Below are 69210 nucleotides of genomic sequence, written 5' to 3' on the forward strand. Positions count from 1 at the left end.
AACAATTTCAAGTAATTGGTGAAGACATGAAAAGATCTTGCTGGTATCCTCTTGGGTCTCTTACTTTAGAATCTTTCTGAGCCCCCAGATCCATGCCCCAGGCAGGTTGGGTGTTGAACGGATGGGATGGTAAGGTAAGGGTCTGGAGTGATGGTTGGGGGAATGTGTTTCTTGGATGGAGGTTGGGCTTGTTGGTCCACAGATGCCTGGTACCCTCTCCCCTTCTTCCCTCCAACTCTGGGAGAAACCATTCATCCCTTCTTTGACCACTCCCCACGACCTCTATGTTGGATGAGGACACCACCGTCAAGGTGTCTATGAAGCTGCAGGATACCCAGCTCCACTGGTATCTTCACAACAGGTAACTTGCTCTGCTTGGTGTTGTGGACGGATTATCAAGGAAACATAACAACCCTCTTTATCCTTCCTGACCGAGGGAAGATGGAACAGGTGGCAGAGGTTTTGACTCCGAAGATACTAACAAGATGGAACAACTTGCCCTGGAAGAGGTAATCCATCAGGGCATGGTGCAGGCTGAGTCTTCACTGTGAACCCTTCCAACGAAAGCCAGTGCCCCAAATTGGCAGGAGGGATCACCAAGTTATGGAAGAAGTCTTATTTTCTCCAAGACTTTCCATGGGTTTCCTTAAATAAGGATTGACAATATTGTATCTAAATTTTGCCCTTATCAGTGAAAAGAGAATCAGACTAGGAGTTAGGAATCCTGGGTTTAGATGTAGTCCTTGTACTACCCACTCCAGTATTCTTGCCTGGGAAATCCCATGGATGGAGGAGCCTGGTGGGCTACAGTCCATGGCATCGCATAAGAGTTAGACAAGACTAAATAACAACTTGTACTGCACAAGTCCGGGCTGAAGAGACACCTGCTCTCTGAGGGTCCACCTTGTGCAATGAATGAGTAGATTTCTGGTCAAGATGCTGACCGTTCTGCTATAGAGGCATTAGGAAAACCCCACCCACCCACCCCAGGAAGTAGCAAGGAAGCTTTCAAATCACCCTGAGGATATGAGGAGGAAAAGTCTTCAAACACACATGAGAAAAGGACCTCAGGTCATGGCCATATGGGGTCACACACAACTCATGTGGTAGAGGAATTCTATCCAAAGAAATCACTGGTTCCAAACAGGTGAAAACCATGGGGTCCCATCAGTTCAGTTGCTCAGTCCAATTCTTTGTGACCCCACGGACTGCAGCACGCCAGGCTTCCCTGTCCATCACCAACTCCTGGAGCTTGCTCACACTCACGTCTACTGAGTCGGTGATGCCATCCAACCATGTCATCCTCTGTCGTCCCCTTCTTCTGCCTTCAATCTTTCCCAGCAGCAGGGTCTTTTCCAATGAGTCAGTTCTTAGCATCAGGTGGCCAAATTATGGGAGTTTTAGCTTCAGCATCAGTCCTTCCAAAGAATATTCAGGACTGATTTCGGCCCCATCAGAGACAAAGGCAAAACTGCCACATAAGGAGACCTGTATCTCTAGGCACGTGTGCAGAAAACAACCTCTGCTTAGAAGAGTTGCCATAGGAAGGAGGCCCTGAAGACGGCAGACCCTGGGGTCAAAGGAGCCTGGCTTTAAGCCGCTGGGAGCACTCACTGAGGGCATGGCACAGAACTCTGATGGAGTGAGGGTAGGGAGTGAGTGCCCTCGAGAAGAGCCCAGCCCAGATGGGACCCCTGGCTAGTTCAAGAGTCCAGTGTTTTAACCCAGTGCTTCTTTCAGCTATTTTTACAGGAAGCTCAAGTTGTATCTCCCAAAGTTCTCCATTTCTGGCTCCTGTAACTTAGATCAGATTTTGCCCAAGCTGGGCATCACAGACCTGTTCTTTCAGCAGGCTGACTTGTCTGGCATCACAGAATAGCTAAACCTGCGGGTGTCCAAGGTAAGTCATCCATGGGTGTCAACCCCTGGAGACCTTGGAGGGGAACTTCTACCTCTTGGAAGGTGCTGGATGCTGGGTGCTCTCCCGGTCACCATGTGAAGTCTCAGTGCCTGAGTTTTACTCAATAATCCATGGGCATAGGGAGCCAAGAACTAATCCACCATGTGCTGGGTGTGGTGCCCCATACTGGGAATCCGGGAGCCACTAGGTCCCTGCCCTCAGAGAGCTGTCCCAGTCAAGTCATAGATGCTGGCAACAAAGAGTGACAAACGCAATGAAAGAACAGAGGAAGGATGCAGATGAGGCTGGGTTGTTCCATAAATTTCTTAGGTGAAAAAAAGGGACCCGTGATCTCAGTTACGTAAGATAAAGTTGTGCTAGAGGGTAGAGCCTTGGGTTTGAGGGTTCAAGTTCCAGTTCCGCCTCTTATGACTTTAAAAGGTTAACCAGCCTCTGGATTTATCTTCCTCATCTGTAAAACAGACATAAGACATTGACATCATAGGATGGTTAAGGAGATTTAAAAGAGTGTAGGCACACAGTATGTGTTCAATAAATGATCGCAATCACCGTTGTGTAAATAAGGGATCTTCAGCTCAACGACCCTCCCCGAGGTGTAGAAATTCCTGCTGTGTTTTCTCAACAAATGACTTTGGTCTTCTGTGGTCTCTGGTCCCTCCAGGCTTCCCTAAGCCCTGACACACGCTTTCTGGTGGCTCAGATGGTAAAGAGGCTGCCTGCAATGCCCTGGGTCAGGGAGATGCCCTGGAGAATGGAATGGCAACCCACTCCAGTGTTCTTGCCTGGAAAATCCCATGGATGGAGGAGCCTGGCAGGCTACAGTCCATGGGGTCTCAAAGTGTTGGACACGACCGAGTGACTGACACACACATGCTCTCTCAGAGCTAACACTCGTCATTTCCCTTTCAGAGCTTCCGCAAGGCCATCCTGGAGGTGGGTGAAGTTGGCACCCAGGCTGCAGTGGTCACCAGCAGTTCTGTCACCTTTTGGTCCCGGGACAACCGCCAAGCCCTTTGGTTGAACTGGCTCTTCCTTGTGGTGATCTTTTCCGCCAATGCCCAGAGCATCCTCTTTCTGGGAAAAGTGGTCAACCCCACAAAACCATAGCCCTCCCAGGGCTGGCTTGTCTGTTACAAGCAGGAGGATGTAGCCTGGAGGGCTAGGCCTAAGCATCTCTGGGCTTTGAGTGGAGGATGCAGAAGAGGCTGAGGATCTGGGACAGAAGTTGTTGGTGAAGGATGCGGGTGGTATCTGATGGGTGTGGACTGGACATCCAGCTCCGCAGGGCTGTGTCATCTCAGACAGACCATCTAACTTCTTTGAGCAGGTTTCTACCCTGGAAAATGGGAGAAACATCCACCACCATCCCCACCGCCCAGGGTAGTTATACAGATTGAACAAAATGACGGCCACGGGGAGGCCAGCTCAGTGCTTTCCATGTAGGGGATACTCAGTCAACGCACCCCTTTCCCATCCCTCTGGGGTTTGCCTGCACACCTGGTCCCAGACGCAGTGGTGAGATGTTCCAAGTCCAAGTGAGATGGAGGCTCAGAGAGGCAAGCAGTCACAGGGGCAGCTCAGGCCCCACCCCACCTGTGGTCACGGGGATGTGGCCAGTATCGCTCCCAGAGCAGATTGCCGTGGCCACGGACCCAGCTGCACAAGAAGGAGGAGTGTGAGGTGTAGGGGTCTAGAGGCTTGTCTTCCCATCCCTGCTGAGCCATCGAGGTGCTCTGAGACTTCTGTGGTCCTTACCCGTCTGGACTTCAGTGTCCCCACCTCAGTAATGTTAGCTGGCCCCAGAGACATCACTTTTCTGACAAAGGTTCATCTAGTCAAAGCTATGGTTTTTCAGTCATGTGTGTGGACATGAAAGTTGGACCATAAAGAAGTCTGAGTTCTGAAGAATTGATGCTGTCTAACTGTGGTGCTAGAGAAGACTCTTGAGAGTCCCCTGGACTGCAAGGAGATCAAACCAGTCAATCCTAAAGGAAATCAACCCTGAATATTCATTGGAAAGACTGATGCTGAAGCTGAAACTCCAGTACTCTGGCCACCTGATTTGTAGAGCTGACTCATTTGAAAAGACCCTGATGCTGGGAAAGATTGACGGCAGGAGGAGAAGGGGACGACAGAGGATGAGATGGTTGGATGGCATCACCGAGTCAATGGACATGAGTTTGAACAACCTCTGGAGATAGTGAAGGACAGGGGAGCTTGGCGTGCTGCAGTCCATGGGGTCACAAAGAGTCAGATGTGACTTAGCAACTGAACAGCAATAACAGGTGGCCCAGCTCAGACCGTCTTTGAGTTTGTGGGGTGAAGCCTCTGAGGAGAGACCACCCAGAGTCTGTGAGAATAAACCTGTCCCCCTCCCATGGGAGGAGGCAGGCCGACAGGACCTGGCTGTGTTTGTCCTAAACCTCAGTAACTTCCAGCAAATGCATTTCTCTGTGCAGGGCCTAGTGGGTTTGGTTCGTTTGCTTGTTTTGATGGTGAGAGTGTCAGAGGTGGCAGGAGGTCTCACAGCCGCAAGACCAGAGTTCTCACTGGTGACGTAGAAGGGCAGACTGAGCGCCATCTCTGGAGCTGACGATTATTCAAGAATCAAAATATTCCTGGGACTGCGTGACCTGGTCCTGGTCCTTGGCCCAAATAGTGTCACGATGGTAGGAATAGGATCGTGGCAGGAAGCTAGGAAGCGAATATCTGGAGCAGGAGACAGACAACTTTTTTGATGGAAAAAGCCAGGGGGAACAGAGTGAGGAGTGGAAGACTCTGGGGGGTCTCCCCCCACTTCCCCTGCAACAGAGCTGATGGCCTCGGGCGTCACCGACAGTGGGAAGATCCTATAGGAGGAAATATCTCAGCAACACCAGCCCAGCGCTAAGCATACCAGCTCTGGGCTACAAGTTCAAGGGCTTGCCAGTGCTCAGCACCAAGTCCTCCAAGGTTCCGAGGACCTCGCTCTCTTCTTGCCCACCCTGGTTTGATTGGTCCATTTCCCCCTGCACCTGCTGGGATGTTGGATTCTATTTTTCAAAAGCCAGGCAAGAGGTAGTTAAGCCCAGGCTGACTCACTCCCCCGTCTGCCCCTACAGCAGCATGGGGTGGGTGGATTTAAGAGTCCTAGACAAGCCTGGAAGAAGATGCAGGCCTGGGGTTACCATGGCAATGACACCGCTGGGGTGATGTGAGGAAGTTAAGCTCTGCTATGAGGAAGGGGAGGAGAGGGGTTCAGTCACCTTGAGAGTGATGCTTCCTTGTTCTGATTAAGCTCATCGAATTCCCTCCTCTGCTCAAAAGCACTCAATGGCTCCCTATTGCCTACAGGATAAAGTTCAAATCCCTCCAACTGTAGTCAAGCCCCCCCCCCCCGCCCCAATCTGGTCCCTGCCTGCCTCTCCTGCACCCCACCCTTCCTCTTGCCCTCACTCACCCAATGACTGCACTCATGGAAAGTCTGACTGTCTTCCTAGGCTGCCCATAGCATCCCACCTTTGGGCTTCTGCCCATAGCGTCCCACCTTTGGGCTTCTGTCCCTTCAGATCCCTATCACCCAGAACACTCCCTTCCCCATCTCTGAGAATCTACTAGGATTTCCAACAGTGCCTTTCGCTCTCCCTAAGGCAGACGGTCTTCCTACCATCAAACATGGCTGGCTGACATTAGCCCCTCTGCCTCCCACTGGGTCAACCCTGGCCCCTCTTAGATGGGACAACTCAGATGGAGGGCCCTGTTCACACTGCATTCTCTTCACTCACCTCAGTACCTGACCCCAGCGCTGAACATCCAGTCTGGCATGTGACTCAGGCCCAACCAATGGTTGGTGACTGAAGTGAATGAATGGAAAAGGCTGTACCCTGAGCAAGGTCCCCATGCTATTTGTTCTGTATCACCACCCCCTGACACACCCCTGGAATTGATTGGGTAAATATTTAGTCCAGCTTCTCAGATTTCAAAATGTCCTTTTGGAGCATTTAAAAAAAAAGATCTACAGGGCTGTGTGTGAGCCTTGTTTTGCTACTTGGGAGGCACACTGTGGGCATGGAGTTCACTGTCAGGAGGGGGGATATGCTGGTGATTTCTGTCATTCTCTTCCAGCTGGAAAGGCACTTTGCGATGGGAGAGTGGAGGGAGGCAAGGGATGTCATGAGTGTTGTGGTGGAGCCTGGGGGACCCTGATGCCAGTGGATGGATGAATTGCCTTGCCCTCATAAGCAGATGTGGAGAGAAGCATCGTGGGTTCATTTGGTTATTCATTGTCTCACTCAGCAAAGACTTACTGAGTGGGGATTGACCACTAGCCAGGAAACCAGGGGGAGTTCCTCAGTGCGGGAGGAGGCACTTGAAACTTGGGCTGGGACAGAAAGGCTGCATTCCCAGCTTCTCTGTTACCTGTACTGAGGGCCAGCTCTTACCTCTCCGGATTTCAGTTTCTGCAGCTGTAAGTGGGTACATAATCCCATAGCATCTACAGAAGTAGGGAGCAGATGGACATGGGACCCATGGAAGATACAGGCCTGGGAATCCCCGGCTCTGACGGAGCCTGTGAATGTGTGAACATGTGAAGGGCAGGAGGGTGTCTATTCCATCCTTGGCTGCCTGGGAAGGCGAAGTGTCCTTCTTTGAGCCAGAGCAGATCCAAGCCTAATGGTTTCCAAGCTCTGAGCATCTGCAACAAGCAAGGCACAGTGACAAGAGCTTTCAGGGAGTTACCAGGAGGCCATGAGCTTCTGAGCGTAGAAGTTGGACTTTGGAGCCAGAATGCCTGTGCTTGAACCTGGATTCTACTGATGACCAAGTACACGAATTGGTTAGTGTACTAATTTTGCTCTAACAAAGGACCACAGTTGAGTGGTTTAACAACAGAAGTGTATTATTTCACCCTTATGGAGGCCAGAAGGCTATGATCAAGGTGATGGCGGAATGGTGGAGTTGATTCCTTCTGAGGCTATGAGGGGGTATCTGTTCCGGCCTCTCCCCTGGCTCCTGGGTTTCACTGGCCATCTTTCCTTGGCTTGTAGATCTCTGCCTCATCCTCACACGGTGTTCTCCATGTGTGGGTCTGTCTAGATTTCCCCCTTTTACAAGGATGCCAGTCATATTGGACTAAAGGCCCACCCTAGTTCCGAATGACTTCACCCGAACGAATTACATCAGCAATGACCCTATTTCCAAGTCAGGTCACCTGAAATTCTGGTGGTTAAGTCTTCAATTTTGAGGAGATGCAGTTGAACCTATGACCTGATGTGGGACTTGGGTCCCCCTTTGTGCCTCAGTTCTCTCGCCTGTGAAATGGAGATGAGGCACCTAAGTAGACTCTGGATGAGTTACTGTATCTAAAGCACTTACCTTTGCTGTTTCACAAATGCTCACTACCGTTATTTCATTTTATCTCTTATCACAACTCTCCCCTAGAGCAGGGTCACAACTGCACCTGCCTGCCAGAGCTGGCGGGTCACCCGAGCAGGTAAAGTGGGTTGACAGTGATGGGGACCATGAAGGTGGAACAGTAAGAGCCCCCATTGAAAGACACTTCTGTTCCGCATTGTCACACTCACTCAGGGGTGACAGAACTCCTTTCTGCCCAGGGTGAAACTCACCTATTGGGAATAGTGCTCTTCATTGCTCTTGATGTCAATGGAAAAATAAATCTAGCATGACTTACTTGGTCCTTTAAATTCCCATATCCGAGCCACTGGCTCATCCTACCGTCTCACCCCAGTTATTGTGGACTGAATTGTGTCCTCCAAAAGTTTGCATATTGAAGCCTGAGCCCCCAGTGCAATTGTGTTTAGAGAAAAGGGCCTTTAGGGAAGTAATTAAAGCTCAGTGAGGTCGTAAAGATGGGATCCTGGTCTCATAGAACTAACTGTGCTTGTTAGAGGAAGACACACCAGAGCTTGCTTCTTCTCTCTCCTCTTCTTTCTCTGTCCCCACACAGGCACAGAGAAGGGGTGTGTTAGGACTCAGCAAGAAGGCATCATCTACAAGCCAGGAAGACAGATCTCACTAGAAACGAACCCAGACATCACCTTGGTTTCGGACTTCCAGCTGCCAGAACTGAGAAACATGTTTCGTTTGTGTGAGCCCCTCCATCTGTAGTCTTTTGTTCTGGCAGCCAGAGCAGACTAATCCACGCCCTGAGACACCCTCAGAACTTTCTCTTCCAAGTGTCCCCGTCCCCAGTCCCCCTTCCTTCAGAACTCTTCTGAGTGGCAATGGGGAGTTGGGGCTTGCCCCGTTCCCCAAATTCTCAAACTAGTCCCTAGAATGTAAGCCTGGGGCAAGGTACCTGGGGTGCCTCCACGGACATACACACAGGCTGGAGAAGTCTTTTCAGCATCTTGTTTAGTCCCATCTTTCATCGGAAACCCGTTTCAGGGTATTGCACTAGTCTCCCATTGCTGCCATAACCAATTATGACCAACTGAGTGGGGTGAAGCAACACAACTTTGTTCTCTTCTGGCTCTGGAGGTCAGAAGTTCAACATGGGTCTTCCTGGGCCAACATCAAGATGTCCTGTGGGCAGAGTTTGCTTCTGAAGTTCCTTGGCCCAAGGCCCCACATCACATTGTTTCTTTCCTCCTGCTTCCCTGATCACTTCTCCTTGCAAGAGACTCTCAAAAGGTAACAAACACTGATTCCCTCACCTCCTCTGACTCTGCTGTCTCTCCCTCCCCACCTCTCTCATTCTGCTTCTCTGCCTCATAAAGAAGGGCCCTTATGATAGCACTTAGGACTCACCTGGGAAATCCATAACAGTACTCCCCAACCCCATTTCAAGATCAGTCAAAGTCCTTTTTGTTCTATCAGGTCTCTGTCACAGGTTCTGGGTGTTAGGACATGGATATCTTTGGGGAACTATTGTTATCCATACTATACATGCTTGATGTTCTTCAGTTGCTAAGTTGTGTCTAACACTTTGCCACTCCATGGACTGTAGCCTGCCAGGCTTCTCTGTCCTCCACTATCTCCCAGAGTTTGCTCAAATACACGTCCATTGAGTCAGTGATGTTATCCAACCATCTCATCATCTGTTGTTCCCTCTCCTCTTGCCTTCTGTCTTTCCCAGCATCAGGGTCTTTTCCAATGAGTTGGCTCTTCGCATCATGTGGCCAAAGTATTTGAGCTTCAGCTGGAGGGTCAGTCCTTCCAATGAATATTCAGAACTGATTTCCTTTAGGATTGACTGGTCTGATCTCCTTGTGGGGGACTTTGTTCTTGCAAGAGACTCTCAAAAGGTAACAAACACCAATTTCCTTCCTATAAAGCATAGTTTGGGAATCTCTTGGTTATGAGATGAGGGACTCTTGCTTACATCACAGGGCACAATGGATGGAAAACAAAGCCTGAACAAATGAGACCTAGTTTCCCCTTGTTAAGGCCTCTCCCCAGCAGCTGTGTGCCGTTGGGCTGATCACCTACCCTCTCTCGACTTCCATCTTCTCACCGATTCCACAGGGATTCCAGCACCCATCATCCAGTGCATGGTGAAGGTAGTGAGCACACAGCAAGCACCCAACGCCAGATGGTGACTGTGCTTGTCTCTAGACTGAGGCAAAGCTCAGTATTATCCCCTTTGCAGGGTGGTTGGAAATACTAAACTAGATAAAGGGCCAAAACTGTGTCCAAAATCATGGAGCAAGAAGGCGGAGGTCTCTCGCTCTACAACAGAGGTTGTAGAGGGACCCTGTTTGCTGAGCAGCAAGGTCACTTTCTCTGGGAAATACCCACCCCCCTGTTTCCTCTACCGACTGCACACCCCACATTTACTCACACAGCCTTCTGGGTCATGGCCACACACTGTACACCCTAGTATCGGGAAGCCCCCGGCATGGGGACACTGGCAATGAAACAAGGGTTGAGCCAACACCCCACCACTTGGAAGCAGTCTTGAAAGAGTGGGGCTGAGTTTTGAAGTCCCAATATCAAGGTAGAAAAGGACATTTCAACTGAGCCCACAGAAATCCTGGAGTCAGGCCTTTGCTTTGCAAAGAACACTGGCCTTGAAGCTGGTGGCCTGAGCACTCAGCCCCACTCTGTCCATAACTGATGCACGTCTCTGAAAAGTCCCTTCATCTCTCTGAGCCTCAGTTCGGTTATTGGTGCAATAAGAGGGGTGGAGACAGTAATCCCTCATCTCAGCCATTGTAGTAGTGGTGATGTAGTCACTAAGTCATGTCTGACTCTTGTGATCCCATGGACTGGAGCCCACCAGGCTTCTCTGTCCATGGGATTCTCCAGGCAAAGACCCTCTTGACACATCTGATTTCCACCAGGAGCTGGCTGTCGGGGTCCATGAACCTCCTAAGTGCACAGGCTGCACAGCGCTTGGGCTCTCACTTCCCCAGATCCGCAGCAAACTGGCTGCAGGAAACACAGCGAAGAGGGGTTTGGGAGGGTGTCTGTCTCCTTGTGTCTGGACAGCTGATCACCTGTCCAGCCTGGTCCACCTGGGGAGTTTGTGCCATAGCAATTGCTGGCTGGTGCAGGGTTTTCAGGGCAGTGAGGGGGTGGTCCTGGTCAGAGCTCAGCCCTGCCAACGACTGGACAGGGAGGAGCCAGGAAAGGGGCGGAGCCAGGGGAGAGGCAGAGTCAGGGAGAGGAGGAGTCAGGGAGAGGCGGAGTCAGGGAAGGGGCGGAGCCAGGGGAGAGGCAGAGTCAGGAGAGGAGGAGTTAGGGAGAGGTGGAGTCAGGGGAGGGGCGGAGTCAGGGGAGGCAGAGTCAGGGAGAGGCGGAGTCAGGGAAGGGGCGGAGCCAGGGGAGAGGCAGAGTCAGGAGAGGAGGAGTTAGGGAGAGGTGGAGTCAGGGGAGGGGCGGAGTCAGGGGAGGCAGAGTCAGGGGAGGCGGAGTCTGGGCTCTGTGTGGTCAGTGATAGAAGCTGGCTCAAGTCCAGCCAGTTCTCTACCAAGCCCGACAGACAGTCGCCTCTGCAGTCTGCACGCTCGTCCCCGGACAGAGTAAGTACAGGCAATGTGGACCGAGGGCCTGTGGGGCTTGGGGTGGTGGTCGGGGAGTGGGGAATGGCCTCTGGAGTTATGGCATTTGGAGGGCTTAAAAACTCTGGAGGTGTCCCAGGGTGAGCAGGACAGTGGTGGGGAGGGAGGAAGCCAAGGCCTCTGAGACAGCAGAGGTGTGTCCCCCCCGCCCCTGCCCTCTCCCCCGCCTCTGTGTAGTCCTGGGGACAATGCTATGTCTGACTGAGTCTCAACTTTCCCATGGATAAGATGTAAAATTATTGTACCCCTTGCAGGGTGTGATTTTTAAGATTAAATAAAGTCATGGTTCTCACCCAAGTATGATTCTGCCTCTTGGGCACTGCTTCGTCTGGAGGCACTTTTAGTTGTCATAGTTGGACGGGGTGCTGCTGTTGGCTTCCAGGAGGAGAGGAAAGGCCAGGGATACTGTGAACACCCTACATTACACAGGACAGCCCCCACCGCAAAGAATGATCTGGCTCCAAGTGCCAACAGTGCTGAGAAACCCTGAACTAGGTGGTGGGGACAAAACGTCTGGTACCCAGAACATGCTGGACAAACCATGGCTTCTATTGTTTTCTGTGCCTAGAATCTTTCCCCTCCAGAAATCAGGAAAAATGATTGAATCTGTTTCCCTAAGATAGGCTGACCTGCTAGGAGGTTGCCATCCAGAGTGGTCATTTGGCCATTTGCTAAGTAGACAAAATGTAGACATACAGTGAGTGGAATTTTCAGTTTTTCTAAACATGAGGCTTTGGGCATGAGACACTACAGTAAAAGCGAAGCTGCTTCTCCGGGCCAACATCCTCTTGACAGATCAAGAAACCACAGCTTGAAGAATAAAGTGGGTTGGAGGGGACTTTGGGAGGTGGTGGAAGGCAGTGATGGTTTCACAGGTGTGTGCTTCCCTGCTCTCCAAACTCATCAAATTGTGTACAGTAAATATGTACAGCCTTTGGTAGGTCAGTCAGACCTCAATAAAGTAGCTTTAGAAAAGAAAGAGAAAGGAAACTGAAGCTGAGCTTCAGTGCGGAAGTTATTCAAGGTCAGCTGGCAAGTTAGCACCAGGAATGCCAGGGCTCAGCCCTGGATGCCCAGCCTGGCTCACTTCCGTGACTCGGTGGCCAGCACGTGGTCTAACACCTCTGAATTACAGAGAAGGAGCCCGGGTCCAGTCATCCATCCACTCATCCATTCATTCCGCAGGGGTGCTGGAGCACCACCTCTTGACTGAACGTGTCATGGCGGGACCAGTAGAGATGAAGGTCCTTTCTTACAAGCACAGGTTCTAGTGGGAGAGAGGCTTGGACAAAAGAAGCCCACAGCACACGCATATGTAATTTCACTTCTGTAATTGATGGAGCCATGAGAGAAACAGTCAAAGGAGCCCTTATAGAGACTAGCAGTGGTGAGGGTATGGCCAAGTGTGGACAGGGTACTATCAAGATAAGTGGAAGCCTGGACCCAGAGAGCAGGTGGCGTTGGTGAAAGAGGCGGAGAAAGGTTTCCAGGAGGGAGGGTGGAGTGTACAAGGGCCCAGGACTGGGACAGGGCTTCTGTGTTAGGAACAGAAAAACAAGATGTGTGTCCTGGGGGGCAGAGCTGGTCAGGTGCGGCTGGTGAGTCAGACAGAGCTGGCAGCCTCAAGGGTTATCGTGAAATCACAGTTAGGTTTTACCAAGCCAGTGGGCAACACTGATGTCCTTAGGCAAGGGAGCACTCTGCCCGTGTTTGTGATGGAAGGGGATTATTTCAGAATATACTTATGTATGTCGAATGGCTCTCAGGGGCAGGAGAAGCAGAGTCCAGGAAAAAGAGGCTTCCACTGGGATTATAGCAAGAAAAATGGGGCGAGGCAGGCAGATTTCAGAGCTGGAAACCGACAAGCCCTGCTGATGGTCTGGAGATAGGGAGGGAGGTTAAGAAAGTTCCCCAGGCCCCTAATTGCAGAAAACTCTTCCCCCTGCTCTGTAGGATCTAGGGGAAGTTATGTTTTATCTCTCCCTCTCTGCCTGGGCTCCAAGTCTCGTCTCTCTTTGTGTAATTAGCAGAGAGCAGACAGACCCTCCTGAGCCACACGGCTGCCTCCCAAGGCTGAGTCCAAAGTCGACCTTGGTGGGACTTTGTTGCCTAACATTTGGAATAAACACCAGCAGATTTTCAGGCCGGATGGTGGGGGACCAGTGGGAAGACTGCCCAGGGCCTGCCTATCTGATGCCCAACCTCTGTCATCACAAGTCCGTTGGCCTGGGGTGCCAGGTCAGCCTGATCGATCTGCTTTCTTCCCTCTGACATGTGGGAGCATCTCTGCAGACACACTGGCGTCAGGGACCCAGGAGAGGGTCAGCCAGGCCAGGCTCTGCCGGCACGCAGTGGGGGCTGGTCTCCTGAGAGCCAGGTTCACAGAGCCTGAAGACTCTCCACTGGCTCAAGGTTGGCACAAAACTCTGTAAGCTGTATATTTGCTCCCAGAGGCCCATGAATGCAACTGCAAAGCCTGGACTTAGAAACTAGGAAACCTGAAATGGGCACCGCCAGGCCTCTACTTTCTCAAAAGTAACCTCTCTGACCCTCTGTTTCCTCTCCTAGAAAACTGTGACAGTGATACCAACTCCACGTTGCCATAGAGGAACATAAATGAGCTATTTCAGCTGAACAGGTTAGGAGACACCTGGGAATCAGAAGAGGAGGGGCAGTGTGTCATCCTCATAAATCGGAGCCAAGAGGTGGCATGTACACCAGTTGGAGTCTGGATTTTAACCCAGACCCATTACTCACTGGCTAAAACAAACCATCCCATTTTGCTAAGCCTCAGTTTGTTGCTCTTGTTTAGTTGTTAAGTCGGATCCAACTCTTTTGCGACCCCATGGACTGTCACCCGCCAGTCTCCTCTGTCCATGGGATTTCCCAAACAAGAATACTGGAGTGGATTGCCATTTCCTTCTTCAGGGGATCTATCCAACCCTGGGATTAAACCCACGTCTCCTGCATTAGTAGGCAGATTCTTTACCACTGAGCCATCAGAGAAGACTCAGTTTATTTGGCTGTAAAATGGGACTAATAGTACTTTTGGTAAAGATGAAATGCAGTTATATTTATAGAGTGTTTAATCTGTCCTTAATACATAGTGGCATCAATAAGAGGGAGAGAGCTCAATGGAGCAAGGTTTTCTGGACCCCAAACCTGAAGCCCAGTGGAGCCTGAGAGAAGTGGCTCTAGCCCATCAAATTGCTGGTGTTTCAGAGGGGCGGCCAGTGGTGAGCCTACAGCACCAGACCTCCAGGCCTGAGAAGGGAAGGGCCTGGCCCAAGGTCACCAGGCCGTAGGCAGGGACAGGAGGATGGGAGGTTGGAACTCTCACTCCTGCTCCCTGACCAGCTGCCCCTTCCAAGCAGGAAACTCCTCTGTGGCCTGTAACTATTCTTTGAAAGCATTTCTTTTACGGTCATTATCAGCTCAGTGTTAATCTGTGTGTGGGTTTAGGGGGAAGGTTGAACTGAGTTGCTTCTTAAGCATCATCCTGCTACATTGATGCTTTTAATGCCCTGCGGACTAAGGGACACAGTGCTCACGCCACCCACCCATGCTCCTTGAAGACCTTCGTGAAGGTCACTCTCAAAGTGGGAACAAAAAGGGAGTGTCAGCATGAGAAGCCGGACTGCTTCTTATTTATCTTTGTATTTGGCTGCCTTGGGGAACGCAGGATCTTTGTTACATCCTCTGGGTCCTTCGATGTGGCTCACAGACCCTCTAGTAGGGGCACCCGGGCTCAATAGTTGTGGAGCATAGGCTTGGTTTTTCTGTAGCATGTGGAGTCTTCATTCTCTGACCATAGATTGAACCCATGTCCCCTGCACTGCAAGGCAAATTTGTGACCACTGGGCCACCAGCAGAGTCCCCAGATCGTCTTTCAATTCTCTGCAGAGGCAGAGAATACAGCATTGGAAGGCTGTGACACAGACAGGGGAGGACCAGGGATCTGGGGAACTGAATGGTGTGGCGGTTCAGAGCATGAGCTTTCAGTGTCTGAACTGGGTCTGAGCCCAAGCTTTGCCACTACTAGCAAGTGACTCAAACTCTCTGAGCCTCAGACGACCCATCTGTAAAGTGGAGCTGATCTTGTGGCTTCGGCCTGCACTGTCTTGGAGCAGGGCTTGGGTTCCCAACCAGAGACTGAGGCCAGGTCACGGCAGGGAGAGCACCAGATCCTAGCCACTAGAGCAGTGGTCAGTGACAAGGCCCTGCCCTTCTGCTTTGCAAAAAAGAATTCTCACAAAATGGAAAGTAGTGAAACAAATGAGGTATTTATTAGGAGGAAAAGGAGTCCTGTATGTGTGGATAGACACAGGGGCAAACTCAGAGAGAGAAAGTCGCTGAGTTCGCACCCTTGTGGCAGTTTGAATTACTTTTATGGGGCATTTCTTCCGGGTTTCCTTTGGCCAACAAGTTTGATTTCACAGTCCATGTTTGGTATAGCTCAGGATGCGCCCATGTGTGCACATGCATCTCTTAGCCAAGATGGGTCCCACTGAGGAAGCTCATGGGTAGAGCATTTCTTGACTTCACTCCTTGGCCCTCCAAGGAGGCTGTCTGGGCATGTGTGGTCAGGGAGGTCTCCTGACTTCAAGGAAGAGAAACATGTGTTTTCTGGGTAGGGTCCAGCCTGCTCCCTTAATTGTCCTGCTATTCTTGTCTTGGAGTTTCAGTCCACAGAAAATGAATCTCCAATCATTTTTCCCCTGGGGGTCCATCTACCTCCTGCCTCATAGCCGATAATCGAACCTGCCTCCATGGGTGTGTGCAAGGCTAAAGGAACTGATGTTTGTCGAGACATCGCAGCACCCAGCAGTGGCAGGTGCTGGCAATGGGCCTGGGCCTCCCATGGGCATGGGGACCTCTGAAGCCCCTGTATTTGGTTCAGGGTCACTGGAGGTTCAGTGAACATCCTACATGAACTTCCTTTGTGGACTCAGGTGTAATTTATTTTTTTGATCATTTTTGAGTTTGTTTTTGATCATGTGAGTAGTAGATTTATTTATTTAAACTGACACGCATTCCATAGACAGATGGTGGTTTGTCTCAGAAAATGAGAACAGCCCTAGTAGAAATGTAATCCACAGAGTGTGGGCCATCTCAGAAGGCGAGAGGCCCTCGGGTGCAATCTGGAGGCCAGGGGTGCTGAGTGTGACTTGCTTGAGTCTGTTAGTTTCATTCAGACAAAGACAGGAAGGTCTGCAGACCCCCAGGCTCACTGGTGTCCTCCCACCAGCCATGTCTAATGCAGCAGTGGGGGGCCCTTTGGAGTTTGGTTTTGCGTGGGTCTGTGACTGTGGCCGTGCTCGCCCTGAGCCTGGGGGACCTGATGACATGGTGTCCACTGTGGGGGGTGGGAAGGGGAGAGCACAGCTAGCTGAAGGGGGTGCACACCGGGCCATCGTGGGAATTAGTTGTCTGGCAGCCACCGGGCTCCCGTGAGAGCATGTGTGTGAAAGCGTGTGTCCCGCTGTACAGTCGGGGAAGCGGGGGTCTCCAGTGGGGCTTTGGTCCATCATGGCCACACCGCCAGCTCACACTTGGACAGCACGTCTGCATCGGGCCTGGTTCCAAGCCATTGCTTATGTGGACTCCTTAAAGCCTCAGCCACCCCTGGTGTGGATTCTGTCCTGACCTCCATCTACAGACGGGGCAGCGACACCAGTGTGACTGACTTGCTCCAAATCACACTTGGAGGGAGCAGCGAGGATTTGAACCCAGACTGCTGCCGGTAGAGTCTGTGCTGTTCACAGGGGGTAGAAGGAGGGCTCTAGGAGGCTTGGGCACAGGAACAGTTTCTGGGTGGACAGCGGGAGTCTAGGCAGGTGGCAGGAGAGACTGAGGGTGGCGGACAAGGCCAGAATAATGGCAAAGCCCCAGGGCCCACCTGAGAGTCTTAGAGAGACTAGAGGTGAGGGCCTCCTATTTGGGGGAGGCAAAGAGGAGTGCCGGGGGGTGGGGTGGGTTGAGGGTCAAACAACACATGTTCATGGTCTCACAGTCCTGGAGGCTGGACGGCCAAGGTCAAGGCGTCGGCAGGGCGGGTTCCTCCTGGGGCCTCACTGCTTGGCTTGCCTGTGACTGTCTCCTCCCTCCCCCCTCCCTGTGTCCCCATGTTCCTCATGTGGTCACCCCTCAGTCTGCGTGTGTCTGTGTCCTAATCTCCTTTTTTAAAATCCTTGATTATATTTATTTTAAATTGAGTGATGATTGCTTTACAATATTGGGTTGATTTCTGTCAGTACATCAACATGAATCAGCAATAGGTACACATAGGTGCCCTCCTTCTTGAAGCGCCATCCCATCTCCCACCCTTTTCCAGCCCTCCAGGTTGTTACAGAGCCCCAGTTTGAGTTCCCTGAGTCACACAACAAATTTCCATTGGCTATTTTCCATATGTTAGTGTATCTGCTTCCATGCTGTTCTCTCCATTCATCTCACCCTCTCCTTCCTCTCCCACGCCCTTGTCCATAAATCTGTTCTCTAATCTCCTTTTCTTTCAAGGACACTGGTCACACGGGATCAGGGCCCTGCTCTAAAGACCTCATTTTAACTTAACTGCCTCTTAAAGGCCCTGTCTCCAAACGCAGTCACATTCGGAGGTCTTGGGGTTCCGGATGTCAGTGTATGGACTTGGGGGGCACAATTCAGCCCATCACAGAAGAAGAGGGAGGTCTGGGAGCTCACAAGTGTGTATGTTAGTCGCTCAGTCATGCCTGACTCTTTGCGACCCCGTGGACTGCAGCCCACCAGGTTCCTCCGTCCATGGGATTTTCCAGGCAAGGATACTGGATTGGTTTGCCATTTCCTTCTCCAGAGGATTTCCGGACCAAGGGATTGAACCTGGGTCTCCTGCACTGCAGGCAGATTCTTTACTTACTGAGCCACCAGGGAAGGCCTGGGAGCTCACAGTAAGAGGACAGAATTTCCTCAAGGGAGGAAGGTGCCTCTGATGAGGGACTGGGTGGTTTTGTGGGGTCCCAGAGCAGCCCCTGGGGAAGCACAGGGAGACTGATGGTATCCTGTGTTCACGCATGAAGCACAGGAGCCTGGCACTCTGCCCACCACCTGGATACTCTGAATGAGCAGCGACAAATCCAGTAGTGTGGATGAGACCAGGAGGAGTAGCTACCCTGAGCTCATAGAAGGAAATGAGGTCTTCCAAATGCTAAGCCCCAGCAAGAAAGTGAGGGATAGGGGTCATTCAGGGATACAGGCTGCTCGGCTCTGCAGGCAGAATCCTCAGTCCCCTGTGATGGGTACTTCCCTATGGATGAGAAGCGTCTTCTTGCTCGGTACCCACAGGGGTCTCACTCCGCCTTGTCCTTCTTCTCCCTGCCATAGATACCCCAGTCCCCGAGTCTCTGTCCTTCCGCCCCTCTGGTGCTCTCTAAAACCTCATTCCCTCCCAGCCGCTGGGGTTCATCATCGCCCTCTGAAGCTGCTGGTGGGCACTGCCACCCCCTTCGGAAGGTCAGCCCTGCCCCTAATCTTCCGATTTTCTCTCGGAGAGGATTCCCTGGCCGCCCACCCTCTCTGAGGTCATCTTCCCACTCTCCCTTTCAGAACAAAGGGTTAGCCACGATGCGTCTCTGTCTCTTCCTGTGCCTGATGCTCCTCGGGCCGCGGATGGCCACCCTCCGGCGCCCCCAAAAGAAGAAAATCCAGGAGCTGCCGCCGGCGGTTACCACGGCGCCGCCGGGCAGCGGGGACTTTGTCTTCGACCTCTACAGGACCCTGGCCGCAGCCACCCCCGACCGGAACATCTTCTTCTCCCCTCTGAGCATCTCCGTGAGCCTGGCCATGCTCTCCCTGGGAGCTCGGTCCAACACGAAGGCGCAGATCCTGGAAGGCTTGGGCATCTGCCCGGGGGAAGGCTCGGAGGAGGAGCTCCACGGCGCCTCCCAGCGGCTGCTGCGCGAACTCCAACAGCCCCAAGGCAGCCTCCAGCTGAGCTTGGGCAACGCCCTGTTCACCAAGCCCACGTTGCCCATCCAGGAGGCCTTCCTGGGCGCCTCGAGGACGCTGTACCTGGCAGACACTTTCCCCACGGACTTTGGGGACCCCGAAGGGGCCAAGAAGAAGATCAACGATTACGTGGCAAAGCAAACGAAAGGAAAGATTGTGGACTTGATTAAGAGCCTGGATGGCACCCAGGTCATGGTCATGGTGAATTACATTTTCTTTAAAGGTAAGACCCTTGGGCTTGAATCTGAACTTTCTCTTTGCAGATGCTCTTTGTCAAAAACAAACAAACGAAACAAAAGAACCCCAATCCCTCCAAAACAAAACAAAAGACTAGACAAAACCAGTTCCCACACACATAAAAGAGTGGGAGTGGGTTTAGTCCTCGGTGGTCCCTGGAGATAGAGTGAAGTCAATAGTCAGCCAGGTGAGGTGATGCCTTCTTAGCCTTCTTAGCGCGTATGTGTGTGTTTAGTCGCTTCAGTTGTGTTAGACTCTGTGTAGCCTGCCAGGCTCCTCTGTTCATGGGATTCTACAGACAAGAATACCAGAATGGGTTGCCATGCCCTCCTCCAGGGGATCTTCCCAACCCAGGGGTTGAATCTGCATCTCCTGCATTGCAGGCAGATTCTTTACTGCTGAGCCACCAGGGAAGCCCCTCTGAGAGCCTAAGGTGATATAAAGAGCCTGATGCTGTTTCCTCCACTGGGGAAAAGCTGGTTCCTATTTGGGCCCCCAGGAACACTTAAAACCACAGCACCCACATAAACTCTGAAGCATGAGTTTGTCAAGGCCACGATGCCAAAGAACGGACACCATGGTCACTCAGGGCAGGACTGTGGGCCTTAGAAGGGACCTAGAGGGCTTTTTCCAACTCCTCCGACGTACCCACATCCTCACCTCTGTGCCCTCCTAGGAGCTGTTTCCTTAGCCCAGAAATTCTGGGACAAGAACCTATTCCTCTGAATTGCCTTCTCTCCCTTTACTTGAGTGTCAGTCTCCCCATCTTTGTCTCCCTGGCATTTCTGGTAGATATCCCTACTCATCTCAGCTTGTATGCCTGCTTCTCCTTCTAGATGCTGAGTCCCTGAGCACCCTGGATGAGGCCTGACTGAGGATAGAGAGGGGAGGGGGGAGAAAGGGAAAGAGGAAACTGGTTAAATTGCTACCCAAACCCCCTTCCTGTGGTCACAGAGTGTGAGGATCAAGCTTGCCTTCTAATATTTCTTGCCCTCATGTCCAGGGCTAGGCTTCAGAGGACAGCTGTGAAGTAAGCTAAGTGGCCCATGGAAAGTTGGATCTATATTTGATAACTACTAAGAAGATGAAAGCAATGACTTGTGTCACTTTGAACAAAATATCCCATGTGAAACAGACAGAGCAAGAAGCACAACCAAAGACTTCCCAGCAGGAAAAATCATGTTTTTTCCAGGACCCTTACGAACCTTTCTTCCAAACCTAGATTGAAATTCAACATCGGGAAAAGAGTGGAAAAGAGAAGAACTCACCCTCTTCACTGGGATATTTGAGCTTGAGTAGCAACATCAGAGAATCAGACAAATAGCATTTAGGGTAAAGGGTGTCTGAAGACATGAAAACCAACCTCCTTGTTTTGCAAATGTGGGAGGATAGCTCCACAAAGCTCTAGTCTGTCCCCTGAATTAGGAAGGGGCTTGTCTTTATATTCAAGAGGTTTGGCCGTCACTTCTCCCAATGATACTGCTCAAAAGAGGATGCTCTCTGGTAGGTTTACTGTGAGCACACTTTTCACTGATGGCTGACAATTTCTAATTCCTTTTCCATTTTAATCTGTAGCTAAGTGGGAGACTAGCTTCAACCTCAAAAGCACCCATGAGCAGGACTTCTACGTGACCCCGGAGACGGTGGTGCGGGTCCCCATGATGAAACAACAGGACCAGTTTTACTACTTCCTGGACCGAAACCTCTCCTGCAAGGTGGTGGGGGTCCCCTACCAAGGGAATGCCACTGCCTTCTTTATTCTCCCCCACGAGGGGGAAATGGAGCAGGTGGAAAATGGCCTGAAAGAAAAAACACTGAAGAAGTGGCTCAGGATGCCCATGAAGAGGTACTCTTCACACTGCTCTGGGGCCAGCCTGCCGCTGCACACCCACAGGGCCACACAGCAGTGGTGGGAGGACTCACCTGGCCCAGGAACTGCCTCCAAGCCCAGAAGCATCATGTGAAGGCCCAGCTCTGGGGCCTGAGTCAGCTAGCTGGAGGGAGCAGGGCTGGAAGCTGGGTTTTCTGGTGGGACCATCCGAGTAGGCAGTGACCACTGGGAACAACTCAGGTGCAAGTCCAGAGTTGGATAGGTTCCCTTCTAGGCAACAGGCCGGAGGAGCATTAGGAAACCTAGAGATAGCAGGAATATGAGCCAGTGCTCTAGGAGAGTCTAAGAAAAGGTCCTCTCCTCTTTCCAGGCGGCTTGAGCTTTATCTTCCCAAGTTCTCCATTGAGGGCTCCTATCAGCTGGAGGAAGTCCTCCCCAAGCTGGGGATCAGAGACATCTTCACCTCCGACGCCGACCTGACCGGCATCTCTAACCACTCCACCATCCGGGTGTCTGAGGTGAGCCCAGAAGCTCCTGAGCACCTGCTTCCAGAAATGTCTATCCTTTTCTGTTATATTCTATTTCATTCTATTCACCCCATCCCTCATTCTAAATTCTTTCCCTCTCTCTCTCATCTTTTCCCTCAAGAAGCAAAGGTTTCACTTTGTCTCTTGTCCTCTGAGCCATGGGAAGCTGTATTCAGCTCCATGTCTTGCAGAAAGGTATCTTGTCTTAAGCAATCAAACCTAAGAATCAGATGCTGACTCCTTCACTTACTGTGTGACCTCCAGCAATTACTGGACCTCTCTGAGCCTCCTTTCTCTCTATAAACCCGGAGAGTCACACCCTTGCTGTGAGAGGCAGTGAGAATTCAATGAAAGACACGTGTGCACTCACCTCTAAGCCCTGGAGGCACAGTGGTTGTTCAGTCACCTCATCTCCTATCTGCTTCATGGCTCAGGAGCACAGACTCGGACGGTGGTGCCATCGGCTGGAGCTTGGCTGTTTCCCCCGATGGCATCTCCCTGCCCCTGGTGGCTCTGTGACGCCTGATGTCTCCCCCGTAGATGGTGCACAAAGCCGTGGTGGAGGTGGATGAGTCTGGAACCCAAGCGGCTGCAGCCACCGGGACGGTCATCACGTTCAAATCTGCCCGACTGGGCTCTCAAAGGGTAGTCTTCAACAGGCCCTTTCTGATGCTCATTGTGGAGAATAGCAAACACATCCTTTTCTTCGGCAAAGTGACTCGCCCTTGAGATGAGGATTTCTCATGGGCCTCCATAGTGGATGATGAGCATGCGTGATGGCTGTCTGTCTGCTGGGAGCTGCTGATTTACACAGGTTTGGTTGACTAATGAGACTCCTACAAATCATAATATTAAGAATATCATCAAAATACTGATGACTGCTTCTTTTCACATGATTGCAAGACATGGGTGCCTTGGAGAACATTTAGTTTTTGCCCCTGCCTTTCATCAGTGGAGAATACTGCTGAGGCCCAGAGAGGTTAGTTGACTTTCCCAAGGTCACACAGCATGTTAGTGGCAGAGAGAAGCCCAGAATCTAACTGCCTGTTACCCAGCCCAAAACCACCAATTTCTGTAGGAACATTGTTCCAGTAGATATTTCCAACAGGAAGTGTATCCCTAAGCCTAGCTTCCCACCTGTTGGCAGTACCAGCCATCAGTTCATCATGGCTTGGGAAAAACTTGCGGGATGGGAGTATGAAACCGGGCTTCTGTCCCAGTTGTGCGACTTTGGGTAATACTATCCCTCTCTGGACTTTGGTTTCCCCAGGTCAGGTCAGGGACTGAAGAATCCTTGAAATCAAATAAAAAGGCTAGAATTTTCCCCACCAATCACTGTTAGTATCAATGCATTTAAGTGCCACTCATCTTTTAAGAAAAGCAGGTGGGCAGCAGGGTAGACATGGCCAACCCAGGATTGTACTGTCCTGTGGGTTAAGTTACAACCGCGTGGGCTTGGCTGGGGGTGGAAGAATGGAGGCCTGACGCAAATACTAGAGTACCATTTGAAGACCCTAAGGACTAACTGTGGATTTTAGTGTCAGCAATAACAATAAAGCATTTTGCAAACACTGGGTGTCATTGTCCTTCTGGAGGTAGCACTGAGAATGGCGACATTCCTAGCTTACCATGTTCTAGGACCAATGCTAGCTGCTTCACCTGGATGGTTAGACGTACCCCTCACAATATCCTATACCAGGCAGGCACTCCTCTTACTCCCATTTTACAGATAGGGAAGGTGAGCCTTGTTGGGGACAGGTAATCTCTCCAGTCCTGCTGCTCCTTGGTGGTGGAAGCAGGACTGGACCCTGGGAGTGTGGCCTCAGGACCTCCCTCTCAGTCCTGGGCTCTGCTGCAGAGTAGATAGGACCCGGAAACAGAAGCGCAGGTCAAGTGCATCAGGGCACCAGATCTGCTGTCATCCGGGTAGGCTCAGTCTCCTCCTGCACAAGACCCATCACGCTTCCCTGTCTGTCAAATGAAGGGGATCAGGCACATTCAAGCATCAGGGAATGAATGAGTGAAGGAGTCCCTCACTTAGTTTCAGACGGTCCCCTAATTCACTGCCCCCAGGTTTTCATGAGCCTGTGCCCAGGACTCTGACATCAGACCCTAGCCTCTGTGGCAGGTGTGTGCCCCTTAGAACTAAGGTCAGAGCCCCGAGCTTTGACCATCCCCGGATGTATGAGCACTTACTGTGTGCCAGCCACACTTTGCATCTGTGATCTCTGATCCTTCGACAACCCTGCATGCCTATCCGAGTCCCCATCTCACAGAGGACAGCCTGAGTGTGTGCCCAGAGCCCTCCAGTGAGAGGCCCAGGCTCGGGGACCCAGATGGCACGAGTATCAGCTGGCGGCAGGGCAGACACTGCAGCCAGCACCAGGCGGCTTGTCCTCGTGTGTGTGCCTCAGGCTTGGGGAGCTAGGGAGGGTGGGGCCTCTTCGTGGGGCCTGACCTATTCCTGGGTGCCTTTTCCTTTCGTAACACCTGGTCTTTTTTGGGCAAATATTTCTCTCAGCGTTTACTCAGCCGGTCCAAGGACAGGGGGAGGCCCTGACTGTACCACATGTGTCAGGCCAAGGTCCAGCGCTGTCTAAAGTTCACTCAGCAAATAGTCACTAACTGCCCCCATGTGGGGGACCAGCCCGGGCTCGGGGTGGCTGATTTGGGGTGGCCTGGAGGGAAACTCTGAGCTGGGAGTCAGCACCACCCACATAAGTCAATTGTCTCACCATCCTGGCACGAACAGATTGATAGAGCAACTCAGACAGAGAGAGAGAGGGTGAAGTTCTGAGAGAGATCTTTTTGCCAGAGAAGTGACCTGAAGTGAGCAGATAGGGCTTCAGGGGAAGCAGATTTGGGTACGGGGCTGGGCCATCTGGCCGGGGGAACAGCTGGAGTGGAGTGTGGCTGAGGAAGCTGCAGAGCGCACGGGAGATGGTGGCGGCTTCAGCTTGGACCAGCGCAGCCATGGGAAGGAGAGCAAGGAGGGAAGAGGGGGCGATGCTTGTGGTCCAGGGACAGGGACCCTGGACACCTCTCTCATCCTCATCTTCAGGGTGGTTTGGCCATCCTCACCACACCTAAGTCACTCCCTGGACCCCTTCCGGCCCCTCGCTCTTCCATCTGTGTCTGTAGATGCCTCACTCAGCCCTTTAGGGGGCGTGGTCACACCCATCCACACCTGCTCCTCCATCAACCCCACCAGACCTGTCTTATGGTTGCCTGCATTATAGGCTTGGCTGTCCCCCTCTGGGGCCTTCCAGGCTGGCACTAGTGGTAAAGAACCCACCTGCCAATACAGGAGATGTAAGAGACGCAGGTTCGATCCCTGGTTCGGGAAGATCCCCTGGAGGAGGGCACAGCAACCCACTCCAGTATTCTTGCCTGGAGAATCCCTTGGACAGAGGAGCCTTTCGGGCTACAGTCCACAGGATCGCAAAGAACCAGACATGACTGAAGCGACTAGGCATGCACACGGGGTTGCCACAACAAAATCCCACAGACGGGGCAGCTTGACAAGCGACATGTATTATCTCGCAGTCCTAGAGGTTGGAAGTCTGAGATCAGGTGTCTTCAGGGCTGTTTCTGTCTGAGGGCTCCCTTTCGTGTTTGCAGATGGCAGTCTTCTCTCTCTGTCCCATGGGCTTCACTGAGCGTGTGTGTGTCTTAATCTTCTCCCCTTCCAATCTCCATCAGGCATATCGGATGGTAGAAGTGCTATTCGCTCAGTTCTGTCCGACTCTTTGCAACCCCACGGTCTGTCCATGGGATTCTCCAGGCAAGAATATTGGAGTGGGTAGCCATTTCCTTCTCCAGAGGATCTTCCCGACCCAGGAATTGAACCCAGGTCTCCTGCACTGCAGGCATTTTCTTTACCATCTGAGCTACCAGGGAAGCCCATATTGGATGGGGACCCACCTTAATTTTAACTTAATCACCCTTTTAAAGATACCACCTTTGAATATAGTCACGTTCTGAGGTACTGGGGTTAGGACTTCAGCATGTGAACTGGGAGGGGGACACAATCCAAGCCATAGCAGTCACCCATCTTTAGCTCCTTGGCCACTGTTGCCAAAGTCACTGCTCTTCTTAGGAACCCATGTTCACTTCCCTCTCTGACCAAATGCGCTCTGAGGCTCTTTGCCTGTGGACTTCACAGAGTGGTGGACCCACCCTAGTTTTAACTTAATCACCCTTTTAAAGATGCCACCTTTGAATATAGTCACGTTCTGAGGTACTGGGGTTAGGACTTTAACATACAGATTTGGTGAGGACACAGCTCTAACCGTAGCAGTCAACTTGTCTTTGAGTTCCTTGGAAGCTGTTGCCAGATTCACTGCTGTTCTTAGGAACCCACGTTCGCTTCCCTCTCTGACTACATGCACCTTGAGGCTCTCCTCCTGTGGACTTCAGAGAGCAGAGGAATGGTTCAAGGGCCCAGGATTCCTTCCCCCACCATTCCCAGCAGAAACCCAGACCACAAAGAATGACCTTGGTCTCCAGAGAAAGCACTTCACACCATATGGAACAACCTCGGCTAGCCCACACTTGTTTATTTAACTCTGTCATCTGAAGGTTACTGTTCAAGGGGTTCCTACAGGGAATCAGGCAGGGAGCTGGGACAAAGACATAATGGTGAGCCTAGCAGATGCAGGCTTAGGCAATAAGCAGGCACACACACAAATACGCAGAATTAGAAACTGTCATGAGGATCATCCTTTTGTCCCCAGATGTTTATTAAATATCCCTTGGAACTGCTCCAGGCGCTGGAGATAAATGAAAAAAATCAACAAAGGGTCTCTGCTCTGGGCAAGCTACATTCTAACACAGAAAGACAATAACAACAAAAAAGAGAGAATAAAATCAAAAAGTAAAATATGTCACATTGTCAGTTGATGACAAAGTGCTATAAAGTGTGAGTTTGACAGTCAGAGCATAGGAGTGCAGAATACAGGAGAGAGATTTGACATCCATGAACTTGGGTTAGGTAGCTTGGCTGTATGACCAAGGTCAGCTTCACCAGTGGGGTGTCATGTTATCATCTGGGTTCTCTGATATGGAGTGACCAGAAAGGAGCATTGACTCGGTGGGATCTTCCCCCAAATGTATAACCTCCTCACTCTGATCATGAGAAAACACCATATAGATCACAGCTGAGAGACATTCAACAAAATACCTGACCAGCCCTACTCTTCAAAAGTGTCAAGGTCACACAAAGCAAGGAAAGCCTGATGCTATGAACTGCAGGTTTGTGTTCCCTCACAATTCACCTGTTGGAGTCCTCACCTTGCAATCTGATGGTGTTAGAAGGTGGTGCCATTGGGGGTGACTTGGTCATGAGGATGGAGCCCTCATGAATGGGATTAGTGCCCTTGAAAGAGACCCAAGAGCTCTCTCATCCCTTCCCACATGAGGACATAAGCAGAAGAGAGTCCTCACCTGACCGTGCTGGTCCCTGATCTCCAGCCTGGATGTTCAGCCTCTAACACTATAAAGAGTAAATTTCTACCGTGTTTAAGTCACTCAGCTTGTGGTATTTTGTTATGGCAGCAGGACAGTTTCAGAGATGTAAAAACTGTCACAGCCCAGGTGAAACTGAGGAGACCTGGAAACTGAATATAATCTGGTTTCCTGGATAGGATCCTGGAGGAGAAAAAGGACATTAGTGGAAAAAGTGAAATCCAAATGAGTCCATTCCATGCCAAAGTTCGCTCCTTAGTTTTCAGAAATATGCCATGGCTACATAAGATGTTTATGTCTCAAGAGCTCTCTTCACTGTCATCACAACTTCTCTGTACATCTAAAATTGTTTCAAACTAGAAAATTGACTTTTTCAGTGAGATGTTAAAAAAAAAAAATGTAGGGAAGAGAGTAGGTATGGGGTCGGGTGGGGCAGAAGCAGGGGACTAGTTAAGGAGGAGAATGGGCACCAAGAGACAGGCAAGGACCTCCTACCGCTGCGAGAGAGAGCTGTAGGTGGTGGAATTGAAGCCAAAAGCTGAGGGACAAGCAGGGATGAATGGGGAGAATGTTGCTTGTACAGAACGTGAGCGAAGACCCAGCGATGGGAGAGTGTGTCCTGTTCACGGAACTGACAGGGGACGAAAGATACAGGTGGCTGGAACCCAGGAGGCTCGCTCTTCACCAGCACCAGTCAGACTATGCAGGCTGCCAGGGCGGTGGTGGGGATGGCAACACTCCGAACACTGGGTAGCACTTGGATGCCACCTACTGTGCATGCACCTGGCACCGCTCAGAGTCCTCTGCGTATATTGTCTCAGTTAATGAAGAGGCAGAGAGTCACCTGCATGAGGGGGAGAGCAAGGTGGTGACGTCAATGACATTCTCACATTTTCTATAGAGCCCCACTCCAGAGCCGGCCATCCACCACCTTTCCCCAAGGAAGGAGGTGGGAATGAGATGGCCCTGCGTGGCAACGGCTACAGACACAAAAGTGCTTCGCCCACTTGAGAGAATCCAGTGCGAGAGACCATATGCCATTCCTGATGGTCATTTTCCATGAAGACATACAGAGTACTGACCAAAAAAATAAAATAAAATAACGCTCCTACACATGTCCAAATTGCTATTTGCTCATATCTGCACACGCGGGCACACACAGCCTTCTGGGGATATGTGGCTGCTAATTCTCTGGTTGAACTAGAAGCTGAGCGTTCATTGTATACCTTGGGGGATGGGTGGGGGAGGTGGTCCCAGAACCTTCCCCCATCTGGGTCCTTGCTTCTCCATCTCTCGCCCAGAGAGGTGGTTATGAACCATTCATGGCTCTGAGTGGGAGGTACATGTTCCTTCTGATGTTATGGGACCCGGGCTGGGTTGGGGTGGGGCAGGCTGGAGCTTTGGGAAGGCTGGTCCGGCAGGTCTGGCAGGTACGTGGTAAAAGAGTATGAGACAGGGGCCCAGCCTCTGCTCCCAGGTACGCAGAGCCAAACACGTAATATGTCCATTTTTCCCACTGCCGTGTAGGGTGATGGTAAGGAGGCTTGGAGGAAACCAGGCTGGGGCATATTAACATTACCAGCGTATTAAAAAGCAGAGACATTACTTTGCCAACAAAGTTCCATCTAGTCAAAGCTATGGTTTTTCCAGTAGTCATATATGGATGTGAGAGTTGGACCTTAAAGAAGGCTGAGCTCTGAAGAATTAATGCCTTTGAACTCAGCTGTTGGAGAAGACTCTTGAGAGTCCCTTGGACAGAAAAGAGATCCAACCAGTTCATCCTAAAGGAAATCAGTCCTGAATATTCATTGGAAGGACTGATGCTGAAGCTGAAACTCCAATACTTTGGCCACCTGATGGGAAGAACTGACTCATTTGAAAAGACCCTGATGCTGGGAAAGATTGAAGGCAGGAGGAGAAAGGAACAGCAGAGGATGCAATGGTTGGGTGGCATCACCGACTCAATGGGCATGAGTTTGAGTAAGCTCTGGAAGTTGGTGGTGGACAGGGAGGCCTGGCGTGCTGCGGTCCGTGGGGTCGCAAAGAGTTGTACACAACTGGGTGACTGAACTGAACTGCACTGAACTTCAGGCAGGGGCAGGGCCCTGACCTTACACCTTACACCAGTGTTTCTCAGTCTGTGATCAATATCAACAGGGACTGGAGGGAGGGGTGGGTGTTTGTTAAAGAAGCCTCTTCCTGGCCCTTACGGGAAGAATCAGTGTGTTTAACCACCCCCGCCCCCCTACTGGGGTTCTGATGCACAAGAAGAGCGCAGAGTTATCCAGTTTGGCTCAGATCCCAGTGAATCCGCACCCCCTCCTCTCTGCAGCAGCCGCCGCTGAGCTTCAGTGCCCGGGGACTCACACACTCACACTCTATGTCCCTAGGGCCCGGATACTCCTCAGTCTTAGCATTTCTGTTAGCTAATCCTTGTAGAGCCACTGCCAGGTAATAAACACAAACCCTGGCACATCTTTAGGACTTTGCCCAGAGGCACCTTCCTGACTCCCCCAGATTCATCTCTGGGCCCCCACCCTCCACGCCTCCGTCCAGGACATCCCACACTCTATACTGCCCATCTCTCTACATGTCTGTGTCTCGCACATACCAGGAAATCCCTGAGGGTTGGCCCCAGTGCCTGGCACAGTCCTTGGCCCAAAGTGGACCCTCAACAAGTGTTGGGTGAATGAACTAAGGAGCTAAATAATGGAGATTCCAGAAGATTCCATGCCTCTGCCAGTCCTCAGACCACTGCCTAAGACCCCATATTCCTTGAGCCCTGGATGCCTACCTGAGTGTACTGTGCAGGTGGGGTTGCTGATAACACAGATAAATATGAATTCCAGATAATGAATCCCTTTTTAACATAAGTACGTCCCAGGGGTTGTGGGGTGGGTCCCAGGAATTTGTTTGCCAAATCTGACAGCTCTGTCTGTAAAGAGCAAGGGTGAGAGAGAAGCGGCCATCCCCACGGCCAGAAGCCAGCAGTGCTCCCTGCAGAGCTAAGGTGGAAGTCATGTCAGGGGACAGCAGGCAAAGGCTTTTCCTGTAAGAGGGTGGGAAGAGATTTGAAAGAGTCAGAGGAGGGTCTATTCCACCAGGAAGGAGCAGGAAGGGCTTTCTGTCACATGCTGTGCAGCCCAAGATAACACAAAGGAGTGGACTCAAGTGTGATTGTATCAAGCTGAAGCCTGAGACAGAACTTCTCAGAGGTCCCCTTGTTTGTGAAGGGAGTTGAAATCCTCCCTTATCCTGGGATGAACTGAGGGACCTGAGGGGTCCCAGGTGGTGCTAGCAGTAAAGAACCCGCCTGCCAATGCAGGAGATGTAAGAGATGCAGGCTTGATCCCTGGGTTGGGAAGATCCCCTGGAGAAGGGCATGCAACCCACTCCAGTATTCTTGCCTGGAGAATCCCATGGACACAGAAGCCTCGTAGGCTAAAGTCATGGGGATCTCAAACAGTTGGACACAACTGAAGTGACTTAGCATGCACACACGTGTGGGTTCTATAGGGACAGCTGTGCTCTATGGAATATGCTTTGTGACCTGTGGGGCTGCTGTCCAAGCTGCAGAAGTGGGTGGGGCCGGTGTCCCAACTGCAGAAGTGGGTGGGGCCAGACCATGCGGGTGCTGATGGATCCAGAGGATGGAAAGGAGGCCAGGAGGTGGAGTTGGGAACTTCAAACACTAGTTTCCTAAGTAATCTGTATCCTTAAAGATGTTCTGAGGACCTTTCAGAAAACAGACTGAGAGGGAGCAGACAGGGAAGAGAGCAGACAGTCCAGGGGCCAATGACCTAGGGAGCAGTGCTGGCGCTGGGACCAGAGTGTGGGCAGGAGAGATGGAGAGTAGGAAGTAGGTTCCCGGGATGCAGAAGAGAGATATCTTGCCCACACCAAAGGGGAGGCTGGAGGGGGGAGGGTGCCTCAGTTTCCCGGCTGAGCTGGGGAGATAGTGGCACCGTCCACTGAGATGGGGAGCAGAGAACAGAGGGGTGGGGGTGGGGGTTATTTAGGGCATGATTGGTGGGATAGATCCCAAGGAGAAAAGCCAAGGAGGAGCAGTGTCAAAATCCTGATTGCCAGAAGTCTCTGAAGTATGGTGAGAGCTGCAGCATCCCAGGGAAGAGGTGGGAGGTGATCCATGTGACAGAAAACTCAGCAGGTGGAGACCACCCTGCTATGGAGAGTGGATGATCCAGAGATGATCTAGGAGAGACCAAGTTGCTTGAGGGGGCACAGGAAGAAGTTGGAGGGGTACATGAGGGCTTGGTCAACAACACCCACATTAACCAAGAGCCCTGCAGCCTGCAGCATCTTTGTGCCCTGAAAGTGAAAATGAAGTTACTCCATCCTGTTGGACTCTTTGCGATCCCATTGATTGTAGCCTACCAGGCTCCTCCGTCCATGGGGTTGTCCAGGCAAGAGTACTGGAATGGGTTGCTATTTCCTTCTCCAGGGGATCTTCCCGACCCAGGAATCGAACCCGGGCCTCCTGCATTGCAGGTAGATGCTTTGCCATCTGAGCCACCAGGGAAGCCTCTTTGTGCCCTGTGATCCCTGAAATCAGAAACTATTACCATCCACATGTTACTGAACCAAATGTGGGTCCACTTGCCCATGTGCGGTGAAGCCAATCTGACAGCAGGTTGTAGTAAAGGAAAGTGCCGTTTATCACAGGTGCCAAGCAAGGAGTATGGGCAGTTAGTGCTCAAAAGATCTGAACTCCTATATGGCTTTCAGGGAAAAGTTTTTAAAAATAAGAGGAGGGAAGGGGGCTTTGGAGGGGGGCTGTTAATCTGCTCTTGAACTTTCTTCTGATTGATTGATGGTGAGGTAACTGGGAGTCAACATCATCAGCTTTCTGGTTCCAACTGGTCTGGGGTCTGTAGTGGGCAGCTTATAGTTAACTTCTTCCACCTGATGGGGGTTTCAGTATCTGCAAAATAGTTCAAAGGTTATGGCCCAGAATACTATCTATAGCCCTTAGGGAGGAAATAAAAGTCCTTGATTTTGTTTAATGGCTAAAGTATTTTTTTTTGTCTTGCTTGGCTATTTTCCTTTCCTTCTGTATTTTCTCACTTCTATGGTTCAATTTATTCTTTGGAACTCAGGGAAAGCCCCATAGGATCCTGGCCCATTCCATACATTACCTGTACCAGATCTTCCCACAGGCTGGCCCAGAGCAGAGTCAGGATGCCTCTACCTTTCCGTGGGCTGCACGCGCTGTCTCTGTGGCCAGGTTGAGAACAGGTCAGCCAGGAGTGGGTCTGTGTTTCCTGGAAAGGACAAGGGCGTGGGCTCTGAAACCAGCTGGCCTGGTGCAAAATCCCCACCGGGCACTTACTGCCCTGCAATCATGGGAATTCGCTTCCTCTTTTTGTTCTTCAGTTTCTTCATAAAACTGAATAACCGAACCTGCCTTAGAAGGTATCTGTGAGAGCTTGACTTCTTAACATAAAGACTAGCTCCACTGTGGTTACGTCCTCATTATGTCTAGGCCTCTGTGCGGTGGAGGAAGAACTGATAATTTGTATAAAAACAGGGAAGGCAAAGGGAAAACCCATTTACTGAAGCATCAATTGTCCAACACATGCAGTGCTGTGACGCTGGCCTGCTCTCTTCTCTAACGTTCAAATGTCCCGGTTTCCTGACTTCCCCTAGCCTGAGTCAAGTGGGCAGGTGATGTGGATTTGGGTTAATCTCCTGCAGTATAATAAATCATTGTAAAAGTTCACATATTTGGAATGACAAAATCTTTATTATCTTACAGTTTCTGAGGGTCTGGAATCTGGGACGTGCTAAACTGGGTGGTTCTTGCTCTCTTATGAGCTTGGGCAGGAGGGCTACAGACCTGCTCAGACCTAGAATTCCATGATCAGACTTCCTCACGTGGCTGTTGGCAAGAGACCTCAGTTCTTTGCCTTTGGGTCTCTTCATAGGACTGCTTCACACATGGCTTCCCCTCAAGTCTGTGTGTGTGTGTGAGTGAGAAAGAGAGAGAACCCAAGACAGAAACAGCATCTTTTTACAACCCAAACACAGAGTGATACCCCATCCCTTCTGCCATGTTCCTTTCATTAGAACCAAATCACAAAGTCCCAGGTGGCACCAGTGGCAAAGAGCCTGCCGGCCGATTCAGCAGACCAGGGGATGTGAGAGAGGCGGGTTTGATCCCTGGTCGGGAAGATCCCCTGGAGGAGGGCATGGCAACCCACTCCAGTATTCTAGCCTAGAGAATCCCATGCACAGTGGAACCTGGCAGGCTACAGTCCATAGGATCCCAAAGAGTTGGACACAACTGAAGTGACTTAGCATGCACACATGTCCACTAAGTCCACTCGAGCTCCAGGAGAAGGTAGTTAAACTCTCTCTCTTGAAGGCAGGATTATCAAGGAATTTGTGGATATACCTCTAAAATGGCCAGCATATTGTAATTTCTGAATCCAGTGATGTCACTGCCCTTTGTAGAAGAGCCTTAATTAAAAATGAGTGGGTGGAATGAATGAACAATTGAATGGGTGAGTAAGGAGGGCATTTCTGTCCTGTCTGACACCGAGGAAAGAGGCTGAGGCTTAGAGAGGCTGAATTGTGGTTAAAGTTGTTAGGATGGGGGTGGCTGCTCTGATCTCAACAGTCCTTGTTACCCAGAAATTCTCAGATGTCACCTGGAGCCTGGAGGGCAGTGTTGAAAGGGAAAATGATGATGCAAAGTCCAAAGTTCATTCCTCAAAGGCAAACAAGATACAACAGGAGGAGGAATGGATGACGAAGCATCAGGCAAATCAGAGACAGGAATTCTCCCTGATCCTGCTGAATGCTTCTGCAGTTGTTTCCAGATCTGATTCATGTGGGGACATGGCCAAAGGCCAGCTGGGTTGTGCTGAAGGGGATTTGCAAACATACCTTCGGTCTATAGTCAGCATCTCCCCTGCAACTGCAAAACTAGGTCCATGCGAACACGTCCAGAGAGTATAGGTGTCAAGCAGTAGAGATCTGCTCTCTCCATAGTTTTCCAGGGGACAGCAGATTCCAGCGTCCCCTGGCCTATAACAGAGAAGGTGGAAACTGCTCTGCAGTTTGAGTAGCTGTGAATTCTCATTTCTTCCTCCTAAGAATTCCTTAAAGAGACATAATTGATGAAAGAGGTTCAGAGAGGTAAAGTAACTGCCTTAACTCAGCTAGTAGACAGGGGCAGAGATAGTTGTCAAAGGAGCCTCACTGAGTGAGACCCTGCCCGTAATCCCTGCCAGCTTGCCTCCCACTCAGGGAGCAAACAAGGGCATCTGTTCTTTATTTTTGCTCCCTCTTATTGCAGCATAAGTCCCAGTAAAGCCTTGCCAGAATTTCTTATCTGGCCTTTTATCAATTTTTACTCTTGCATTAAAGACTCCAAGAACCCAAGTCTGTAACAGACAGGGGTGGACGGCCCTAGGGAAGCAGGAAAGCAAAATCAAGAATTAAATTCATGAAAATGAATGAACTGATAAGGATGATTATAATTTGTATGACTTTTTGGTTTAAATATTGTCTGTTTTTTTTTACGTTTTGTTCTTCCAGATTTAAGGAACCCTTTTCTTTCAAAGCATCTGTGATTTGCAGCAATTTGATTTTGTTTAATTGGAAAAGACCCTGATGCTGGGAGGGATTGGGGGCAGGAGGAGAAGGGGACGACAGAGGATGAGATGGCTAGATGGTATCACCGACTCGATGGACATGAAGTTGGTGATGGACAGGGAGGCCTGGTGTGCTGCGGTTTGAAGGGTTGCAAAGTGTTGGATACAACCGAGCGACTGAACTGAACTGAACTTTGTAAACAAACGTAAAACATTTATGGATTTCTCCCCACCTGAACTCTCCAGGACTCAGAAACTTTTGAAGAGTGTGCTTATTTTCATAGCAATTTAACCATTTGCATAAATTCAAAATAATCTGCTCTTTTTAGAATAGGACACAACTGGAAAAACATTGAGTTATTACCAAGATTTTGTCTGGAACATCATATTCAAGAGTATGCATAAACTCAATTTTTACCAGGCAGCTTTAAGGAACTAAGATTGACTTTATAGAGCCAAAAAACCCCAGGAAAAATAGTCTGGTACCTTGCTTACAAGGTTCCCAGCTGTCTAATTAGGTGAGTAAGGAAGGTTACTTCCTGGTAAGTACAAGAAGCTCAAGATATTTGGGGGATCTATCTCAAGAAGGGAGGGAATTCACCTAAATCTATAGGCATTGCAGGTAAAATCTGATGGTAAATATATGGCATGGCTTTCCTGGACTTCAGAGGCCTTTAAAAGTTAGGGGGGATCAGGATGGGGAACACATGAAAATCCATGGCTGATTCATGTCAATGTATGGCAAAAACCACTACAATAGTGTAAAGTAATTAGCCTCCAACTAATAAAAATAAATGGAAAAATAAATAAATAAAATTTTAATCTAGGACTCCTAGTGAAAAGTTCCAGGAAAGCAGATTCCAAAGAGCTTATGTTATCAACTGCTTTTTGTTACACTTAGATAAATAATCAGGACAATTTTGCTGACACCAGACTTACTTTAATGAAAAAAATTAATCTTAATTTAGCAATATTTGGTGGAATGAGGGTGATTTTAGAGAGAAACATGTTTCAGTAATGTGCCTCTGTGGATAATAGATTCTAGTGCTGTTAACTGTTTTGAAGTTTTGGTATTTACCTGTAAATTAAACTAGATCTGAATTCTAGTTTCCTCCAATATCGGGCTCTGACTCTCAAAACAACTGTCTTCAGTTTTTCCTATAATCTTTTTGACTTAGAATCACTGAGAACTAAAACTGCCCTTTTTCTGAAGCCATACAAGCTAAGATTGGACAACTTGATATAAACCTCAGGGAAATTACCATAATAGCTCATGTATAGGCAAGCTTTACGCCAGTTGTTGTATAAAGTGATTCAGAAAGTTTATATAAACACCAAAGGCCATCATCAGAGACATTTCAAATTGCAAAAAGAGGCTTCAACACCTTGTCATCTAGAAATCTTCTTCAACTGGCTCCCTTCTAGACTTGGTGCCTTATTATTATCAAAATTGCAGCTAGTTATACTAATCATTCTTCTAATTTGTTCTCGATCATTTTAAATTTCATAGGCTTTGTGTCTTCCATTGCTGTACTATTACAGACTCCAAAAGGATAATGGTAGCTGACTTCTGGAGGTGATTGATTTATCCTATAAGATTCCTCCTAATGAAGATCCATGAATTTCTCCTATAGTGAGTGCTGCCTAAGACTCACTTCCTAGATGGCTCCTCAAATGTGGCCATAAACTCTCTAAAAGCAGGTCTCCTGCATGACCATCTCTTTCCCTCCCTCATAAGACATGATTTTCTGGGAGGAAGTCTTCCCAGCACCAAAGAAGTCAGTGCTAATGCCAAGCAAACAAGCAGTTGATCACCGACGCTTTTGCCAAAAAGATTTTGAACAAAAGGTGTAAATTTGACTAGAAAATCAAAATGGAGTCAATATTGCTAAAAGACTTTGGCCACCTGATGCAAAGAACCAACTCATTGGAAAAGACCCTGATGCTGGAAAAGATTGAAAACAGGAGGAGAAGGGGACAACAGAGAATGAGATGGTTGGATGGCATCACCAGCTTGATGGACATGAGTCTGAACAAGTTCTGGGAGTTGGTGACGGACAGGGAAGCCTGGCATGCTGCAGTCCATGGGGTGTCGCAAAGAGTCAGACACGACTGAGCAACTAAACTGAACTGATTGTTAAGACTCTCTAAAATGGAGTCTGGAGGGCAGTTAAGAATTGTGACTAGTACACATCTCAGTCCAAATGGATTCTGAACTTTAACCAATTATTTTCTTAACATCAACATCCAGAACATCTGCCTAATCTTCAGATTCAGGATGCATACCAGATTCTTATCCTAAAGTAATTCATGACTACCTATCTACTTACTGCAATCTTTAAAAAATCTTGACAGCCTATCTCTTAAGGGCAATCATTTCCTTTCTTGTGTCAGAGTCAGTCATAATTCTTGACAGGTAACTTTAACAGACTCATGGTTTTTGTCATTATAAGCTCCCGACCTTTCTCTTCCTTGGAACACTTTTCATTTTACCTGAATCGATATCTTTCAAACTGCAATTTCAAAGACTCTATGTTGCAGGCTTCTGCGTTTTGTTTTGTTATTTTTTTAAGCACATAGTCTGCTCCCCATCAGCATCTTAGGTTACATGGCTGTGCCCCATCAACCTATAAGATGTATGTGAATCACTTGGGGAGATTATCAGAAGACAGATTGTGTATTAGTAGGTCTGGTATGGGTCCCGAAAGTTTGCCTTTCTACAAGCTCTTGCAGTTGGTCCCCATGCCACATTTGAATACGGTAATGGTGTCAAAGCTTTTTCCTCATGGCCAAGAGTATCTCTTAAGACATCATCAGTATGCCACTGATTTTTTTTTTTTCCTTTTGTGTGGTTCATAAATATTTAAGGGATCTCCTGGACACAGAGGAGGGGATATTGAAAAAGGATTCCTGGCTCAGGAGGTAAACACTTTCCAATAATTCTGTAGCCTCAGTGGCCTGTAGAGAGATGTCCTGGAGGGTATTGCTTCAAACATGGGAGCCATTAGGTTCAGCAACAGTACAACTGATATTATCTTTGTTTATATCCTGTGTCGTAATTCCCTTATGTTCTGATCAGGCCCTGGTGACGCTGTGCCATGACTGTCCTTGCATCATCGATGCTGTGCAAATGAAGAAAAGTCTTGTATGAATACTAGGGACCAAGCAGGCCAATAAAGTTTCTGAAAGCTCAGAGAAGAGGCTGAAAGATGGTCAGAGGTGGCCAGAGGTGCCTGTGGCCCCGGAGTATTAGCTTGGAACTCTAGGTGACTGGTGGCACCCAGGACTTTTTAGACCTCTACACCATCCTTCAAGTTAGTTTGAAAAAGTAGAAAACTTTTCTGCCTTTACATTGCCTGGAGGTCCAGACTAAGCCATTTCGGTCTTAAGGAAAATGATAGCTCTCCTGGAGCTAGATAATTTGAGAACACACAGGGAAAATGTTGGGACAATGTTAGTAATGATACCTAATGTCTATTCTCATTGTCTCTCAAGGTAATTATCCCCTTCCCAATTTTTAGCTAGGGCATGGCACTCAGTGTGGAATATTGGCTGCAGCAAATAGCCTCCCTTGCAGCTGTTGCTGCTGCTTCTGCTAAGTTGCTTCATGTCCGACTCTGTGTGACCCCATAGACGGCAGCCCACCAGGCTGCCCCATCCCTGGGATTCTCCAGGCAAGAACACTGGAGTGGGTTGCCATTTCCTTCTCCACCCTTGCAGCTAGGTGTGACTGTAAGAGCAAACTCTGGCTGACGGAACAGAAGTGGAAATGACATAGGCAACATTTAGCACATTTCATTCAAAGAAAAAGGTGTGTTTTTCCCTTTCCCTCTGGCCCTTAACTGGAATGTGGACTCAGCAGTGATCCATCTGGGAAAGGGCAAATAAACATGAGAAATGGCAGAACAAGATAGAAGGAACCTAGGTCCTGACAGAGTAGGGGCCAACATGTCAACCCCACCCAGATGGCCCCTGCATCTGGACCTACATGGCAGGGAAATAAACTGCAGTTTTATTTCATCCACTGTTTCGTTGGGATTCTGTGTAGCTTAAAAATACGTAACTATTCTGGAAATGTTTGGTGCCTGAAAGGATGTAAACTTTCATTTCAGGAAGGGTGGGGCCAAAATCTTCTTAGTCATAGATATGACTATGCTTTGCAGTCAAGAAACATTTACTAAGTACTTAGAGGTGGTAACACTGTACAATCATCCCCCCAAACCCCCATCCCCACTATCAAATCCTGTCCTACTAGAGCTTACATTTAGTGCTATTTCACTTAGGGTTTGTAGAGACCTTGGTCAGGGAAATTTTGTTATCTTCATTTCAGAGGTGAGGAGATTAAGGATGAGGGATTTACAGTAAATTGCTTGAGGTCACTAGAGAAGGAAATGGCAACCCACTCCAGTATTCTTGCCTGGAGAATCCTGTGTACAGAGGAGCCTGGTGGGCTGCTGTCCACAGGGTCGGATAGAGTCGGACACGACTGAAGTGACTTAGCATGCATGCATGCATTGGAGAAGGAAACGGCAACCCACTCCAGTGTTCTTGCCTGGCGAATCCCAAGGACGGAGGAGCCTGGAGGGCTGCAGTCTATGGGGTCATGCAGAGTCGGACATGACTGAAGCTACTTAGCAGCAGCAGCAGCAGCTTGAGGCCACACCTGGCGAGGAGCACTTCTTTGATTGAGGCATTCAGTCCAAAGCCAGTGGTTTCCAAACTGCTTGGTGGGACTCCTACAGGTCACAAAGGTCTGTCAAGGGTTGTCATGGATGGAGGGTTGTGACTATGAGGGATAAAAGGGAAGGATTTTCCCATGAACCCTAGAAAGACCTGGGATTAGCTCAAAGAGAAATCTAAGGAGACCTCAAAGCCAGAGATGAAAATCACCTAGCTATTGGGGTGAACCAGTAACGAAGGGGTAAGGACAAAGGCTGAGACACAACAGAACCCCAAAGACAGATGGGACCAGAGAGCAGAGGTCTCAGGCCCTTGTGCTGTAAACCCTCTCAGGGCCCTCACACCCCATCTCTGGGAAAGTCAATCTTGCTGTAGACAAAGCGCATTACCTGTTAAAACATATCTGAGATTGCGTTTGGTGATTCCTACCACATACACACAGGTACACACATATACACAAAGAAAGGTGGCTTATAAATGAAACACAGCACAATGCTTGTGGGGTTGCCCCAGAATGACACAATTCCAGGGAATGTTTTCCAACGTCCTTCTCTACAATCTTTGGATTTTTACATGGTCCTCAATGAGGATATCATAAACATGGGGGGAACTAACAAGACCAACATTGTTTTAAAAAGTCACAATAATCAGGGGTATTTTTCAATCTCCTTTTTTACATTTTCTGAATTTTCACATACTCTGCAATGAGTTTTCTTAAACAGGAGAAAACACTCTCAAGGGAAATTTTTAAAATGTATTTTTAGTTTTAACAGACAAAAAGTTAGTGCTTTCTATAATTAGGTTATTCAAATAGATTTAATGAAACCTGTTACCAGGAATGGTCATCTGCCCATTTCCAGTCAGAGGACAGAGTCCTGTGCTGTCCCCGCCTACATTTCACAAGGCTGGGAGGAGGGCTTTGCAGGATAAATACACAGCAGCACCCAGGAAACTCCAGCATCCAGGCAGGCGGCGGCTCTGGATCCACTGCCCACATCCCACTCTCTGAGGCAGGTAATCCGTGATGCTCCCACACTGGGAGCCAAGGGACCCCTTTCCCAGGGTGGTTCTGGCCTCAGTCAGGGGTCTGTGGAACGAGGCAGGAGGGAGGTGGGAGGACATGTGTCCGATGCTGGGAGGGTTCTGAGTTTTCTGAAGAAGACTCTCTGGGTCTCAGTTTTCATCCTGCAAAGGGAGAGACATGCCACCAGGGTTTCTGGGGGCGTTTCTGCTTTTGAGTCTTTGGGGTTGTGATTCGAGTCAGCTGTGTTCTATCCATCTGTGCATCCACCATCAGGTCAGAGGTCCCCCGAGGGCCCTGAGGTGCGTCTCCTTGCCTGGCACAGGGCGCTGCTCTCAGACAGCCCAGGGGACAGAATTAGTGCACCGGGTCCCTCTGGGCAGAGGCTGCAGGGTCTCCAGGGGGGTTTTCTGGGCTCCACTGTCTAAGGTGCCCAGCCAAGTGGATAGGAACTGAGTCTGTCCAGAGCCAGACAGGAACTGAACAGAGCCAGCCCTCCAATATGGCCAAATATACAGGAGTTACTCCAGATCTAATTTGGAGGAAAACGTTTAACTCTTTTCCAAAGAAATGAAACGGTTGCATCAGCCCCAAGTTGGGGCAATTGCTTACCTCTGTGCCCAGGCTTGTTTGGGACCTTTCCCTGGCCTGTGGACAAGACTCAGCTCAGGCTCCTCCCTTTGCATTCCTCCTTCTCCTCCCCTCCCCACCACACCACCTCGGCAGCCCTCTTTCCTCTAAACTCTGAGATGAGAGGCAGAGGCTGCAGGGAAACAGCCCTCTTTGCTGAGGTCACCAATTTGACCTCAGTCTCTCCTGAGGCTTCTGGGCAGTAGCTCTGTCCTCTGTCCCCAGGGAATCACAGTCTGGCTTGTAGAATCCTAGAGAAGGTGGGTTGTGGAGGGGGTGACACGTTTGGAACTCCTCTTAGGAGCCCAGCACCTTCATCCTCTATGTCACCTGAGCCATTCCACATGTTGGACGGAGGCGGGAACTGAGGATCAGAGAGGTTCAGTCACTGCTTGTCACCACACAGCACTCACAAGTGGTCCAAACGAAATCCTCAACCAGGTCTGAGACTCTGAGCTCACCTGCTTCTCCCCACTAGGAGGCCTTTCCAGGTTCTTGATGGAAACACCCTCCACGTGTCCACCTGGCAGGGCTGAGCAGAACGCTCTGCCCTCCTTGTTCTTTGCACCAGCCCTGCTCAGGGCAGCCAGGCTCCAGCACGGCTCCCGCTGCCTGTGGCGGCCTCTCTCCTGAACCCTCTCTGTGACCAGGCACCTCGACGGGAGAGCCTCCCTGAGGTCACACCCTTGTCCTCAGAGGCGGGGAGAGGTGCAGTGTCCTCTGATGAGTGCAGGGCTCCTTCCTGGGGGGACAGAGAGGGGACATGATGGGAAAGGAACCCAGCTTCCTAGGCCCCTCTGACAGTGTCAGCTCCTGGGAGGGAAATGGGTTCTCACTGGCCAGCACCTCACACCCATCACCAGCTTCCCCACCCTGGAGCCAGGCACCCCAGGCTCCTCCCCCTCACTCCTCCATGGCTTGCTGTGAGACCTTGGCAAAGCCCCTTCCCCTCTCTGCCCAGTCTCTCCACCAGGGAAATTGGTACCAATCACAGCACTTGGTCAAAGGGCAAGGGGGAGCCCAGAGCTCCCTCATGTGTGTTGGGAGCCCAGGAGGGTGCCTACCCCTGGGAGGTCAGAGAGCAGCAGAGGCCGAGAGAACAGAGACCACGGGGGACAGTGGGTGGGGGGGTGGGATGTCATCTGACACGTGGAGACTTAAGGAGCTTTGTTTTCAGACATGAGGGCAGAGAGAACTTCTTTCCTCCTGGTTCTGGGGCTCCTGCTGGCTGGGATCTGCAGTGTCCACTCCCTCCCAGAGAATGTGATGGTGAAGGACCAACGCAGAAGGGTGGATGACCACACATTAGCCTCCAGCAACACTGACTTCGCCTTCAGCCTCTATAAGAAGTTGGCTTTGAAGAACCCCAATAAGAATGTCATCTTCTCCCCACTGAGTGTCTCCATAGCCTTGGCCTTCCTGTCTCTGGGGGCCCGTGGCTCCACCCTGACAGAGATCCTGGAAGGTCTCAAGTTCAACCTCACAGAGATCCAGGAGAAAGAGATCCACCAGGGCTTCCAGCACCTCCTGCAGACGCTCAATAAACCCAGCAACCAGCTGCAGCTGAGCGTGGGCAACGCCATGTTTGTGCAGGAGGAGCTGGAGCTGCTGGACAAGTTCATAGAAGATGCCCGGGTGCTGTACGCCTCTGGGGCCTTCTCGACCGACTTCAGGGATTCTGAAGCTGCCAAGAGGCTAATAAACGAGTATGTGAAGAATAAAACCCAGGGAAAAATTGAGGAGCTGTTCAAGTTTCTTTCCCCGAGAACAGAGTTGGTCCTGGTGAATTACATCTACTTTAAAGGTGGGTGCCCTGTTTGATTCAGAAGGAAATGTACCTTTAGTTTTTGTTCTCAGCTCAGTCAACTGTGTTTTTAGGTATCATAGAGGGAGCTGTCATCGGTGAGGGGGTCTTGGGCACTAAGACCCTGTCCTGACTGTCTGTTCAGTTGCTCAGTCGTTTCCGACTGTTTGCGACCCCATGGACTGCAGCATGCCAGGCTTGCCTGTCCTCATCAACTCCCGGAGGTTGCTCAAACTCATGTCCATTGAGTCAGTGATGCCATCCAACCATCTCATCCTCTGTCATCCCCTTCTCCTCCTGCCTTCAATCTTTCTCAGCATCAGGGTATTTTTCAATGAGTCAGTTCTTCGCATCAGGTGGCCAAAGTATTGGAGTTTCAGCTTCAACATCAGTCCTTCCAATGAATGTTCAGGACTGATTTCCTTTAAGATTGACCGGTTGGATCTCTTTGCAGTCCAAGGGACTCTTAGGAGTCTTCTCCAACTTGTCAGTTCAAAAGCATCAGTTCTTCGGTGCTCAGCATTCTTTATAGACCAACTCTCACATCCATACATGACTACTGGAAAAACCATAGCTTTGACTAGATGTACCTTTGTCAGCAAAGTAATGTCTCTGCTTTTTAATATGCTGTCTAGATTGGTCATAGCTTTTTTTCCAAGGAGCAAGCACCTTTTAATTTCATGGCTGCAGTCACCCCCTGCAGTGATTTTGGAGCCCAAGAAAAGAAAATCTGTCAGTGTTTCCATTATTACCCCATTTATTTGCCATGAAGTGATGGGACTGGATGCCATGATCTTAGTTTTTTGAAAGTTTAGTTTTAAGCAAGAATTTTCACCCTCCTCTTTAACTTTCATCAAGTAGCTCTTTAGTTTTCTTCGCTTTCTGCCATAAGGGTGGTGTCATCTGTATATCTGAGGTTACTGATATTTCTCCCAGCCACCTTGATTCCAGCCTGTGCTTCATCCAGCTTGGCATTTCCCATGACATACTCTGCATAGAAGTTAAATAAGTAGGGTGAACAATATACAGCCTTAATGTACTCCTTTCCCAATTTGGAACCAGTCTGTTGTTCTATGTCCGGTTCTAGCTGTTGCTTCTTAACGGGTCTTTGTCTATCTGGGGGTTCTCTAAATCAGAGCTGTCATTGCATCACACAAGGGCAAGGGAGCCATTAACCCTTTGTCTGAGCCATAGGGAGTCTTTCTATTCTCAAACTTGCCTGGCTGCCTGGAGGAAGGATCTCTCCTCTCCGGTCACTCTGGAGTGGCCGGGAACCCCAGCTTCTTTTAACACATGCGGGGAAGGCCACTGCTCCACACTCTGCGGGCTGTGTCTGACCTGGGCTCCCTCCAAGGGGACTTGGTCTCAGCGGGTGGAGGCGGGGCTGTTGGCCGCCTTCATGCTGTGACAGCCTCTGAGCAGCCTGGCCAACTCAAGGAACTTCAGCTGTGCTCCGTTATAGCTATGAGGGTAGCATTGGCAACGCCAACCCCAGAGGGAAGCCTCAGGGAAGGACAATACCCGGTTCAGACTCCTTTCCAGATTCTAGCTGGTCCAGGGCCCAACCCATTGGTAGAAACCCAACACTGCAAACCTGATCCTGGAAACTCATAAGGGGCAGAGTGAAGGCAGAAAGATTTCACACACAGAGCCAGCAGTGCAAAAGGGACATGGAATAAAGACACAAAGAATGATCACTGAGCGAGGGGGTGGGCAGGTGCCTAAGGGACACCAGCTGGAGGGGACATGTGTGCCCTGAACTGGGGACTCCTGGCAGAGCCCTGGGGAGCCCTCCTGGATCTGTGTTTTTCTCTGTAAGTGAAGGCCTAGATTCCCAGTTCTCTGGAAAATTGTTAATAATCCAGGCCACATCTACTATATTGTTCCTTGACTTTTCTGTGCTCTCATTTCCTACCACCCTGACCTGTCCCAGAACTCTGTCCTCCCCAGGGGTACCCCCACCAGCCCAGCTTTCCCTCTCCCCCTGTCTCTAACCATGGGGACACAGGCAGGGGTGGAAACAAAGCAGGAAGCAGGGGTGAATAAATCCTCCATGAAGCCCCAGGGCACCAATCTCCCCAAGAAGCCGACCCTCTGGCACTAAGGTCTCCATCTTCCTTGGGGGACACCCAAGCCCCCTCCTTTGTTGACCCCGCCCTGCCCTCCAGGTCCCCGTGTGGCTCCTGCTCCAGCTGGGCTCACGAGGCTGTGGGGACGTGTGTCCTCCCTACAAAGCCAACGACCAACCCCTGGTCACAAACATGTCCCCATGAAGGACCAGGAGGTCCCATATCTCCCCGGGCCTAGTCTCATCCCCATCTCTCTGTTGTCCTCCACATTCCTGTTGACTTCGCCTTTAGCACAACTAACCGGCTTTGTTTCATATCCCGCTTCCCAATCCTGACCTGCAGGGTTCACCCCCATCCCCAGAGGCTTACCACCTGCCCAGGTGTATGTGCACACCTAGCAGGCCCACATAGAGGTACATGATATGGGAGCTGCTGGCGTGGGGAGGGTCTTACCCGCTCAGGGACCAGGACTGAGGAGGAGTGACTTCAGCTCTTGCACTCACAGACTCTTGACCTGTCCCCCCGCCTCCAGCCCAGTGGAAGACTCCCTTTGACCCCAAACACACTCAGCAGGCAGAGTTCCACGTGAGCGAGAACAAGACGGTGGAGGTGCCCATGATGAGCATTGGCCTGGAAACCCCTTACTTCCGGGACGAGGAGCTGGGCTGCACGCTGGTGGAGCTCACGTACACCAGCAATGACAGCGCCCTCCTCATCCTCCCCGACGAGGGCAAGATGCAGGACCTGGAAGCCAAGCTGAACCCGGAGACCCTGACGAGGTGGCGAAAATCCCTGCAGCCCAGGTGACTCCCCAGGACCCGGAGCTGTGGGTTCACCTGCCTTCTCGGTCCTTCCCCCTCTTCTTGGACTCCTGACCCCCAGCAACAGGGCCTCAGAAATGGGGTGCAGGGGTGTGGGAAATGGTGGGAGAACCCATCAGGGATGACCTTGCTCTTTGCTGCCTGCCTGGCTCTGGGCTTGAATCCTTCTGTAAGATGATGACCTTTGATAGGGCGGGAGCCGAAGGTTCATCTCACACTATGAAGAGCTGAGTCATGAGGACTCAACATGACCCCCAGCACTCATGTTCTTCTCGCCATGACTCCTCCTCTTGAAGGTAGAAGGAGTGGTATTAGAATCAGGTGTGGGCCCAGGTGTGATTGGTCCTGAGGACCATATTTGCACTGTCTTTCCATTACAGTCACTCATTTATTCATTCATCCAGTCAGCACTGGTTGTATAGATTAACTGAGGACATACTATGCCTCAGGGACTAACTTAGACCCTGTGGGTAGTCAGCAAATAAAACGCTAAATTTTCTGTCCTCATGACACTCTATAATTGTGGGAGACAGACTGGAAAGAAATGTAAATTCCTCAGTACATTGAGAGGGGAGAAATGGGGAGGTGGGGAGAGTAAAGCACAGTAAAAGGGTGAAGAAAACTGTATCCAGAGGTAGTTTGTGATTGGAAATAGGGTGGCCCTTAGGTGATGTTGCAGTCAGAGACTGAGCCTTCTGGGTGTGTTGGGAAAAGCATTTCTGGCCAAGGGAATAAGCAGGGCAAAGCTCTGAGGAGGAGCGAGCCTGGTGTGGCTGAGGATGAGTGAGGCCAGAGCAGGACGGCAGAGGGGTGAGAGGGGAAGCTGGGAGGTCAGGGTCCCCCGACGGTGGACTCAGGTCACGTGGGGCCTTGCAGACTCCTTAACCTCCCCCTGCCCTGGTGCCTGCTGGCATGTTAGACTCCTGCAGATTGGAATGGAAAATTAACAAAATAAGGAGATTTAGCCTGAGAGGTCTAGAAATTGAGAAAAAGAGTCCTTATTCCAGGGAGAAGGGGGATGGTTAAGAGGAATCCTTGGAAGATCATGCTGTGAGGTGGAAAAAGGCAGACATCTTTTCAAGCAGGTGTTCAAATGTATTTTCCTAGACGAATACATGAACTCTACCTGCCAAAATTTTCCATCAAAAGCGACTATGAGCTGAATGACATCCTCTCCCAGCTGGGTATTAAGAAAATCTTCGGCGGCGCTGACCTGTCAGGAATCACAGGGACTGCGGACCTGGTAGTTTCCCAGGTGAGTCTGTTAAGTGTAGACAATTCATCCTCCTATCAAAGCGCGAAACGTGGAGCCCAGGCAGATGGCAGGTCATCTGGAATTTGTAAAATAAATGCTTTCCCTGTGACTCAGTCTCCCTCCCTGGGACTCCCAAGCCCAGGAGAGCTGGTTGCAATCACGGTGACATCAGGTCCCACCTTCCCTGAGTTATAAAGTGACTCAGAAGCCCATCATTGGGAAGGACCCGGAGTGGAAACAGCAGTGGAGCCCGTGTCAGGCTCCATCTTTCACTGCCTATGGAGGGGAATGATCACATTTCTGCATCCCCCAACTTTTCATATTTAGAAGGAGCATATAGTTCTTGGTTCCTGTTTGGTGCCTAGCAGAGCAGGTAAGAGGTTATAGGTACTAACAAAGTCTATGAAGAATCACAGTGAAAATGTACTAAGAGCCCGTGAGAGGAACACCCAGTGTCCTGGTCCTGTGGTCCTAGAGGCAGAGAAGTCAGAGTGAATGGTGGGGTGGGGGTGGCCGGGCACCCCCACAGTCTCCCCTGCACCCCACCTGCCAGAGGACCTGGTGAAGGAGACACAGGGGCTCTGGGGCTTTGTGGTCCAGGGACGGGAAGCCAATCCTCGGCAAGGTGGCTGAGGGCTCAGGGACACGTCAGCTGGGGCAGGAGAGGAGCAGAAAGCAGTGCTCGCCCATCAGATGCTTCGACTTGGAGGGACTGTGGGCAGTTGCCTGTAAGAAAAATGCCTTGACCTGGCCCTTCCCCCTGACTAGGGGGTCTTTGGAGGCCGCACAGTCTCTGGGTTAGGAGAGTGAGTCCCTGTTCTTTGCCTCGGATGTTGGGCACATCACTCACAGACTTGGCCTTCAGTTTGCACATCTGTGTATCACAACTATGCGAACAGGGCAGTTTGTTGGGAGGACAAATAAATAGAACAGACAGACAGCAGAGCGACAGGCCAGCAGCAGGTGGGTGAATGTCAGCCCCCTTAGAGGTGCTAGGTGAGTGCTCACCTCTGCTCACCCTGTCTCTGGTGGGTACTGCTCTGGTATCCCCACAGGTGGTCCACAGCGCTGCACTGGATGTGGACGAGGAGGGCACAGAAGGAGCTGCTGCCACGGGAATCAGCATGGAAAGAACGATCTTGAGAATCACTGTGCGTTTCGACAGGCCCTTCCTGATTGCCATAGTTCTCAAAGACACCCAGAGCATCATCTTTTTGGGGAAAGTCACCAACCCCAGTTAAGTCTAGAGTTCCCCTCTGAGTTGTGGGTCCCCTCCCTAAGGAGCCCAGGTCCCTGGGTGCAGACTGGCCCCTGTGCACTGAAGATCCACCCTGCCTGTCCCCACCTGCTCACCTCTGGGGAGGCGACAGTGACTCTGCTCAGGCTCTTCATGCACAGGGAGTCTGTGTCCGGGTCGCAAGGAGGCTCTGAAACCTCTGAGAGCAATAAAGCACCTTCCTTGGACTGGCCTCTTTCCTGTGTGTCTCCACCCTGCTGCTGCCTGAGCCCTGAGGCCAACCCCCCGACCCCGACTTACCACATCTGTTCAGCCCATCCCAGACTCCGAGCCCCTCCCTCTGCCCCAGCTTCAACAGCTGGCCCAGGAGCAGGCTTCGCACCTGTGACCAAGCCTGCTGGACCACAGGTCCAGGACTAAAATGGGTCCTGCTGCCCGATGCCCACGTTCAGGGGCTCTGATTCCAGGTCCAGGTTCACCCCTCCCTCCCCAGGGCCCACACTGTGCCCTTTTCTGGCACGGCCCCTGGACTCCTTGATCCTGCAGCTGAGCTGGGTCTTCCTCCCCCAGAACCTCCCCTCTGCCTCCCAGCAGCAAACCTGGGAGACTAACTGTTTCCAGGATCCCAGCTGAGCACCTCCACCTCCTGACCAGTTCCACCTCCTCCCCGAACAGTGAATCCCCATCAGCAGGCAGAAGAGGTGTCCTAGGAGGGAAAGAGCAGCAAATATACACCTGTGATAAGAGCAACACCCAGCCCTGCATCCCACTGATGTATGGACGGCTGTGTGATCTCCAGGGAGGACAGCTCCAAGTGGTAATGATGGTGTCATCCATAACTGAAGGGTCGAATTCTCTCAGGTAGCCTGCTAAGACCTCTACCTGGAATAACCCATTTTTAGTCCTCGTGATGATCATAGGAGATACATCCTATTACTCACCCTACTTTTCAGATAAGGAAACCAAGGAACAGAGAGCCTCTGTAATTTCCCTCAAGTTTACACAGCTACTAATTATGGCTGGCAGAATGTTATCCCAACCTCCTCCATCAGAATACTCTGAGCTGCAGAGCCATTCTGCCCCATAAATGTTTCCACAGTGATGGTCCTCTAGAACTTCAGATCTGATAGGCAGGATGTATGAGGAAGCAAGGCCCTGGAAACTGAGAGCAGAAGGCCAAACTTAGTTCAGGAGGTCAGGAAAGGCTTCCTGGAGGAGGTGATTTCTGTGATGTCATCAGAGGAAGAATAAGAATGTCATGGAGTGAAGAGAGAGGAGAATATTCTGAGCAGGAGAAAGAGTGAGGGTGACATTTTCAAGAAACTGGAAAAATGTGGGCAGATCTGGAGTAGGAATTGAAGGGCTTACACAGAGGGTGGGGCCGTGATGGAGCCACTGGACCTCAAGTGGCCTGGCATTCAGTAGGGATACTCTAGGATTCCATAGAGTCCTGGGCAGCTTTAAAGGAATTTAAACAGAGCGTTGATGTGAGCAGATGTGCATGGTAGAGAAATGACTCTGGCTGCTATGTAGAGAAGTGATTCAGGATCTATGTCAGGGATACAGGCTGGGTATTGTCAAAATAAAAAATAGTCACAACCTAAAAGTTGAGAGTTATGTTTTATTTGGTGGAAATTTTTAGGACTTCAAACCTGAGAGACAGCATCTCTAGTAACCCTGAGAAAACTGTTGCCAGAAGGTAGGGAGAGGAGTCAAGTTATACAGAAGTCTGCAACAAAGGGCATGTCATCTGAACATCAAAATTTTTTTGTGAATTAAAGAAAACCAGATATCTCAAGTTAAGGAATCTAGAGCTTTTCTATATATGGGAAGATGCGGGAGTCTGGGCTCACTGCAATCACTCCTTTCTCATGCGTCTCAACTATCTGGGACAAGTATCCTGTGTTTTTCACATCCAGAGTTCCTCAATGCTCACCATAGGGAGTGACTGCAGCCTGAATCCTGCAAGAGGGAGCAGGTGTTCTTCTTCCTGAGTACCCTTAGGGCTCAGGAATTCACTTTTGGGGGGCCAGAATTGCTGATGACTGGACATGGAACAACAGACTGGTTCCAAATAGGAAAAGGAGTACGTCAAGGCTGTATATTGTCACTGTGCTTATTTAACTTACATGCAGAGTACACCATGAGAAATGCTGGGCTGGAGGAAGCACAGCTGGAATCAAGATTGCCGGGAGAAATATCAATAATCTCAGATATGCAGATGACACCACCCTTAAGGCAGAAAGTGAAGAAGAACTAAAGAGCCTCTTGATGAAAGTGAAAGGGGAGAGTGAGAAAGTTGGCTTAAAGCTCAACATTCAGAAAACGAAGATCATGGCATCTGGTTCCATCACTTCATGGCAAATAGATGGGGAAACACTGGAAACAGCGGCTGATTTTATTTTTCTGGGCTCCAAAATCACTGCAGATGGTGATTGCAGCCATGAAATTAAAAGACGCTTACTCCTTGGAAAGAAAGTTATAACCAACCTAGACAGCATATTGAAAAGCAGAGACATTACTTTGTCAGCAAAGGTCTGTCTAGTCAAGGCTATGGTTTTTCCAGAGGTCATGTATAGATGTGAGAGTTGGACTGTAAAGAAAATTGAGCATCAAAGAATTGATGCTTTTGAACTGTGGTGTTGGAGAAGACTCTTGAGAGTCCCTTGGACTGCAAGGAGATCCAACCAGTCCATCCTAAAGGAGATCAGTCCTGGGTGTTCACTGGAAGGACTGATGTTGAAGCTGAAACTCCAATACTTTGGCCACCTCATGAGAAGAGCAGACTCATTTGAAAAGACCCTGATGCTGGGAAAGATTGAGGGCAAGAGGAGAAGGGGATGACAGAGGATGAGATGGCTAGATGGCATCACCGACTCAATGGACATGGGTTTGGGTGAACTCCGGGAGCTGGTGATGGACAGGGAGGCCTGGTGTGCTGCAATTCATGGGGTCGCAAAGAGTCGGACACAACTGAGGGACTGAACTGAACTGAACTGTGACATCATTGTTTACTGATATGGCAGGAAATACTCCACTTCTTAGTATTCAACAGTTTATGGCAGGAATTGGGGCCAAAACGGGTCCAGGCTTGAGAGGGAGAATGGGAAGATTGGAAGCCTGTGAAGAGAGCATTATACGACTGTGGGTGGATGTGAGTAGAAGAAGGAAAAACAACCCACCGTCAGTTTGGCTCCTGGTTGATGACAAAGCAACTCCCGAGGAAGGACCCACAGCAGGAGGAGCAGGTTGTGGGGGAGGGGACCCCTCTGGGTTTGAACCCCAGGTGTGTGATTCCCCAGAGGCAACCAAGGGATCAGCTCAGGGGAGTTCAGGAGAGAATCAGGCTGGAGGGAAGCATGAGGATTCTTGCCCCCAGGACAAGCATGTGAGCAGTGATGGGTGGAGGCCCCCTAAGCTGGGTACCATAGGATGTGAAGAGGAGAAATCCTGAAAGGGCAGAGCACCAAGGAGAGGATGCATTGGAGAAAAGCTGTCACTCCAGGACCACGGGAGAGGTACTCAGGGGACGAGAGGGGCCTTAGGGGTAAGGGAAGGATGAGTGGTCCATGGGATGCAGTGATCTAAAGCCACAGGAGGCAGGGAGAAAGCAGGGCCAGCCTAGTGAGAGGAGCCCTGCCCTGGCTGGAGGGGGAAAGAGGTAGAGGTGGAGGGGGGCAGACGACCTTTCTAGAGTTTAGTCTCCAGTTGGCAAGAGCTAGGCTGGAGTTGGCTTATGTGCTTTAAAGATGCTGGAGCCTTGGGCCCATTCCCTCAGAAAAGATTCAGGAGGTGGGGTGACCAGCACCAGGGCTGCAGCATGGCACAGTCCTAAGGGGAAGATAACAGAGGTGATTTGTTGCTGTTGTTCAGTCGCTAAGTTGTGTCCAACTCTATGACCCCATGGATTGCAGCATGCCAGGCTCCTCTGTCCTCCACTGTCTCCCGGAGTTTACTCAAATTCATGTCCATTGAGTCTGTGAGGCTATCTAACCATCTCATCTTCAGCCATTCCATTCTCCTTTTGCCTTCAATCTTTTCCAGAATCAGGGTCTTTTCCAATGAATTAGCTCTTCACGTCAGGTGGCCAAAGTATCTGGGCTGTCCCTTATTACCTGTGTGATCCTGCGGGGCGAGGCCCCTCACCACCCTGAGCTTCTGTTTCCTTGCTTGTAAAATGGAGGTGAATACTGTTACCTTAGCATAAGAGTATAACACTATATAAATAGGATTGCTCTTCCTAGTCTCTTTAACCTCTCCAGAAATTGGTTAATTTTAGAGAAAAAAATGTATCCTATGGTACCAACTGCTCTGAGGTAGGTGTGGATCTGAAGGTGAGGGTCTGCCTGGCTTTGAGATCTGGGGCAGATACCTAACATTTGTGCCTCAGTTTTCCAGCCTGTCAAGTAGACATGATACTGTCTACCTTGCTGAGATGCAAAGAGATTTCAACAAAAACTAATTATGCACAATGCCTGGCATGATGATAAGGATTTCATATTTAGATTTCATGTGTGCATGTATATAAAACACTTACATATAACACATGATGACAATCCATAGATGTGTATATGAATAATGCCATGATGCCTCAGGATAACAACTATTTTTCTTTTAAAATATCAGTCTCTTCATCTATAAAATGGTACCATCAGTCTTAGCCCCATCAGCTTCATCCAGGTGAGCAGGTCAAAGGAGATAATGGGTGTGAATACCCCTGGAGACCCAGAGAGTACTGTACAAATATGAGGAAGACTGAATTCATTTGCTGAATTAGGAGCGTAATTAAGAGGGAGGCATGTAACTTTACTGGCTCTTTTGGAAAAAATAAAAGACCTCCTTGTGATGGCATTCTTCTTGCATTAATCCATGCCTTTGGGGACCTGCCAGAGGGAAGGAACTCATGTTCCTTAATTTAGTACTTGCCTCCAGGATTCCTCCATAGTCCTCTTGCAGTCCTCACAGTCCTTTTGCAGAAGAATCACTTGCTGGGGAAAGAAACGAGGAGTTCTGAAATGCAGAGTCCCTGACTTACTTTTGCCCTAAATCAGGATCTCCTGGGGTGAGTGCAGGGCACCTTCATGTTAAACGAAGTCCCCAGGAATTTGTCATGGGCAGTGAAGCTAGAAAACCCTTCTTTGAAAGAAACTCAACAAGTAGCTCAGACGGTAAAGAATCTGCCTGCAGTGCAGGAGACCCGGATTCAATCCCTGGGTAGGGAAGATCCCCTGGAGAAGGGATTGGCAACTCATTCCAGTAATGTTGCCTGGAGAATTCCATCAACAGAAGAGCTTGGTGGGCTATAGTCCATGGTGTCACAAAGAGTCGGGCATACGGAATGACTAACACTTTTACTTTCAACAAGTAGCATTAAAACAGGAGAGACAATGCGTTCTCCATCACTGGAGGTATTCAAGCAGAAGCATCCAGGCTTCAGAGGGCAGACGCTGACTGAGTGCCTCCTCTGTCTAAGTCAGCAGGAGAGGCTACCCAGATGCTGAGCAGGGTGGGTCTGGGGAGTGACTGAAGCCATGATTCCCAGATGGAGATTCCACACTGGATATATCCTGTCTCACCTCCAAGGAGCATGTGATTCTCAAGACTGCGGTAGTGTCACCCTGAGCTCTTCCACCCAGGCCTCAAGATTCCCCTGAGTCTGTTTTTCTACACACTCGTGGATGTTTTCAGGGCCTCGGGGGTTCCTGGCTGGCCCATGGGCTCCGGCCACTGATCTTCTACTGCCCATGATCAGAAGGAGCTGGGGCTCCTGCTCAGGGAGACTGAGTGATAGATCCTGGAAGCCTTCCTGCATCCTGGGCTCACCACCACGATAAGGTTGAACCAGGCACTCCAGGAGGTAGGCGCTGCTGAGTGCTGGACCCCAAGAAAGAACATGCCCAAGGCCAAAGAGATGATTACTGGGGAGAAGGGAATGTTCTATCCAGAGGCATCCACGGTCAACCATCTGTAGAGGCTGAAGGCAAAGCCTATGTTGCTCTTGGAGATTTTGTGGCTGTCTAGGGCTGTCCTGGGGGCTGAGATTGGTATGATCAGAATTTTCTTGGGCCAGACAGTGAACCACAGCCAAGAGCACAGTGATCAGTGGCCACCACGGAGGGCCCTTCATGCTCAGGGGTCCTTGGCCTGGAAGCAGAAGCAGGAAAGGACACAGCAATAATGGTCATCATTACTGTAATGATATTCCTGGAATGTCTGCCCTGTGCCAGGCACTGTGCAAATGCCGCATGATCCTGACCTCTTTTCATTTTTACCAGTCATTGGTGGTGAGCACTATTTTCACACTGCCATTTAATAGAGAAAAAAGAGGAGTCTCAGAAAGGTGAGGAAGCTGCCCAAGGCCCAGCAGCTGGTAGGTGGTGGAGTCAGGACTAAGACCAGAGTCCAGCGGGGGCCTATTCCTGACCAGATGAGAGGATCATGGAGCAGACAGCTGGTCTGAAAAGAAGGCCAGGGACCTTGTGCACCTGCTGGAGTGCCCTGACCTCCCCGTTCATGGAAGTTCTCTTTCACCAACCCAGGGTGGGGATCTGGCTTCCTCCACACCGGTCCCTGGAATCCAGAGGCATCATAGGTCTCAAGTCAGCTGGGTCTCCTCCAGCTGCATCCCCTGGCCTGGGAGGGGCCTTCTGCCTCTCCAGATGGCGCACAAGCCCCCTTCCCACCCCACTGCCTGCTAGGCTCACATATAGAGCATCAGTCTCATCAGACACCTTCAGAGCCCCTCCTCCAGCTGACCCCTCCTCAGATCCTCTTATCCCAGAGCCTGACCTTGGGTGATTGACTTAGCCCATCTGAGCCCCGTTTCTCATCCTTGGTCTTGCACTTGCAGGGAGCTGCTGAGGGGGTGCAGGTGCGGGAAGAGCCTCCTGTGGAGGGGGGTCCTGGGGACCTGGGCTCAGCTCCAGGTTCCACTGCTGCACAGGGGCCCCGCCCCCTTCCTCAGGTCACCCGACCTCTCTGGGCCGCTTGGTCCTTTCTGTAGGGTGACGTCAGGATCCCTCATCCCAGGGCTATAGGAAATCACAGTGATCATTGACTGGGGACCCTGCCCAGGACCTGGCTCAGGGCAGGCCCCCAGGAGGCAGCAGGCTTTGTTCCCCTGGTGGACCTGAGGCCATGTCCTGCCTAGTGATTCTGACTCAGCAGGTCTCAGGGGGAACCAGAATCTATGTCAGTTAGGGCCTTAGCTGACCCTTCGGTACATGGAACCAGCCTTTGTCACGATACCTTCTGGTGTGTCAGCCTCTATCACAAATCAGATTTGTTTATTTCTTGCTGGAGACCCCTGATAGCCCCCAGATCTCTGAGAAAAAAATCCACACTCCTCACCACAACCTCGAGGCCCCACATGATCTGCTCTTGCCAACTTTCTGCCCTCTCCTCTGACTATCCTTCCCCTCCCTTCCTTTACTCAAACCACCCTGGCTTTCCTGCTGTTCTAGAATGTAAGTGGCTTCCTGCCTCAGGACCTTTGCACTTGCTGTTAGCTGCTAGAGCTGCCTTTCCCCAGCCCATTGCATGGCACACTCCCTCACTCCACTCATTCTCTGCTCACAGGTCACCTTCTCAGAGAAGTTCCACCTCTATCCTCACTGCCTCTGTCCTCATCACTCTCTACCCTGCTTTAGTTTTTCTTTGGCCCATCTGACACAATATGACCATATGGCTTTCTCGCTAGAGGGTAAACTGTCTGAGGGCAGAGGCCTGCCTGTGTCCTTCAAAGCTCAGTTCCTAGTGCTCTGCATGTAGTGGACATTCAAACACTATCTGTTCAAAGAACTAGTGGTCCATGGGCATCCTTTGGAAAACCCCATTCTAGGGTCTCAGCACTTCTCCTGGAGCACAAGCACTTCTCTGCTCCTTTGAGACCCCTCCCCAACCCCTAACCATCCTGGCTACCCTGTCACAGTCCTGCCTGGCCCCTCTGGAATTGGATTAATTATTGACAGAATTGATCATGATCATACCTCTCCACTGTGCCTCAGGTTTCCTAGGTGTCCTTGGCCAATCCTTAACTTTTCTAAACTTGAGCTCTCTTGTCTTTAAAAAGAAGAAACAAAAAATAAAAATAAAAAAAAATAAAAAGAAGAAACTACTAAAACTCAGCCTCTAGGAAAGCCTTTTCTGTCAATGTTTGTTCCCTATCAGATTTTTATCAGCAGAGATGACACCAGTCTCTATATACCCATTTGTCTGATAATCTGCTTTGTTGAATATCGTAGCCAGATTGAAAATTTTATGATTTTATTCTCTTTTCTGCCTCCTGAGAAATCTGTATGCAAGTCAAGAAGCAACAGTTAGAACAGGACATGGATCAACAGACTGGTTCCAAATTGGGAAAAGAGTACTTCAAGGCTGTGTATTGTCACCTTGCTTACTTAATTTATATGCAGAATATACCATATGAAATGCCGGGCTGGATGAAGCACAGCTGGAATCAAGATTGCTGGGAGAAGTATCAATAACCTCAGATATGCAGATGACACCACCCTTATGGCAGAAAGCGGAGAAGAACTGAAGAGTCTCTTGATGAAAGTGAAAGAGGAGAGTGAAAAAGTTGGCTTAAAACTCAACATTTGAAAAACTAAGATCATGGCATCTGGTTCCATCACTTCATGGCAAATAGATGGGGAAACAATGGAAACAGTGACAAACTTTATTATCTAGGGCTCCAAGATCACTGCAGATGGTGACTACAGCCATGAAATTAAAAAGCGCTTACTCCTTGGAAGAAAAGCTATGACAAACCTAGACAGCATATTAAAAAGCAGAGACATTACTTTGCTGACAAAGGTCTGTCTAGTCAAAGCTATGGTTTTTCCAGTATGGATGTGAGAGTTGCACTCTAAAAAAAGCTGAGTGCTGAAGAATTGATGCTTTTGAACTGTGGTGTTGGAAAAGACTCTTGAGAGTCCCTTAGACAGAAAGGAGATCCAACCAGTCCATCTATCCTAAAGGAAATCAGTCCTGAATATTCGCTGGAAGGACTGATGCTGAAGCTGAAACTCCAATACTTTGGCCACCTGATGCAGAGAAAAGACCATGATGCTGGGAAAGATTGAAGGCAGGAGGAGAAGGGGATGCTAGAGGGTGAAATGGTTTGATGGCATCATGGACTCGATGAACATGAGTTTGAGCAAGCTCTGGGAGCTGGTGATGGACAGGGCAGCCTGGTGTGTTGTAGACCACAGGGTCTCAAAGAGTTGGACATGACTGAGCAACTGAACTGAATACTCTTTTCTTATATAAAATTCATTCATTCATTCACTAAACATAGACCAAAAATCTACCATGTGTGGGGACTTGAGCTACCTGCTAGGAATGGAGAATCAATGAGATGTAATTGCTTCCTGGGGGAGCTCAGGGCCAGTGGGGACTGACAGGCAGAATTCACACTAAACAGTGTGTCTTAAGTAGTCCCTTGGACTGTGAAGATCCAACCAGTCCATCCTAAAGGAGAGCAGTCCTGGGGTGTTCATTGGAAGGACTGATGTTGAAGCTGAAACTCCAATACTTTGGCCACCTGATGCAAAGAGCTGACTCAATGGAAAAGACCCTGATGCTGGGAAAGATTGAGGGCAGGAGGAGACAGGGACGACAGAGGATGAGTTGGTTGGAGGGCATCACTGACTCAACAGACATGGGTTTGGGTGGACTCTGGGAGTTGGTGGTGGACAGGGAGGCCTGGCATGCTGCAGTTCATGGGGTCTCAAAGAGTCAGACATGTCTAAGCAACTGAACTGAAGTGAGTGTGTCAACATTCCTAGGGCCCCCAAGCCACAGAGCTCTCTGAGCCTGAAGAGATGCTTGTCCATTCCCCTACTGACTCACTCCTTCAACAAATACTTGGCAATCAGGACATGAGGGACTGGCAGCCTAGATCCAGCCTGGAAAGAGCTCACCAGCTTCCACCTGTGATGGAAATGTGGAGCCCTGATTACAGCTCCATGAGCAATGGCAGTCCGAGGAGGCCTAGACAGGAGAGGGTGCATAAAGCAAGCAGCAAGGGAGTTTCTGGAAGGCTTCCTGGAGGAAGTGGCCTCTGAGCTGAGATGGGGAGATGGATCAAGAGCACACCAGAGAGGGATATAGTCAGACAGAAGAGCATGGTCAAGGTCATGGAGGTAGGATGAGCTGGGACCACACCACTTTGTTGCCCACATGTACAGCTCTTGGAGCATGAGTGAACACGTGTTCTTGTGAGGACATGACCCGTGACCAACTCACCAAGCTGAGTAGGGGCCAGGACTCCAGCCCCAGCTGCAGTTCCACACTCACCTGAAGTTGAAATCTTTGCCTGAATCTTAGAGGAGCTGGGAATAAACAGCAGATCAGCCGGGCCCTTGGCACAGAAGCTTGTCCCTGTGGGGGGATAGTGACAGGCTAGTCTCCTGAGATGATACGGACTGTTCCGAGGCTCCTTTGGCCCATCACCCACCCTCAGAACCACCATCAGTGAGGAGAACAACCCTAAGAGGGGAGTGTGTGGGTATCCACCCATGGAGGAGAAAGAGTTGTGGGCGTGGGAGGCGCTGTGCCTGGGGTTGAGGTCCTGGGCTGAGGCTCAGGTGTTTGCAGCCTGACTCTCTGAGTCTCAGTTTCCTCCTTTGCCCCTTGGCTACTCAAGGTTGCCACTGAGAAACGGAGCTGCTGCTGCTGCTAAGTCACTTCAGTCGTGTCCGACTCTGTGCGACCCCATCCCTGGGATTCTCCAGGCAAGAACACTGGAGTGGGCTGCCATTTCTTTCTCCAATGCATAAAAGTGAAAAGTGAAAGTGAAGTCGCTCAGTCATGTCCGACTCTTCGCGACCCCATGGACTGCAGCCTACCAGGCTCCTCCGTCCATGGGATTTTCCAGGCAAGAGTACTGGAGTGGGATGCCATTGCCTTCTCCAAGAAACGGAGTATTTCCTGCCATATCAGTAAACAAGGATGTCACAGTCATCAGCGACTGCAGTGCTCCAATATGAGCCCTAAGGGCACTCAGGAAGAAGAACCCCTGCAGGATATGGCAGCCGTCAGATGCAGACGCAGCCACTCCCTATGGTGAGCCACAGGGGGCTGAGGATGTGCAAACACAGGATGTTGGCCTCATATAGCTGAGATACGTATGGGAAAGTGAACCCAGACTTGTGTCTCTTCCCATACATAGAAAAGTGCTAGATTCCTTAACTTGGGATATCTGGTTTTCTTTAATTCACAAAACTGCCAAAATATTTTTGATGTTCAGAATACTTGCCTTTTGCTGCAAACTTCCGTATAACCTGACACCCCCTTCAAGTCGATATCATGAAGCTGAAACCAGAGATGTTGATAGACATTCGTTACACCAGGGAAGGCTGAGCTCATTGGAGCCAAGCTCCAGCCTCTCCTGGGTCATTCTCTCCTCTGGGACACCTCCTGCTGTGACACTGTGCCTGTCACAGGATCACAGCCCAGGTCAATGATCTCGCCTCCAAGAAGCTTGAGTTGTGACTCTTTCAGATGTCACAATAGTTTATTTGTTTTGGCTGGAGTGGTTTTCCGTGGTAAATACAAATCAATAGAACTTTCAACTTTAATGCAGCAAGGACAGAAAAGTTAACATGTGCTCAGCAGAAAGCATGTTTGCAAAACTTTTGCAACTCAAAAGCCTGGTCCTTTCTGAGCTGGCTTGATGGCAGGGATGGCACACAGGTGGCCTCCAGACTGAGCGCAGAGTCAGCGTGAACATGGGTTAATGCATTTGCACCAGACTTCATTTTCTCCCAGCTTTATTCTGACTTCTCATCTACTGTCTGGACATAAACACCCACAGTCTCACTTTTCCTCGACTTCTCAGGAACCTTCAATTTTTTCTCCTGATGTTCATTAAAGGGAGGACACAGCAGGGGCTGTGATGAGGTGTATGGCTTCACTCCTTCCCTCTTTCATCCTTCATCTGTTCAATATTGAGCACCCACTTCATGCTGAGGATGCATTAAATACTGAGAAACAAAGCACAATCTCTCCCTCAAGGATTTTTTTGCTTCACATTTTTATTATGGAGAAATTCAGATACATATAAAAATAGAGAGGATGATGTAATGAATCTCACATACATGTCAGCAGCTTCAGTCATTATCAACCTGGGCCAATGTAATTTTTCCTGCCTCCCAAACCTTTTCCTCTTTTGGGTTGTCTGAAGAAAATTGTATATAATTTGTCATTTTGTTGTTGTTCAGTTGTTCAGACATGTTCAATTCTTTGAGACCCCATGAACTGCAGCATACCAGACCTCCCTGTCCATCACCAACTCCCCGAGTTTACTCAAACTCATGTCTATCAAGTCAGTGATGCCATCCAACCATCTCATCCTTTGTCATCCCCTTCTCCTCCTGCCCTCAATCTTTCCCAGCATCAGGGTCTTTTCAAATGAGTCAGTTCTTCTCATGAGGTGGCCAAAGTATTGGAGTTTCAGCTTCAGCATCAGTCCTTCCAGTGAATATTCAGGACTGATTTCCTTTAGGATGAACTGGTTTGATCTCCTTGCAGTCCAATGGACTCTCAAGAGTCTTCTCCAACACCATAGTTCAAAAGCATCAATTCTTCAGTGTTCAGCTTTCTTTATAGTCCAACTATCACATCAATACATGACTACTGGAAAAACCATAGCTTTGACTAGACAAACCTTTGTTGCCAAGGTAATGTCTCTGCTTTTTAATATGCTGTCCAGGTTGGTCATAACTTTTCTTCCAAGAAGCAAGGGTCTTTTTTTTTTTTTTTTTAAATTTTAACAGTTTATTGGCCAACGGAGAGCTCTCACATTTTCTTCCCACCCGGTGGTGCTATTCCTGAACTTATCTCTTTGCAAAGTCAAGCAGAGACCAAAAAGTTTCCCTTAGTACTACTCAAAATCTAAACAAGTGAGGAAAAAAAAATGCTTATGGTCAGAAAATAAAACTTGTCTCTCTGTTTAGAGAAAATTTTTCTTTGTACATCATATTTTAAAATACACTTTTGTTTTCCATTTAGGAACTGTGGAAAACCCCTGTTTAAAAGTCTTTGGAAGGATAGCCTGTTTTGAGATGTTTGGTCTTCCAGGTTCTTGTGGGCTAGCAATGTTGAGAGGTATTCCATGGTATTCTCATTTCCTTTGAGTCGATGTTGTCTGGCAGAGCGTCTCTGTTTTCAGTTGTCTGACATCTTATGAAGAATTAGCAGAGGGGCAAGAATTCTTGCCCGATTTGTTTTCACAATGCAGCCATTTAATACCATCTCATCCAAAATGAAGTGTACTTTATCCAAATTAAACATTATATCTAGTTCACTCACTCGGCTGAAGTAGTCATCTAAAACTTCCACAAAGTTATGGATGAATTCATAAATTGCCATCTCGTTCTCTGTGTCATTAACTCCAACCACAATGAAGAGAGCTGCGTACTGCCGGTATATCAGCTTAAAGTCCTTATATTCAGTGAAAGAGCACTGTTCATTGGATCGAGAGAGACAGCTCTTTATGACTTCTGTTTCCAGAAGCGTACACTTATTAATCTCCACATGCTCATAGTACTTAGAAAGTCGGGTCTGCCCTTGTTTATTCACCATGAGGAAAAACTTTATAATTTTTTTTTCCTCTGGCCACTATTTTTCCAAGTATAATTCAAAAGATATGGCAAGGGGTGGCTGTAACCAGAACCTGTGCGGCTCGGGGGGTGATGGTCCTGGAGACGGCTCTTCCTAGGCCCCCCCGCCCCCTTTCCCGCAGAAGCTTGTTACCCAGACCTCACTGGCTGCGTGGTGCGGGCTTCCTTGGGGCAGCCATTTTTCAGCAAGTGTCTTTTAATTTCATGGCTGCAGTCACTATCTGCAGTCATTTTGGAGCTCAAGAAAAGAAAGTCTGTCATTGTTTCCATTGTTTCCCCATCTACTTGTCATCAAGTGATAGAACCAGATGCCATGATCTTAGTTTTTTGAATGTTGAGTTTTAAGCCAACTTTTTGCTTCTCTGGTGGCTCAGAGGGTAAAGTGTCTACCTGCAATGCAGGAGACCTGGGTTCGATTCCTGAGTCAGGAAGATCCCCTGGAGAAGGAAATGGCAACCCACTCCAGTACCCTTACTGGAAAATCCCATGGATGGAGAAGCCTGGTGGGCTACAGTCCATGGGGTAGCAAAGAGTTCGACACGACTGAGCGACTTCACTCAGTCACTCACTCACTTTGACTCTCTTCTTTTACTTTCATCAAGAGGCTCTTTAGTTCTTCTTCACTTTCTGCCAGAAGGGTGGTGTCATCTGCATATCTGAGGTTATTGATATTTCTCCTGACAATCTTGACTCCAGCTTGTGCTTCATCCATCCTGGCATTTCTCATGATGCACTCTGCATATAAGTTAAATAAGCAGGGTGACAATATACAGCCTTGATGTACTCCTTTCCCAATTTGGAACCAGTCTGTTGTTCCATGTCCAGTTCTAACTGTTGCTTTTTGACCTGCATACAGATTTCTCAGGAGGCAGGTAAGTTGGTCTGGTATTCCCATCTATTGAAGAATTTTCCACAGTTTATTGTGATCCACACAAAGGCTTTGGCATAGTGAATAAAGCAGAAGTAGATGTTTTTCTGGAACTCTCTTGCTTTTTCGATGATCTCACGGATGTTGGCAGTTTGATCTCTGGTTCCTCTGCCTTTTCTAAATCCAGCTTGAACACCTGTAATTTCATGCTTCACATACTGTTGAAGTCTGGCTTGGAGAATTTTGAGCATTACTTTACTAGCGTGTGAGGTGAGTGCAATTGTGTGGTAGTTTGAGCATTTTTTGGCATTGCCTTTCTTTGGGATTGGAATGAAAGTTGACCTTTCCCAGTCCTGTGGCCATTGCTGAGTTTTCCAAATTTGCTGGCATATTGAGTGAAGCACTTTCACAGCATCATCTTTGAGGATTGGAAATAGCTCAACTGGAATTCCATCACCTCCATTAGCTTTGTTTGTAGTGATGCTTCCTAAGGTCCACTTGACTTCACATTCCAGGATGTCTGGCTCTAGGTGAGTGATCACACCATCGTGGTTATCTGGGTCATGAAGATCTCTTTTGCATAGTTCTTTTGTGTATTGTTGCCACCTCTTCTTAATATTGTTTGCTTCTGTTAGGTCCATACCATTTCTGTCCTTTATTGAGCCCATCTTGGCATGAAATGTTCCCTTGTTATCTCTAATTTTCTTGAAGAGATCTCTAGTCTTTCCCATTCTGTTGTTTTCCTCTATTTCTTTGCATTGACCACTAAGGAAGGCTTTCTTATCTCTCCTTGACATTCTTTGGAATTCTGCATTCGAATGGGTGTATCTTTCCTTTTCTCCTTTGCCTTTCACATCATTTCTTTTCTCAGTTATTTGTAAGCCCTCCTTGGACAACCATTTTGCCTTTTTGTATTTCTTTTTCTTGGGGTTGGTTTTGTTGTCCTTCACTATCTCCCAGAATTTGCTCAAAGTCAGTGGTGCCATCCAATCGTCTCATTCTCTGTTACCCCTTTATCCTCCTACTCTCAATCTTTCCCAGCATCAGAGCCTTTTCCAAAGAACTGACCCTTTGCATCAGGTGGCCAAAGTATTGGAGCTTTAGCATCAGTCCTTCCAATGAATATTCAGGGTTTATTTCGTTTAGGATTGACTGCTTTGATCTTCTTGCAGTCCAAGGGTTTCTCAAAAGTCTTATCCAGCACCAGAGTCCAAAAGCATCAATTTTTTGGCCCTCAGCCTTCTTTATGGTCCAACTCACATCCAAACATGCCTATTGGAAAAAAACATAGTTTTGCCTATATTGACCTTTGTCAGCGAAGAGAAGTTTCTGCTTTTTAATACACAGTCTAGGTTTGTCATAGCTTTCCTTCCAAGAAGCAAGCATGTTTTAAGTTCATGGCTGCAGTCACCAAGTGTTTGACCAGAAATCAAAAAGGGTCAATTTTCCTCCACTACAGCAGTTGAGATGGTCATAAAGGTACAGTCAGGAATTGCCAAGGTCATATCATGAGATGAAAGATGTTTTCGTTCTCTTTGCAAAATATATTCTACCAAGTATTCCTGACATCATAATTTAGATTTTGGATGAAGTGCTTTTTTGTTTACTCCTTTTTCTTCTCCTTATATTTCCTACTGTGACTAAAATTGTATTAATTTCTTTAGTGCCATTTTTTCAAATTTGTTTCCCTTAATATTCATCTTCCTTTCCCCAAAGGTCTAAATGAGGTGTAGGTTTCAAATGTCCTTGGAAATTAGATACTAACTCTTTTCTTCCAATTAAAATGTACTTATTTTTTTCCTACCAGGATGGGATATTATTCTCCCTGATGCCTTAAATCCAATGTTTATTTCCCAGCCTAATAAGATGAAGCTATTAAAAATGCTTTTTTTCCCCACATACACTTTCTCTCTTCCTCTCTTTATAAAACATTTGAGAGTTCTTTATTTCCCTTTTTTTGGTGATAAGGTGAAAAATAGGTCATCAAAATATGTCCATGTTCAAATTCCTTAAAACTTATGAATGTTACCTTTATGCTGAAAAAAAAGGTCAGAGGTGTTATTGATTAACACTTTTGATTAACTGAAGGATATTGAAATGGAAGATGGGGAGTTAATTCTGAGTTATTCATGTGAACTCTAAGTGCCAAGAGTCCTGATAAGAGATTGTTAGAAAAGGAAAATTGATATGATGGAAGGAGAGATTGGAGTGGTATACCACAAGAGAGCAAGATTATCTTTTAACACAACAGTAGGTCCCTAAATTCCTTTTTAACTCCTTTTGTGGGGTTCAGAAATATGCTTGGGGTCCCTTGGGCTTAGAGGATGGAATATGGAAAAAGGATTAAAGACTGAGTCAGTAAACAGGCTCCAGTGGTCCTGTAGTCTTAGTGGCTATTGAGGGATTATCTGGAGGGGTTCACTTCAAAGACGAGGAGCCAATGGATTCTAGATCATTACCTATTATCCTCTCATCAGGCTATAGATAAGACCTCAACATGACCAACCTCCATGAACAGTGGTTGTTGAACTGCAAAAACATCCTGTACCAATATTTGGGAGCAGCAGACCAATTGGTCCAGGACATTTTTGGAATCCAGCAACCACCATTCATGTAGGATGGTCGTGTCACAGTCCTCTGCAGAGCCTAATGAGAGCATCAAGAAAAAGGATGGCTCCCCTGGGGCCAGAGGACTAGAGAACACTCAGGTAAAACGTGGTGGCAAGATTAGAAGTCATGATGCATGTCCATTCTCATTTTCTCTTGAGAAATAAACCTCCCATTTTCAGCTGTGACATGGGTTATCCAATGTAGAATATTGACCTCACAGCACAGCCTCCTTGCAGTTAGATATAGCCCTAGGATCAAGCTATGGCCAATGGAACAGAAGTGGAAATAAGGCAGGTGATATTTAGATAATTTCTCTCAAAGAGTAGGGTGCCTTTCCTTTTATCCCTTGGTTTAGTCACTAAGCTGTGTCCAATTCTTATGACCCCATGGACTGTAGTCTGCCACGCTCTTTTGTCCATGGGATCCTCCAGGCAAGAATACTGGAATGGGTTGCCATTTCCCTCTCCAGAGGATCTTCCTGACCTAGGAATCAAACCCAGGTCTCCTGAATAGCAGGCAGATTCTTAACCAGCTGAGCTATAATGGAAGCCCTAAAGTGATAGTGGAAGTCATTCAGTCATGTCTGACTCTTTGCAACCCCATGGGGTATACAGCCCATGAAATTCTCCAGGCCAGAATACTGGAGTGGGTAGCCTTTCCAGTCTCCAGATTTTCCTAACCCAGGGATTGAACCCAGGTCTCCCAAGCGCAGGCAGATTCTTTACCAGCTGAACTACAAGAGAAGCCCAAAAATACTGGAATGGGTGACCTATCCTTTCTCCAGAGGATCATTCCAATCCAGGAATCGAACCGGGGACTTTTGCATCACAGGTGGATTCTTTACCAACTGAGCTATGAGAGAAGCCCTATCTCTTGCCCTCCCATGGAACAGAAGGTGGATGTGGCAATGAGCCATCTGGGACCTGGCACAGATCATGAGGAATAGAAGCACCCTGAATCCCTTACAACATGGAATTACCTTGTCAACCCGCTATTTACATCTGGACTTACAAGAGAAAAATAGACTGCAGCTTTGTTTTCATGTCTATTTTCTTTGTGATTTTCTGTAACTTAAAAATATACAGTCAATTCTGGAAATATTTGGAGACTGAAAGGACATAGATCATGATTTCGGGAAAGATAAGACCAAGCTCTTCTTGATCATCTCAGTGCCTTTCAGTCACTGAATATTTTTTAAGTTCTCTAAGGATGCGGAGGCCCGTTGGACATCATGGAGATCAAACCTTCAATCCTAAAGGAAATTAACCCTGAATATTCACTGGAGGGACTGGTGTTGACACTCAGTCCCTCCAGTCCCTCTCACTTGATGAGAAGAGCAGATTCATTGGAAAAGACCCTGATGCTGGGAAACACTGTGGGCAGGAGGAGAAGGGGACAACAGAGGATGAGATGGTTGGATGGCATCACCAACCTGATGGACGTGAACTTCAGAAAACTCTGGGAGATAGTGAAGGACAGGGAATTCTGGCGTGCTGCAGTCTATGGTGTCACAAAGACACTGTCTTTGTGTCACTTAGCATCTGAACAACAAACGATGCCACACTATGCACAACAACAACAAAAACGTTATTTTATTAGCGTGCACATTCACTATTATCTGAGTAAATCTTCACAGAGATGTCCTCCCACCCCTTTCCAGTCAGGGAAGTGTTGTTATCTGCATTTTAGAGTTGAAGAGTTTAAGGTTGATCGATTTCCAGTAAATTGCCTGGGTTCAAACAGCTGGCAAATAGTACTTTCAGAATTGAAGGTTACTTCGTGTAAAAGCCATAACCGCACCACGAAGCCAGCGGTTTGCAAACTGTGTTTGATGGAACCCCTAGCGGTCCCCAGGGGTCTGTCAAGAGTTGTCATGGCTCAAGGGTGGCGACTATGAGGCATGAGCGGGTAGGTTTGTACCCTGAGCCCGGAAAATAGCTGAGATTGGCTCAATGAAGCATCTAAGACATCAATATCAGGGGTGGAGGACAACTGGCTCTTACATTGAACCAGTAGTGATGGGCAGAAGGGTGACGGTCAAGGCTGAGACTGTTGGCCCCAGACACTTGAGCTCCTGACATTCTCCGGGGTCCTCAGGCTCACATCAGCCCTGTGGGAATGAGAAACGAGTGCCTCAACTTGCAAATCAAGCTGCATACAAGTAGCTTATAGCATATTAACAACCATGTGTGAGGACCTTCCCTGGTGGTCTGGGGCTAAGACTCAGCGCCCCCGATGCAGAGCGCCTGGGTTTCATCCCTGGTTAGGGATCCCACATGCCAAAATTAAAGATCCCGCCTGCCTCAACTAAGACACAGCATGGCCAAATGAAAAACAAAACAAAGAAAAACAAGTGTGAGTTTGTGTTTGGAGATTCCTATCACATAAAGACACGTGCACACATACACACTTCAAAGAAAATTGACCAATAAAGACACACAACTCAATGCTAACTTGGGATTTTCCTGGGGGATAGAGTTCTAGGGGATATTTTCCAAGCTCTTCTTTACATTTTCAGGGTTTCTATGTGATCCTCAATGAGGGTATCAGAAACAGGAATAAAACACTAATAAGAGTCAATAACTCTTTAAACAGAACAATAATTTGGAGACGTTTTCAATGGCCCATTTGATGTTTTCTGAGTTGTCACATGTTCCTCAATCAGTATTTTATAAACAGAAGAAAACTCTAACACAGGATAGGCTTTTTGTGTATGCTTACTTTGTGGTTGGCTATTTCGGGAACGAGATTGTTTGAATAGATCTAATGAAACCTGTTACCAGGAATGGTCATCTGCCCATTTCCAGTCAGAGGACAGAGTCCTGTGCTGTCCCCGCCTACGTTTCACAAGCCTGGGAGGAGGGCTTTGCAGGATAAATACACAGCAGCACCCAGGAAACTCCAGCATCAGGGCAGGCGGCGGCTCTGGATCCACTGCCCACATCCCGCTCTCCCAGGCAGGTAATCCGTGATGCTCCCACACTGGGAGCCAAGGGACCCCTTTCCCAGGGTGGTTCTGGCCTCGGTCAGGGGTCGGTAGAACCTGAGGCAAGAGGGAGGCGAGAGGACATGTGTCCGATGCTGGGGGCTTCTGAGTCCTCTGAAGGCCAGTCCTCTCTCTGAGTCTCAGTGTTCATCCCGCAAAAGGAGGGACGTGCCACCAGGGCTTCTGGGGGCATTTCTGCTTCTGACTCTTTGGGGTTGTGATTCGAGCCAGCTGTGCACCCCATCCAGCTGCGCATCTGCCTTCAGGTCAGAGCTCTCCCGAGGGCACTAAGGTGCGTCCCCTTGCCTGGCACAGGGCGCTGCTCTCAGAGAGCTCTGGGGACAGAATTAGTGCAGTGGATCCCTCTGGGCAGAGGGGTCTCCAGGGGGTTTCCTGGGCTCCACTGTGCCTTTAGGCCCCCGGCCAAGCAGAAGAGAGGTGAGTCTGCTTAGAAATAGAGCCTTAACCTGGCCAAATAAAAAAGCACCCTTTCTTCAGGATAATTTCGAAAGAAAATATTTAACTCTTTTTGAAAGAAACCATTGCATCAGCCCTGAGCAAACTACATAGCTGGGGCAGTTGATCACCTCTGTCCTCAGGCTTGTCTGAAGGCCTTTCCCCCGGGCTCTGGCTGAGATGCAGCTCAGGCTCCTCCCCTCCTTGGTCTCCCCACTTCCCCCCTCACCACCCCAGCAGTGCTCTGTCCTCTGAATCCTGAGATGAGGGGGCAGAGCCTGAAGGGAATCAGCCCTCTTTGCTGAGGTCACCAGTTTGACCTCAGTCTCTCCTGGAGATTTCCTAGGCAGTAGCTCTGTCTTCTGTCCCCAGGAATCACAAGTCTGGCTTGTTGAGTCCTAGAAAGTGTCGCTCATGGAGGGGGTGACATGTCTGGAACTCCTCTTAGGAGCCCAGCACCTTCATCCTATACGTCACCTGAGCCATTACATATGATGGACGGAGGTGGGAACTGAGGATCAGAGAGGTTCAGTCACTGCTCTTCACCACACAGCACTCACAA

The 69210-nt window shown here is 49.3% G+C and overlaps 5 protein-coding genes across 9 annotated transcripts in view; 4 read left to right on the forward strand and 1 right to left on the reverse strand.

Moving 5' to 3' along the window:
• The window catches only part of SERPINA4 (serpin family A member 4), a 7445-nt gene extending 4417 nt beyond the window's left edge, over nucleotides 1-3028 (forward strand). The window contains 5 exon segments of the mRNA XM_043921245.1: nucleotides 235-289; nucleotides 291-362; nucleotides 364-509; nucleotides 1741-1900; nucleotides 2831-3028. Coding sequence (XP_043777180.1) covers nucleotides 235-289; nucleotides 291-362; nucleotides 364-509; nucleotides 1741-1900; nucleotides 2831-3028 — 631 coding nt within the window.
• A 7702-nt stretch (nucleotides 3029-10730) lies between these two features.
• Nucleotides 10731-23072, forward strand: SERPINA5 (serpin family A member 5). Of its 2 annotated transcripts, XM_043922404.1 has the most exons (6): nucleotides 10815-10887; nucleotides 13495-13564; nucleotides 18505-19129; nucleotides 20719-20989; nucleotides 21345-21492; nucleotides 22042-23072. In XM_043922404.1, the coding sequence occupies exons 3-6, from the start codon at nucleotides 18523-18525 to the stop codon at nucleotides 22228-22230; spliced, it is 1215 nt and encodes a 404-aa protein (XP_043778339.1). In that variant the 5' UTR covers nucleotides 10815-10887; nucleotides 13495-13564; nucleotides 18505-18522; the 3' UTR covers nucleotides 22231-23072. The 2 variants fall into 2 exon arrangements, with proteins under 2 accessions (XP_043778337.1, XP_043778339.1); XM_043922402.1 differs by lacking the exon at nucleotides 13495-13564 and having other exon boundaries at nucleotides 10731-10887.
• A 17132-nt stretch (nucleotides 23073-40204) lies between these two features.
• LOC122706835 (serpin A3-1) lies at nucleotides 40205-48330 on the forward strand. Of its 3 annotated transcripts, XM_043922343.1 has the most exons (6): nucleotides 40227-40280; nucleotides 41219-41358; nucleotides 42095-42721; nucleotides 45323-45593; nucleotides 46719-46866; nucleotides 47922-48330. In XM_043922343.1, the coding sequence occupies exons 3-6, from the start codon at nucleotides 42097-42099 to the stop codon at nucleotides 48105-48107; spliced, it is 1230 nt and encodes a 409-aa protein (XP_043778278.1). In that variant the 5' UTR covers nucleotides 40227-40280; nucleotides 41219-41358; nucleotides 42095-42096; the 3' UTR covers nucleotides 48108-48330. The 3 variants fall into 3 exon arrangements, with proteins under 3 accessions (XP_043778276.1, XP_043778277.1, XP_043778278.1); XM_043922341.1 differs by lacking the exon at nucleotides 41219-41358 and having other exon boundaries at nucleotides 40205-40280; XM_043922342.1 differs by lacking the exon at nucleotides 41219-41358 and having other exon boundaries at nucleotides 40205-40276.
• Nucleotides 48331-61273: 12943 nt separating this feature from the next.
• On the reverse strand, nucleotides 61274-67287 carry LOC122706434 (AP-4 complex subunit sigma-1-like). Its single transcript, XM_043921565.1, has 2 exons — nucleotides 67210-67287; nucleotides 61274-61726 (listed from the first exon to the last, which is right to left on the reverse strand). Exons 1-2 carry the CDS (start codon nucleotides 67285-67287, stop codon nucleotides 61274-61276), a joined length of 531 nt encoding a protein of 176 aa, XP_043777500.1.
• A 729-nt stretch (nucleotides 67288-68016) lies between these two features.
• LOC122706619 (serpin A3-7-like) overlaps nucleotides 68017-69210 on the forward strand; it is an 8595-nt gene continuing 7401 nt past the window's right edge. Inside the window, exon 1 of one of the 2 annotated variants that reach the window (XM_043921958.1) lies at nucleotides 68017-68167. The gene's annotated coding sequence lies outside the window, so the exon portion shown is untranslated. The remainder of the gene's footprint in view (nucleotides 68168-69210) is intronic. The other variant, XM_043921959.1, reaches the window with a different exon arrangement.

This window comes from Cervus elaphus, chromosome 13 (genome assembly GCF_910594005.1).
Source record: "Cervus elaphus chromosome 13, mCerEla1.1, whole genome shotgun sequence".
Classification (NCBI taxonomy): domain Eukaryota; kingdom Metazoa; phylum Chordata; class Mammalia; order Artiodactyla; family Cervidae; genus Cervus; species Cervus elaphus.

Coding starts and splice junctions, on each gene's coding strand:
- LOC122706434 (XM_043921565.1), bottom strand. CDS start 67,287: ATGTCAGGAGCTCAAGTGTCTGGGGCCAACAGTCTCAGCCTTGACCGT. Junction 61,727..67,209: donor CCCATCACTACTGGTTCAAT/GTAAGAGCCAGT, acceptor TTGGAAAAATAG/TGGCCAGAGGAAAAAAAAAT.
- SERPINA5 (XM_043922402.1), top strand. CDS start 18,523: ATGCGTCTCTGTCTCTTCCTGTGCCTGATGCTCCTCGGGCCGCGGATG. Junction 19,130..20,718: donor GAATTACATTTTCTTTAAAG/GTAAGACCCTTG, acceptor TTTAATCTGTAG/CTAAGTGGGAGACTAGCTTC. Junction 20,990..21,344: donor CTCAGGATGCCCATGAAGAG/GTACTCTTCACA, acceptor TCCTCTTTCCAG/GCGGCTTGAGCTTTATCTTC.
- LOC122706835 (XM_043922341.1), top strand. CDS start 42,097: ATGAGGGCAGAGAGAACTTCTTTCCTCCTGGTTCTGGGGCTCCTGCTG. Junction 45,594..46,718: donor CGAAAATCCCTGCAGCCCAG/GTGACTCCCCAG, acceptor GTATTTTCCTAG/ACGAATACATGAACTCTACC. Junction 46,867..47,921: donor CGGACCTGGTAGTTTCCCAG/GTGAGTCTGTTA, acceptor GTATCCCCACAG/GTGGTCCACAGCGCTGCACT.